We start from the raw sequence: 72,089 nt of genomic DNA, 5'->3' as shown, positions 1-72,089 counted from the left end.
CATCACTTAACTAGGTGAGCATTTTGAGCTATTTCTTGCCACATTTGTTTTTGAAATAGAGCATCAACAAGATTAGGGCTACAACAAACTTCAATATAGGACTTCTCTCTCTCTCTCTCTCTCTCTCTCTCTCTCTCTCTCTCTCTCTCTCTCTCTTTGTAATAAAGTGGTATTTTGGGTATCTAAACAATGGAATAAGTACAACACCCCTTGTCTAATTACAAGCCAACCCCATAGGTCTACCTACAAAGCCAAGTCTTATACATTTAGCATCAATGTAGGTGAATCCATTAGGTAGTCGATTGTTATGGCCCCTAGAAGTTCATCCAAAGATGGCTAGCAATATGGAGGATTGAAAATTCTGTAAAGAAGCTAATTCCCACAGGAAGCCATTAAACTGAAAATACAAGAAATAGACATAAAATGCCAAGGAACAATAGCCAAGGTGGCTAGACATGAAATGATATTACCAATGTTGGTTGAGAATCAAATGATGAGCGCTGCAGCAAGGTATGCACCCCAAGCTATGGTGGCCAAGAGTATTCACCCTCATAGATGGTGGGAGATAAAGACCTTAAACATGTAATGTTTGTAAAATGGCAAAAAGATGCTTCACATGTTACACCTCCACCTTTTATACTTACCCTAGAATAAGTCATTTTATGCTTTATTACAAGCCATCCCAGCCTAAAAGAGCTTTGTCCTCAAAGCTGGAATTGGGACAATTTACAAGGAAAGATTACAAGGATAGATTTGTAAGTGATGAATCCATGCTGTAACGAAACTCCAAGCTGAAGAAGATCTCATATGTCAATGAAGTACAAGTATGAAATTTGAATATACTGCTGAAAATTGTCCAAAACAGGCTGCTGCACAAGATTGACCATAACTTGAAGAAGAAATGTCCAATCACCATGTATGAGCTATAGAAACATAGAGGACAATCCCTAGTATCCAACCATGCCATAAAAATCCAATTTTGATGACCATAGAGCAATTATTTTTATGATAGAAATTTAACACATCAAGCTGTCATGTTCAGATCCAATAGCAAATGGTTCCTTAAAACCTTTTCTCTTTTACCAATAACTTTTCAGGTTCATCCATGGGAGGCAACTCTTCTAAAATTTTTATGGCTGGACCCACATATTTCTTAAGTTGGGAAACATGGAAGGTAGAATGAATCCTTGTTGAAGAAGGCAAATCAAGCTTGTATGCAAGCTCACCAACTCGTTTGAGGATTTGATAAGGCCCATAGTAATGATGAGCCAACTTATTATGACCGCCTTTGAGAGAAGCATACCTAGATTTAGGCACTTTGAGAAATACCCAATCTCCTTCTTCAAACTCCAAAGGTCTCCTCTTTTCATCAACATAAGCCTTCATAACATCTTGTGCCTTCCTAATGTTTTCCTTGCATTGATGCAAAAGAGCTTCCATTTTCTCAACTTCAGCCTTGGCTCGTGGATTCACGTCTTCATGAAAAAAGACTGAAGGTATTTGCACTTTGTATCCATAAAGCGCTTCAAATGGCGACATGCCAATGCTCATATGATGAGTGTTATTATAACAGAATTCATCAAGATGTAACCAATGATCCCACAAAGCTTGAGTGTCATGGCAAAAATGACAAAGATAGACTTCCAACCATTTATTGACACGCTCCGTTTGGCCATCGGTTTGGGGATGATATGCCGTTCTAGGAGTCAAAATTGTTCCCATAGAAGTGAATAAACTCCTCCAAAAACTTCCCATGAACTTAGTATCATGATCGGATACTATCTTCAATGGCATACCATGAAGCTTAAAAATACATTCAATGAACTACTTGCTTTGCTGTAAATTGAGCCTTAGTAGGGATGAAATGAGTTGATTTAGTCAACCATTCCACTACCACATAAATGCCATTCCACCCATGCTTTGTTATAGGTAACCCAACAATAAAATCCATTGTAATATCAATCTACTTGCCTTGAGGAATAGGAAGTGGCCGAAGTAAACCACCGTGTAGAAGAGAGGAATCTTTATTTTGTTGACGTGGAAGACATTGCATGACATGATCCTTAACATCCCTCCAAATTCCCTTCCAATAGAAACTCTTATGGATATTGTCAAATGTTTTGAACAACCCATGGTGTCCCGCTAAAGGTGAAGAGTGCATCTCATGCAAGATGATACGGTCTTTGAAAGAAGATTGTAGTGTCAAGAATACTCTACCACGATACCATAAAAGTCTGTTGTCCCATTTAAAACTTGGATACTCTTCTCCTTTTCCTTGCTGAAATTCCTTCATCATCTTTGATGCTTGCTCATCAAGTAAATACTCCTCTTGAATGTCATGGATCCAATGCTTATGCATGGTTGAAATGGAACATGCCCACATTCTTGATAAGGCATCCGCCACCACATTGTCTTTTCCAGCCATCTAAGATATTTCAAAGTCATATCCTTGAAGAGTAGCTAACCATCTTCATTTATTGGGAGATAAATTTGGTTGTGAAAGAAAGTATTTTAGCACACGATGATCGCTTTTGACATTGAAATGGCTGCCATAGATGTAATGATGCCACTTTTTGATAGCATGTAATATTGCTAACATCTCTTGCTCATAAACATGTAATTGATGCTCCTTGTCATCAAGCTTTCGGCTCTCATAAGCTATGACTCCATGATATTGACATAAAACAGCCCCAATTCCTCTTCCACTAGTATCCGCACATATGATAAACTCCTTAGAGAAATCCGGGCATACAAGGATGGGTATTGAAATTAGAAGAGATTTCAGCTCATTGAAACTTTGATCAACAATGGAGTCCCAAAAGAAGGCCTCTTTTTTAAGTCTATCCGTTAATGGAGCTGCCACATGAGCATAATTCTTGATGAACCTTCTATAGAAGGATGATAACCCAAGGAATCCTGTCAAAGAGGTTGCATTCATAGGACTAGGCCATTCTTTAACACATTTTACCTTATTGGGGTCCACTCTAATCCCTTGTTCTCCCACAACATGACCTAAGTATTTAACTTCATCTTCCATGAAAGAATACTTCGTCATCTTGGAAAAGAGTGTGTGCCTTCATAATGTGTCAAAGACCTCCCTCATATGCTTGAAATGCTCATCCTTGGATTTGCTATAGATTAGGATATCATCAAAGAAAACAAGGACTGTTTTGAACAAGAAGGGCTAGAATATTTTATTCATGAGGGCTTGAAAAGTAGCGGGTGCATTGGAAAGCCCAAATGGCATAACCAAGAAGTGGTATAACCCTTTTTCAGTTCTAAAGGCTATTTTGAACTTATCTCCTTCCTTCATTCGAATTTGATGATAACCCGAACGAATATCTATTTTGGTGAAGACCTTGGCATCTTTAAGTTCATCCAAAAGATCATCAATTCAGGGAATGGGATACCTATTCTTGACCGTTGACTTGTTCAAATCCCAATAATCAATACACATGCGAAATTATCCATCCTTCTTTTTTACTAAGAGCATGGGAGAGGCAAACAGTGATTGACTTTGTTGAATTTAACCCATTTGCAGCAATTCTTTGACTTGTCGCTCCACTTCTTCCCTTTCAAACTTGGACAAGCGATAGGGAGGTTTGTTGATGGGCTTTGTATTAGGCAAAAAATCAATAGGATGGTCAACCCCTCGCTTTGGAGGTAAAGATGATGGTGGATGAAATAAATCCTTGTATTCCTCCAATAACTCTTCCAATCTTGGATCCCTTTTCTTTGAAGAAGAAGATGGATGATTTGTTGATTGTCTTTCATCTACTTTCACAAGCAAAAGAGTGAAGGTGCATGACTTTGCATTGATTTATTTTTGCAATTTCTTCATGGAGATAAGTTCTATTTGTTTGTGGTCTATGCCATTCAACTCTATGTGATGTCCTTGCCAAGTAAATCCCATTTGCATTTACTCCAAGTTCAAGGTGAATTTGCCAAGTGTTTTCAACCAATTACATCCAATGACAATGTTAATAGGCCCCATATCCAAAGTGATCAAGTCTACTTATATTGTGCAAGAGGGCAATAACTCAATTGAAGTGCATGGACACACTTCTTTGCTGGACTCATATGCACCATTGGCAACTTGTATCCGCAAGGAAGAGTCCATATTAATGGGTAGCAACTTCAGCCCATTCAAAGATTTGGTGTTGATGAAGCTATGAGTGATGCCCGTATCCACTAAAATATGTGCAACCTTGCCATTAATGAAACCTTTGAGTTTAAGTGTATTTTTCCTTTGCAATCGGTCCATGCATCATGTGAGATGGTACACAAGGAAGCATGAGAATCATGAATACCACCTGGATCAAAAGGAAATCTGTCCATGGGATTATAGAATTCTTTGTTGGTGGCATGCTCTTCTTCATGAATCTCTTCAACCATTGGTATGCATCAACATGTAGTAAATTTCGCTCTTGATCTTCTTCTTCTTCAACTTCCACTTCTTAAGTGATCACCATATTGGTTTTTGAGTTTTTCGTTTTACACTTCACCTTATGATCTTGCGACCACTTCTCCCCACATTTGAAGCATAATCCTTTTGCATGCATTTCTCTAAGCTTGTCGCGAGGAAAGAAGTTGATGTTAGAACTGTTTTAGGGTAGTTTAGGAGCGTTTTCAGCTCTTGAAAAAGTACCTCTTGGTTCAGTCACATTTCTGAAAGTTTTTCCCTATTTCTATTCAAAATTTCCACCCTATTTAGAGGCATAAATAGTGGGAAATGTTGGCACTTTGATGTTATAACTATTTTGACTATTGTAACCTCTGTTTTCTTGCCTAAAAGAGTCTCTTGATTGGCTAAAAATTTACCCATATTTGGTAGGTTGATTGGAAATATTATTTCCCATACTTCTTTGCTGGAAATTTCTTGCATCTCTTTTGTACTTCAAGGAGTATCTTTCAGCCAATTGTATGGTCTCATGTAATGTTTTGGTTGTTGAGCTCCTACCTCCGATGATAGGGCAGGATCAATACCAAAAATGTATTTATCCGGCTTAGCAAAATCTGAAATGCCTTCAATATACATGGAAAGATTCAAGTAAGTGTTGGAATAGTCTCTAACGGACATTCCTCTTTGAGCACATGCATACCATCTTCTTTGAAGCCTTTCTTTTTCCAAAGGAGACACAAAGACATCAATCATTGCTTGCTTGAACTCCTCCCAAGAGTCAAAGTTTTGCCCAATCTTTTGCATGTAACGCCACACCAAGTATGGGCGTAACCTTCAAGATGAAGGGCCGCGAAATAAATCTTGGCTCCTTCACTTCTAGGATAAAGGGTGAAGTACAATTCAAGCTTATTGATCCACTCCTCCCATTCCCAAGGTGAAACATTATCTCCTTTGAAATTAGTGATATTTATATTTTCCTTATATTCTTTGTCATTCTAAGATGGCTGCCCATGAGAATGTTGTCTCCATGAATCTTTGTTCCATGAATTTTGTCTAAAAGTAGATGGCCCAAAACCATGAGATGAAGGTTGTCCATTTGAAACATGCTCTTGGTTTGGGATGTCATGAGCTAATCTTCTCTCATCATGCCTTCCACCTTCATGAACTTGATTGTTGATTGCATTTCTTTTTTGTGCATTTGAGGGCTGATGATAAAAATTCTTGTAGAAGGGGTCACATCCATGATAATCATTATCCCATCGAGTGTTGTCTTGTTCCCCTTTATGTCTATGATTATCTTTCAGGTTGCTAAACTAAGGCCTTGGCGTATGAATGCTATGAATTTGTGAAGAATGATGGTTACCCCTCACTCTAAATGGTTCTCCCCTTTCAAAAGTATGCATAAGTGGCTGATACTTTTCTTTTCTTGGATGGGAAGGATTACCAACAAAGAGAATTGCATGGGAATCTTCAATAATTTGAGGTTCTCTTTGTGGCTTGCTTCCAATTTCCTTTATGGCAGAGATGAGGTCTTGGAATAAAGATCTATTGCTTTGCTGCAAATCAGAGATTCCTTGGTTTACTTGTGCCATCCCTTGCAGCAAACCTTGATTCATATGTATTAAACCTTCATTCAAAGCCTTCAAATCCTTAGAAAGGCCTTCATTGACATGTCCCAACTCTTTTGATAGTAAGAGATAATCATTCCCTGCATGCTCTTCATGTATGTCATGTTGTCCTTGATGTGTGCTGTAAGCAACCCAATGCTTAATTCTTCATCTATTTGATCAACATTATGGGCTTAATTTGTGTAATTTTGATCCTCTTGGAAGTCTCTGACACCATCATTCAATGCCTCAGTAATGGGATCTTTCTTCTTATTCCTGGCCATTAGGAAATAGTGATGTAGTAGTAGACAGTTCGTCACTTAATCCCCTATTTCTCTCAGAATATTGCACCAACACCAATGATTAATAGATCTATGGAAAGCTTATTATATGGGGATATACCAAATTTCAAAAGATATGGACGGGTTGGTTACTTTGGGTGAAACAATGTCAAACAGTGTCCCCCTATATGCTGTCTGGGTACTGTCTCAACATACCTAGTGTCAGAAAACCAGTAATAACTTGAGCTTCTGATGTTGGATCACCAAAATTTTTATTCAAATCGAAGCTTTAGGATCCCCTCTTTGAATGGAGCTATCAAGTTCCTAATTTGGATTAGGAAAAATTTTTGTGTAATTGAATCTTCAGGTCTGAACAGGAAATTCATGCACCCTATCCACCACCTGTAAGTACCCTGTTTGACCCTGTAGGAAGACCCTAGGTAGAAGAAACCCTTATAAACCACTATAGCAACCATGAGAGGGTTATGGGGCACTTGTAGGGCTCAAGAATAACCTGTAGATTGGTATATACTTGTTGTTTTATCTATAAAAACTCTGTCCAACACTTGTAGGAACCCTGAAAATAGGAGATGCCATGCACCTCTTCTAATGGTTCTTCAACCACTTATGGAACCCTGAATATGGTTGATCAATGCTGTACTAGTGCCAAAATCTAATAATGGGGAATGTACTTGCACCTAAATTTGAGAATTGCATGGGCTCCGAGACAAGAGGGGTGTGCAAAGTTCCACCTCAAGCCGGGTTGTACACCCCTTCAGGGTCCTAGTCGGAAAGTCGCCTGGCATCCACTTTTTCTCGCGGGAACCAACATGGCAAGTACATTCTAATGGCTAATCAAACAAGGATGCTATGCATTGAATGAAAAAGCCTTTAAATTCTTTAATGAAATGCAAGTGGGTATTGGGAAATGATTGAATTGAAAGGGCTACAGATAGGGCATTACCCTTTTGCAGTGACTCACTACTTTTACAATGTTCCCACTTACCATTTTCATCATTATTTCAGTCCTATAGCATCAATGTTCAATCATCCAACAAAAATCCAAGTCAAGTAGGCAGTGAGTAGCATTTATGCAATCAATTGGACTTCAATATTTGAATGGGTAGGAAAGAACTCATCAAGCAATCATAATCAGTCCTGGGCTGAATTCTACATGCCTTCAATAGAAATTAAGAGGTTCTATTACACTCAATCTCTCTTATGAACAATGGGACTAGTTCAACAATTGGATAAAAAGAGAGATTAAGCTGAAAGCAATAGAATTATCTCTTTAATGTTGATGGAAAGAAGTAGATGAATCCAACCAATCAACCTTCAACATAAACCACCATTAATAGACCAAGATTTTAGATCATAAGACCAACTTCAAGAAAGCTTTGTCCAATATGATTGCTCCCATGTAATCTTCAGTTCGCGATCAATAAGATTTCTCCAATACAATCAAAAGAAGTCAATGATTTGATAAAAGTCTACAATAGCTTGTTGAAGAAGATCCTTTGAGCTTTGATGTGTGTAAATTCTCATTAAAATCATGGATTCCATGAATTTTTTGACATTGTCATGTTCAAGAGGCTGAAAATGCTTTCAAATTTGAAGAATTTCTTCAATGTAAGCCAAATCTTTGAAGAATATCTTCAATTGAACCTTCCCAGGGTTGTAGACAACAAAAGTCCCATGTTGGGGGTAAAGGCGCCTCTGCCTAGCCGCTCGTGTATTACTACACTAACAGTCACTGCCACTGCACACTGCAGGTGGCGGGCGCCCGTCTCACCGTCACTTTATTCTTTATTCTTTTAGTGACAGTTTGAATAAAGGAAGGCCCGATCACACATTGTGACGGTTGGAGTTCCCATTTCTTGTCTCTGTTTTTCTTGCTCTTGCTCTCCTGCCATAGCTCTCGATTGCAAGCTTCGATCCTTTTCTCCTTTCAACTGGTATCAAAGCATGGCTTCCCGACTCTTGAGCTTGGCTCATGGCTTTCTCAGCTTCCCATCGACTCTCCACTCGCATTGGGTCTCCTTCCCAGCAGCCATAGCTCATTCTCTTGAGCTCCCATCACTCCCCGACTTCCCGAGCTTCTCTCCGGCCTATTGAGGCACCATCAGGGCATTGACATTGAGGTATTGCTTCATTATTTTAGATATTTATCTCAGTCCATAGGTCTAGGTAAGCAAGGTTTTTACAGGTTGTGGGCAGCCATAGCTCACACCTCTTGGAGCTTCCTTCACCTGGATCTTGCTTCCAGCCTATCAAGGCTTGTTGAGGCTTGGTGTAGGTCTTGTTTGGCCCCCATTTGTGCCCCCTTTGGGACCCATTGTTGACACGTGAGACAGCAGACCCCTCCAGCTAGCTCACGTTTTTTTTGAGCTTGTTTTAAAATCTAGCCCAAAAATCACTCTTTTTGTCATATCTCGGGCATTCAGAACCTGATTCAGGCAAGGTAAGAGTCTAAGTTGGAGTTTCGGCATGTTTCGAACGTGATGGTGATGTCGGATTTTCCAAGTTCTAATGACAAAATATTTTGCAATAGAATCCAGGTCTGAGACATCATGTATTTGTATATCTATGGCTTATGTGATGCTTCTACTGATGTCTATTGATACTGGATCACTTGTGGATGTTATGCCTCTTATGTGAGATGCATTTGGAGCTGATTTAGCTTAGCCATTGACCGTTTTGAACAATCCCAGATCTGTTCAAAACAGGATAGTCACTTGTTACTTCAATTTTATGCTTACAGATCTTGGTATTTGATGCTCGATTGGTGCCTATACATACGGGAATGTATGTCTATGGTTTGCCTATGGATTTGAGCTTGGATTGAGCATTGATTTGCTCAGTTTACAGAGGTTATATGCAGGGTTGAAGCTATTTATGCTACAGTTGCGTTATGCCTATTGGTCACGGGGTGCTTTCGGCTACTCTGTATGATGTCATGATGTATTTGGACTATGCCACATGTCTTGTTTATGCTCTGGAATGCTTTTGAGCTGAGATTAGAGCTCGATTTGGGTTTGAGTGTCACTTCTTTGCAGTTGGTATTTCATCTATGACATGGTTTATGCTTAGGCTACCCAGTACGGGTTGTGATGTCTTGGTGAATGCTTTATGCTTTGGCTGTGGATGGGAGTTGTTTGAGCTCGTCTCAACATTCATTTGAGTATTCCCTTGAGCAGTTGGACACTGACTTGGATTTTTCAGTTACGACTTGGATTTTTCCATTACGACCTTGGATACTATTGAGGCATTGTCTTGGTTACCTATCTTTGGTACTTTGACTTGGTTTGCTTGAGCTGTTGAGCTCGTTTATCCGTCTTTTGAGCCAGTGGGAGCATCTTGTATGCTTAACCGATATTGAGCAGGAGGTTTATGCTATTTTGAGTATTTTGCAGATACTTGAGACTTTGGGATCTCTTACACTTAAATATTGCATGGTTCATGCACTGATATCTTGGAGTTGCTTTTGACATGAGCTTGGGCTTTGCACTCTTGTGAGCATACACCTACTGGTGTCAGGTCTTGCCAGTGTTATGTATACTTTGCCCTATTGTCCAAGGGGTATGCCTACTCATTGACGGATGCTTTGGTGACATGTTTGGGTGTTTTCTCAGAGTCTTGATGACTATTTGGTGCTGATTTATGGCCGTTTATGGCTGGTCATGTCTTGGCTGTCATTTCTTAACTTGGTGCAGTGATTTGGTCAACAATTGCCTCTCACAATACCTTGCTATCATTATCTAGAACACAAATTTTGACACATCTAAACCCCGAGATTGACCCAAAGGCTACTAGAGCTAAAGGCACATCACAGATCCATCACCGGGCTAAAATTTAGAGCACGTAGTTCAAAATTTGGCTATAAACGGTCCTCCAAATTATGCATGGCTTTTACCATAATGGCCCTACGGGAGGAAAAACGTGCATCGCGACAGGTCCTCCAAATTGGACCCTAGTGAAGTAATGGCTCTACACGAGCATGGATTCTCACTTGTAAAAGAGTAGCCGAAAGCCCATACCCGAACAAAGAGAAACAGGGACCCTAGGACATCAATGGGCCAATCTAGCCATCAACAGCAAAAAGGCCACACCATGAGAACACAAAGACATTGTGTTCATACCATGTCTAGTCAAAGCGAAATGCAACATCAGCAAGCTACAAACTCCAAGATGACTAGACATGACACTCTTGATGAGAGATGTACCTTGAGTAACACTGCACAGACAACCCAAGACATTGGTGGAGAATCCATGTCTGGTCATGCAAGTGGGGATTCAAGGGCATCTGTCAGAAGGCTTAAATTTACAAGCCAGGACCCAGAAGATGAAGACATAGTACCACTTGCTTATCTTAGGGTCAAACTCACTGCAAAAAGAGAGCATACTATTGATGCTCTAATTGATGAAGGAGCAGATTTTAACATCTTGACCTATGAATCATGGACCCTACTAGGACAACTAGAGCTCACACCGACTAGTGCAACTCTTAGCCCTTACGGGGGACACCCACAAGCACTCACAGGAAAGTACAAAATCCTTGCAACAATTGAAACTAAAAGCTTGCCTGTCCTATTTCATGTTTCTCCAAATAGTGCTAGTTACGGGAAGGAAACCCTCCTAGGAAGACCCTTCAAAAGGGTGACCAAGTATGAGGCCAACTATGTAGCACAAAGGATACACCTGACACTATTGGGTGTGAGGATAGTCACAACCTTTAGCAAGGGTGACCTCATCAAACCTCGAGGGAAAGGCAAGGAAGGTGCTGACGTAATAGTCAAGCCTACTAACAAGAGCAAGGACTTGTTGGAAAAACTGATACAAGCACAGGTCGAACACCGAGAACCAATGAGTGAGGCCATGCCTGAAATAAGAAGGTCAAGAGACAATGCCAAGGACAAGCTTTGGACTTACAAATATCGTAGAAGACCCCAAAAGAAGCCCAAGCCTTATAGACGAAGGCATCGACGGAGAGTCAATACAACGCCACGATGGATATCCAAAGCGTTGCTACTGGCTCAAGGGTATTATGCAGGTAACCGATGGATTTGGATACCAAAATCCCATGTTAAACCACCTTTTTCGACTGAAGGCCAGATTGTATCAAGAGCAAAGAAGCGTAGAAGGAGATCTAAACGAAGAACCAAGTCTCAAGTCAAAAACAGTGGAGTGACTGAGCCCCTCATGGTCGAAATCAAGAAACCCAACGGGACCAATTGGAGGGTAGATCCTTAGCCTAACGTGCTTGACAAGCAGACATCAGATGTAATCGTTGAGGATATCCAAAAGCCACTAGTGCCCAAGGAGCCTTTGATTCCCCAAGAGGATAGTAGGCATCATAGGCACAACATTGCTCATGGCAAGGTTAAATGCTCAACAAAGCAAATAACAAAATCATCTAGCAGCCATGAGAAAATCTCCAAGCCAGTGTCAAAGCCACTTAGGAGTCCCAAGTCTCCTACACCCTCTTCCCCTAAACGGACACAGGAAGCACAACACTCGTCAAGTGCAGTTACTCAATCCCAATCTCGACCTACATCAAAGCTTCCAAATGTCCAAGAGGCAGGACACAACACCACCCTTAGCTCTCAACTTAAGGATGTGCCTGTGCAATCCACCGTGGCTAGATCAACGAATACTCGATCTATGCAAGTGAATGCTCTAAGGGCAACAAAAGACACGACCACTTCCAATTGCTCTAAGGACTTGACACCGCAATCCACCAATAGTAGCAAGTCCATTGAACTAGCTGCTACTACTTCAAATCAAGGATGACAGCAGTCATAGCCCTTGGCCATAACAAGACCCCTTGCGGAACGTGTCCTTAGTAGTTTACCTGTGGAGGAGGTGCCACAACCAACTTCATTAACAACTCCAGCCCTTCATAAGAACCTAAAGCCTAGGCTTGAGGAGAAACCTCTCAAAGATGTGGTCAAGGAGGTGGCGTTTCGAACCACTCAACCTGACAAGGCTATTCCGCAGGCCACGACTAGGTCCCATGAGGACACACTAGAGAAGGGAAATGTTGAGGCCCAACCAAGCACATCAGCGGGGTCGACCTAGCCCAAGGTCCTGAGCCGTTAGATGCACCTGCGCTAACCAAGAAAAAGAGGAGAAAACAACGAAAACAGCAACAGTTGCAAGTGGTTGTAGACCCCAAGAACATTGAGACCAAGAGCGCTGGAGAGCTGGGGAATAAAGCATCAAGTCCATCCACCAATGAGTCCATTGATGTCTCTCCTAATAGCGGTGAAACATCAGACACATCCGTGTGCTCTGAAAAATCAAAGCAGTTGTTGCCATCAACAATTGCTTTCAACACTCAATCCACCGACAATAGAACTCATATCGACCAATCAAGAGTGGATACAACACTGTCACGACGGGATGACGAATTCACACCAGTCACACCCAAGGAGAACCATGACGCAATAACAAAGCCTCAAGAGAAACATGGAAACCCCAAGAGCGTGAGCAATCCTAGCATTGACCAATCTTGCTCAATTAGGCCTGAACCCCCAGCTATGCTAAAGCCTAGACAAACTCCTAGAACCTTGCATGAGATGGCAATCGAGCAAGCCCTCGTTGAACATAGAAGTATCGCAGAATGCTTAGCTGAGTTGGATGCTAAGCTCAAGATGTTTGCACGAGTCTACGTCCTTGCAGACGTGGGCACAATCCCCAAGGAGCAGCTTGGAGATTACTTGCCCTTTCCTCTATCCTGGGAAGAGCAAGAACATCTTAACGAGCACTACGACAGGCTCCTGCATGAACGCATGCGACTCATCTCTGACGAGGAAGTCGACGAATTGCGCTTAATTGTCACGTTCAATGATGTGCTCTACCAACCAAATCTCTTAGAGATAGAGCAACTAAAGCGACTAACAGAGGGCCGAAGTCAATTTGAACAGCGTTGGTGTGAGAACCGCGTTGCAATGGCCGAACTAGGGGCTCATATCATGATAGTATCTGAGGAGCGATTGGCCAAATGGCAGTCTCAAAGAGACCCAACCTATGTGGCACCAACTTCCTTTCGAGTGCTGACTGCCATTCAGGGCACGGACTTAGCTGAACCTAGCCAAGAGAACTCTCTGTTTGATAAGGTTCTCACTGAGGAGGAGCTACATGTTGCTAGTAGACTTGGATAAGGGTCCGTGCTGCTCGATGTGGCAAAATATCTATCGGTATTAAGTAAGCTGCCACGAGTGCTGGATGCATGTGCCACGCTCCAGTACAATCCCGAGTTCTACAATTGGTTCTTATCCTCGTGAAGTGACATGGATTCATAAATATGTATATAAATAAACACTAAATTTTGTGTGACCGTGTATAGACAATATCAACACACACAAGCCATGATAGTTAAGTGCAGGGAGAAGAGTTGGGTCTGACAGGCTAAGCTCCTCAAATCCTCCTCTCATCACGCATTTAAAAGCCGTGTGACCATCCCCACCTCCAAGCGGAGGGCATGTGACCCATATTACCGCCATAGGAAGCCTTGATCAACAACTATGATGGTGTAGACAGGGTGCAGCCCCTTTTGTATACACCTTCTTTCCTTCACGATCTATCCTTCCAAGGCTCAGCCCTGCCTAAATTCATGACCACCAACAGACGTAACTCAATATGAGCCAAGATCTACTAGTGGCAGGAGGCTAAGTATGCATCACGGGGGCCATCCCTCTACAACAAGCACTGCATGCCCTACCCCTCCCCTTCTCGTCCTATGCGCTTGATAACCCACACTATAATCCCTTACATATGAATGGTCTTATCATGTAACAAATCCTAATCCTTGATTCGCATCTTACAGGTCCTCCTGCGATGAAAGCATGGAGAACCAAGGGCAGCTAGCTTGCAAGGACGCTCTTCGCAGCCGAGGGAACATGCAGCACATGCCCCTCCGCCAATGTGCTATGTGCCCACTCTTAAAAGGTACTCCAAGAAACGCGGCCCCAAACGACACCGCCCCGGACAAAGGCCAAAGAATCCGCGGGCCAGGGGATCGGACGCTCAGGGAGACACACAAAATGTGGCAACACTAGTTGCACAGACCCCCAACGCATGCTTGGGCACCACGTGCTCACGAAGTGACAAGGCGGCCAAGGATAGGGCAGAATTTAATGAATTGTTTAAAGATATTCTGGAAACGGTAGCGGCCCGGGACTACACCATTCATGTCCCGGCCGACATGTTCCCTGCCCAGCCTCAAGGGAGCCCTACACTAGCACCGCCCCAGTCGCCTAGCCAACCGAACTCACCCCGCCTCATACCTATCGACTAAATCCCTATGATGTACAAGTAGCTCGACAAGTCAGCATGCCAGAACATTTTGTTTTTTGATGAGTAAAGGGGCAAGATCCCCACTTGTACACATTCCTGTTACTTCTCGTTAATGTATGCGACCTTAACAAGCAATGAAATAGGCATCCCAATAGACATCATAGAATTCTGAAAAATTATGTCTTATCATGATTGCATTTGTTCGATGCACTTAACACAAGCGAGCATATACTCTCATGAAGTGACAAGTGGATGCAGGATAATCCAGGTCCTTGTGCGAAAGTGTTCAATGCCCGATCACCGCAAGACCATAGACCCCACAAAGATCCGTGACAAAGCCACGCTGTCGAAAGCAAAAATCACCCTTGTCGACTGCCCACATCGCATGGCCCAACGCACATTCATGGGCCATGCTCCCTTTCTGGGTCAAGCTCTATAGTTGGCTCACGGCAGTCGTTACCTCAATTGTACCAACATCGCGTGTGTCGCAAGGAGGTTTGCAATATCTCAAGTGTATCTTCCCATCTCAACAACTGCTTCTCTAACAATGAGGCTAGGGCACAATCATCATTGTAATATCCATTTCTTGAGCCTTCGAAGCTTGACATTTTCCAACCCATTGAAAGACTGATAGCCTCAACATATTGTAATGGTTGTACTTAGGCAAGTCCAAAAAAAAAAAAAGGAGAAAAGAGACGAGAAAGAAAGAAAAAAGCACAAGAAAAAGAAAAGAAAAAAAAAAGAAACAAACGAAAAGATAAGAAGCACCCACGATCACAGCACAGCACCTAGGGGTCCTCAAATTAGGTACGTCTAGTGACCTTGGTCAACTGGCTCCGTCCCTAGTCCCCTAGCCCTTTAGCATTACCCACAATTGTTCAGGGCACATCAAGGGCAGGACATACCTAGGGAGCCTATCTTGCCTATGGTTAGACCTATCACCCTGACCCACTTGCACAATTCTCTCTTGCACTCTACCTTATTATCATTGCAATCAGTGGTGGTAAGCACCGCATGATTGGCCATGAAAAGTACACCGTCCTCATCAAGCAAGTCCAATAGCTTCCACTACCGAAAGTGCGGTGTCCGTGTATTCACTTATGCTACGTCGTGGAGTCACAATGCAAAGGATGTCTCATATACCTTCACGTGTACTTCTTCTCAACATGGACAACCTTGCTTCATCCACACATTGTTACAAGAAACTAGCCCACGGTCTTCTAACTACGTAATATCTAAGTATGCACGAGCACTTACATAATATCTGCACCGAAGTATATCCACAGTTTGGGTCCTCAAGCGCAGGACAATACTCTCAGCTTGCTTAGAGTTAGACCTGTCTCCCAAAGTAATCAAATATGTCTTGTGCATGATAAGAAAACTAGCACTATCCCTTAGGGAGAGACACACGAGAGGTTTTCAAATTGCAGGTATTGAAGCCTCCAACAAAATTTCAATCGCTCTTTAGCGAAACCCAACTCTGAATGCTTATCCCTTACCATCCAACAAGCCCGCAAAGAATCGTCATGTGCAGAATCCCCAACAAACCTACACTTGTGCTGGCCATCAATGCAATCCCCAACACAGAACAGCCCTACCACCAACTCCAACAACCCTTCCACCAGCCACCTTGGCCACCAACAGGCCCCCAAGACCTTCTTTCACACCACCACCAACACTCCTCCACGGAAACCACAGGCGTCCTTGTCACCCACGTCTTTGGTGCATGCTATAGCCTGCTATCTACGACTATGAGTGCCATGGGACTGGCACTCGTCTAGGAGGGGGGTAATGTTAACCCTCAAACGAACGAAGGTGGAAAATCCGAAAAAGCTAAAGCAGAAGACAAAGACAAAGGCCAAGGCAAAGAGAAATGGAAGACAAAGACGCACAAGGAGAAGAGTCCTAAATAAGGGAGAAAGACGCACAAGGAAAAGCGCAAGTCAAAACTTTTGTAAAAGAGCGCAAGCGCATCATGGTTTAATTCAAGGAGCGCCGGGCTCTCACCCGTGCAATTTGTAAATGTAGACGGGCGGTGGAAAGGAAGCTAGAAATATAGAAGGACAATGGGAAAAAGGGGCCTAGGCCATGTAAAGAAAAGGGAAAAGGGGATGACCGCCCAAAAGGGATTTAGGGTTTTGTATATAAAGTTGAAAAGTGAATGAAAAGCTCATTCTTGTGTGTGGCCAAAAGTAGCTCTCCTCTTCTTCTTCTTCTTCTTGTTCTTGCTTGCTTGAGCTTGTGCTTGAGAGAGGGAGTGTGAGAGTGTGAGGGAGTGAGTGTGTGAGGGTGAGGGACCGAGGAGGAGAAGCTCTCCATCTTCTCCTCTCTTCTTCTCTTCTCTTCTCTTCTCTTCTCTTGCTCGCGGCAATGGAGCTTGGAGCGTGGAGCTTGCTTGAATCTTGCACTTGGATCGTGGAGCTAACGGAGTGCGCGGGAGAGGAGGTAACTTGAACGACATGGAGGTAAGCTCACTACACCCATAGATATGGATGGCGCGTCGGCTATGTGAGAGGTAGCCATTAGTGCTTGGCTTGGAACGCTTGAAACAATAAGCAGTCCATGGGTCTTGACGGTTGAGCGAAAGCTCCCAGAGCTCTTAATATCTTTGTCTCTTTACCTCTCTTCTCTCTTGTTTGTTTTCATATATGTTCTAAAGTTTATAAGTAATTATACTAATCCAACAAGGATCATACCATGGCCAAAACAACCCAGACCTTATGATGAATGTGGGGGCATTTCAATAATCTTAGATTAAAATCCCCTAATAGTATAAAGTCTTTGAGACTAAAGAATCTTACATTATCCTCCTACAGTGGTATCTCTAGTGAATGTATGAGCATATGTTATGTATATATTCTAAATTTTATGAGTAATTATACTAATTTGACAAGGAGCATACCATGGCCAAAACAACCCAAACCTTATGATGCATGTGGAAGCATTTCAACAATCTCAAATTTTGTCTCTATGCATTGTGGGATCTAAGTGGAGAGAGAGAGAGAGAGAGAGAGAGAGATAACTTCATCAATATCCAAGCTTGGATGATATAGTAGACTCAAATTGGATAATATAGAAGACTAGAACTTCATCACAATAAACGAATACAACTAGACTCGGAGAAAATATAGTTTCATTAGTCAAAATTTGAGATGGAAGACAAACTAGTAGAAGTAAGATAGTTATTGATAGAGAATTTTTTTGTGTGGGTATTTTGATCATTTTAAGGCCATATGTGAGCTCAAAAGGCTAGTTTTGACCATTTTGAGTACAAACATGATCCATACTGATCTATGGAGTGAAAGTTACACCCCTTTTTGTAGTGCAATTTGGGTCATGCCCAATGGAGATTGGAATTGGCCTTCTGAGCTCATCTTCATCTATGGAGTGAAAGTTCCCCCTTTTTGTAGTGCAATTTGGGTTAGACCCAACATTGATCGAAAATGGCCTTTTGAGCTCATCTATGGCCTTAAAATGGTCAAAATCCCCACAAAAAAGGTATCATATTTCTATTAATGTTTGGTTCCATCTCAAATTTGACTCATGAAACCATCTTTTTCTTTAAATACTACTATTATTTAAAAATTATTATGCTAGCTCAAACTGATACCTTTTTTGCCAAGTGATTGATTTCATAGGTACCTACAAATAAAACACTACTATATTTGAAATTTTCATAAAGAGCTAACCATGGTAAATGCCTAATTTAAAGTATTTCAGAGCATCCCTATCTTTCCTCCCTTTCAATCATTACTTCTTGTTGGAGATAATTTAGAGCTTTCTCAAGCTAGTTGGTTTATTATACTCTTGGTCTATTTAAACATTGGAAAGACTTGACATATTTATACCTATTGCTTAATGAAATACTTCAAGTACTATTAAGTAACATTCACTTTTACTTGTAATAAATATATGTGAAATTTTCTTATATCACGTACCTTATGGTGAGAGGTAATTTATTTGAATATATACATGCTAAATCATTTTGGGTGTTAAATTATTTGAATTATTTTGATAGCCTAATCTTGGTTTTTTATCCATGGAGCTCATAATAGGGATCACAATACTTGATCTCAAATTTAGACAAATCTAGTAGATGAATTTTCTCCATGAACCTCATGGAGATTGCAAGTGCATATTCTTTTTAGAAGAGTGTAATATCTCCAATATTCTATGGATCCTAATAAATTTCTAAAATTTGGTTTTCAATAGAAGTTTATACTACATTAAAATCATCCTATTTAAAAGGGATAAATAAACACTCACCTATTGCAAATTCCCATCAAACTCGATCATATACCTTTTCAAGATAAATATTGACCGTGATAAAGTTAGCATCGAGGTTGCTAACATGAGATTCAAAATTTCTTCAAGGATCCTCTTCTTATGAGGGAATCTAAACTAACTACTATGGATGCACTCTGATAATTATATTTATTCTAGCTTCCAAAGCCATCATTAGTATTTTGTAAGAGGTTTCGAGCCTTGTAAGTGGGCTCTAGACCTTGTAATTATATATATAAGGAAACTTGGGGGTTAATGGTATATCCCATCGTTTCTCTTCTCAAATGTCTCTTTAGATATTCTTACACTAGTTAGTGTGTTCCATAAATCTATCTTGCATAGATTCCAAAAATTCTATGAACTATGACAGGTTTCCGTCAACCTTGAGAGTAGTATTCTTCTCCATTAGCAAAATAACTTTCCCAATTTCATTTCCCAAAATTTTTTTGTCAACATTTAGCAATTGACCATGGTCAATGACCATGTAAAGCAATCAATATTTCCATGGGCTTCGAGAACTCTTCAATCCTATGCAAAAATTTCTCATCCACTATTGGCTCTTCGCGCATTATGTTGCCGAATATCCTTCAAAAACTTGTATGTTTCTACTTCATAGGTGTGCTTCACCCCTTCATCATCAATAAACTCTAGTATGTGCTCTTGAAGCATCTTTTTCCTAACTAGTTTGAAGAAGAAAGAGTTGGAACAATCACCCTTCCTTAGTTAGTCTATTCTAGCTCTAAGTCAAGCTCCTTGATTAGCATATCTCACATACTTCTCCAAATAATCCCCAACCCCTTGTATGAGTGGAGGAATAATCAAGTCATCATGTAAATTGAAAGAAGCATCAATGAGAACCTGTTGAAATTGGATTGCATTTGAAGTGCGCTTTCTTCTACTACTTGAGCTTTTCCATGTTTCTTGGTGATTTTAATCACTACTTCTATTCATTGTCTTGCTTTCAAAAGCACATAGCTCCATGCATCCATAACTTTTGGATTACACTATTCTTGAGCCAAAAACAAAGTGCTTAACTTAAAAGGAGGGGCCTCGCGGTCTTAAGGACATGATGCCAAGAATGAGAAGAATGTGGTATGATAGAGAGTGTGCGAAGCCTTTAAGAAGAAACCATGTCTCTTCTTCGTCCCTTTCCCCAAAGGTTCCAAATGCTCAGCTCCCACTTTGGTGGGAAACAAGGAAAGATAGTGTTGGCTCATGGAGAATAAAAAAGGGCTTAGTGACACTTTACCTAGAGCACAATGCATAAGACATGCTAACTTTCATTGAGGAAATGATTTTATTTGTTTGACAGTCCTAATCACATAGTGATGTGTTTCTACATGTATCACCTATGAGAATATATGAACTTGAACTTGTGGTTGATGCATGTATGTATGTACATATGTGTGAGTTTTTATATGCTTAGAGATATGCATACGTGTTTATGTACATCTATCAATGTACATGCACTTTGTGTATATGTGGATGTACCTATCCAAAACTAATCATTCTATATTCTCTATAGGGGATAACTTGTAGAGGGTAAATTGCTCAACTAAAACCAAGGAGATTAGCTTATTAGGATCCTCTTTGAGAAAAGTTGAAAGGAAGATTTGAGCCTAGTAAAACTTGCTCAAGTATCTACTATATCAAGAATGGGAATGAGGCTATAACATATGCAATCCCACACACGATATAAGTTTTATGACAAGAATGGTTAGACATTAGTGTGGCTATCACTTGCTAAGCATCTATTGTGAGAAATTTTCAAGTTGTGAATGAACTAGCTTAAAAGAAAGTGAATTATCGTGCATATGTGTTGACGCTATAATTTTGAGGAAAAAATGAGGTAACAATGTGTAGGGAGCCTATGCAAGCTATCATAGAGCAAATAAATGTATTGGGGTCTATTATAAGGTCTTGTGGTGAAAAAAATTGGATGGCTTTATGGCAATGACTTTTTGGTCCCATCTTAAAGGCTCATTGCTACCCTAATGGATAAGCATCTTGTATTTAAAAGGTTTTAGCTCCTCTTTTTGATTAGTTTGACCCAACTAGGTGACCAATAATCAAATATAAGAGTTCCACAATATACAAAGGAGTACAAATGGTGATAAAGGTTGAAATATCCCAAATCAATAGTTTTAGAAGATAGGGTTTGATAAGATTTGATACATTCTAGAAAAGCATATCACTCATGTACTAAAAAAAGTGATGTGACTTTGCAAAGCTACATTCAAGATGTAGCTTGAGGTTTGTAAGCATTTGAAAAATGAAATTTTGATTAAGACCAAATATGTAGAGATAAGGAGGAAAAATCCATAAGGCACACTAAAAGTTGCATGTAAATGAGAAGATCTATTGATGATAAGGTACATCCAATTATCAAGAACATGAAAGCACTATACACTTCATAACATTTTTCAATGTCGATGGAATAAGCATTCAAGATTAGCAGTCTTTTAAGCTAGTTGCCAAGTGCACAATTTTATTAAAGGGTCCAAGATTTCCTGCAAGTACTTAAAAGAGAAGCACATGTATAATTTGAGTGTGTTATCCATCCAAATTTTCCTTTAAATCCTTTGTAGCATGCCATAAAGAAATGGGAGTGATAAAGAGGAGGAAATTTCAAGTTCAAGCTATTTGAAAGAGACTCTGGGTATCCAAACATTAGAGAAGTGTGTGAGGCCCGTGCTAAAAGACAAACCGCAATGGAAGATAATTACTTACACAATGCAATCACTTTTTGAGATAGCCAAAAGGCTAGGCCATTGAATTCATTCTTGGGATTTATTATTTTCCTTTAAATGTATGTTATTTTTGAATTTGAAAATAGTTTCAAAATCTTATTAGTTCAATGTCTAAACCATGTTTATTATAAGGTAATGATGACCTTCTTCACTTATCATCTTTAAGAGTCTTAATTTTTGTACCTTACACACACACACACACACACGCACGCACGCACGCACGCACACGCGCACACACACACACACACACACACACACTCTCTCTCTCTCTCTCTCTCTCTCTCTCTCTCTCTCTCTCTCTCTCTCTCTCTCTCTCTCTCTCTCTCTCTCTCTCTCTCTCTCTCTCTCTCTCTCTCTCTCTACTTGTATCATGATACATGCCTCATCCAGTGCTTTAGAAAGTCCATTTATGTAAGGCGTATTCACAAATTTTAGTGTTTGGCTACACAAACCTTTGTGATTCCTTTTATAACTCATTTATTTTCTATCAAGACAAAAATGACATACTTCTTCTTGTTTGTATGCATTCATGAGTACATATGTCTACATCCATAAATATATCCAAGTGTATGCTTGTAATATAGAAATCCACCTTTAAACTCATATATAACTTTCACATGTACCCACTACTTGCGTATGTGTATGCACACAGGTATCTAAATTGTTAAATAAATTTATGAACTAAATACAAATCATATTGATGTATAAGAGAGAAATTTTTTAAAGGCCTTAATAAATATCTTACTTTGAAAGTATATCCCAAATTTACTCTAGCCTTAATGCATTGTTACATAAGGTCCCATTTAGTTACCATCTTTAACATATAGTTTTTTATCGTTCCTTAAGTGAGCCTTTGAACTTTGAACTTATAATCTACTCCTACCTTGATAGGCGCTTATGATTGCATCACCTTATTAAAAGATATGAAGTCAAGCTATTATATCCCATGAAAATGGTAGGACACGCTATAATTGAGAAAGCAAGCTCAATTTGGAAAACCTTCTTGGCTTCAATGTTGCTAGTCATTTTGAGTGGCCTTAAAATAATCCTAACACATGTAACAAAACAACCTAGTGGCATACCCGCGATGACAAGATACAAAGATTTACTATAATATCTCCAAGTATGCTTTATCACTTAAGTTGACATTTTTATCATTCATTGTGGGCACATCCTACCACTTTTGTGGGGAAATGTTTAGTCATATCATATAAATACATGGAAAGCCATGAAACAAACAAGTAAAGATGCGGCGGGAGCTGGGCCTCATGCCAATGGGGCCATGATGTAGTGGTTTGGATGTGGGTTGAGTTACCAGAGTGCATGAGTTCAAACCTTGGCTTCACTTCTCCTTCATTATAACTATTCATGTTTAAAAGAAAACATGGTTCATATATATAAGTGATCATTTTTGTGAGTCTATGGACAATATATATATTTATCTATGAATCAAAACCATGTATGAAATACGGGAGCTCCATGTTATGCATAGTGAGTCTATGGACAATGTATATATTTATCTATGAATTCAAAACCATGTATAGTGAGTGGCTTATAGTAAAACACTTAATTAGTTTATTATTGTAATGAAACATCATATACTCAAAAAGAAAATCATTTCGATGTCTTGAACTTTAGTGTTAATCACAAATCTCTCTCTCTCTCTCTCTCTCTCTCTCTCTCTCTCTCTCTCTCTCTCTCTCTCTCTCTCTCTCTCTCATTGAAATTGACACTTAAAAATATCCTAGATAGCCATGTGACAACTTAATTCTTATAATAAAGCAATAAGATTTTTTATTACTCTCTTATCTTTTGAAAGCCCATGCAATAAAATGTGTTCAGTTTGTGGTCATTGTCATCATCATCATTATCATATTTATTAATATTCCTCCTCTTCTTCTACCGAGGCTAAGCTTTTGATATTTTCTTCATAATGTAGGAAAGGAAAATTGATATGGTCATAATAAGGTTATATCTCTTATCATTCATGGTAACCAAATTTCATGAGATATATTAATGGATAATCAAAGAACCCTATAGTTGATGTTTTAGAACTACTTGCACTTGCTAATTTCTTCAAAAGTAAGACATAAATATTTCCTTAAATTTTTTGGTTCACTTCGTGCTATGAAATCGCCTCAATGTATAGAATTCACCTTCAAAGCTCAAAAAAGTGAGGTATAAATGTTGTATACCATGGTCTACACTTTGCAAAAGACTTAGGATTGTTCTATGTAAAGCTAAAGGTGCAAAGTGACCCCACAATAGAATCAAATACTCTCCAAACTAGGATGATAAACATGTCGTGCATGTAATGAATATCTTTTTGTAATCTGTGTAGTTGGTTAAATAACACTCAAATTACAAAATCTTTATTCACCATTTGATCATGTAGTTATCGAGTAGTTATTAGAAGAGAAACATTATCTTTTAGATAGTGATGTACCACATGAAGAATTGCACATGGAAGAACATGTTTGATTCCTTGCAACATGATCCAAACATATATTGATATTCACAAAAACCAAAGAGGATTATCATTAGATGTTAGAAACTTTTTCATTTGTCTGATGTGAGTCTTATTCTAACATATCCAAGGCCTTCATTTCTCTAAGAATGAGGTAGAATGCTCTTATCTCCTTTTCAAGTTATCCATATCTTAATGGAATCCTTGTAGGACTCCTTTGGCAACTCAAACACTCATATGCAAGAACATGTTGATGCACATGAGTATGTCAAATGTGCAAAGAGAATACATATGCATTCATGTATAAACTATATGCACACATGGCCACCTCATATGCATGTACCCTTCAAAGTAATGTGGAAAAATTAATATTATGTTTATAATAGAATGCCAACATTTGGGTGTAAGCACTTGTGCACATGATTCACAACACTACACACACACACACACACACACACACACACTCTCTCTCTCTCTCTCTCTCTCTCTCTCTCTCTCTCTCTCTCTCTCTCTCTCTCTCTCTCTCTCTCTCTCTCTCTCTCTCTCTCTCTCTCTCTCTCTCTCTCTCTCTCTCTCTCTCTCTCTCTCTCTCTCTCTCTACACATATATACATACACACATTTATATAATCATGAAGACAATATAAATACGAAAACAATACACATGAGTATGTCAACTATGTAAAGAGAATTCAAATGGATTCATGTACATCTTGCTTGCACATATGGTCAATCATAAGTGTATATGCTCCAAACTTACATGAAAAAATTTTGTATCATGTAATAATAGAGTATCAACATGTTGGTGTGTGCACTTGTGCATCTCATTCTCTACCTAAAAATTTACATCATGAAAACAATACACTTGTGCTAGATTGCACTACTCATTTGCATTCTAGTGATGAATACACAAAAGTAAATAAGCAATCATGTTAAGAAACCAATAGCAAAAGTATCTTTTATAAATGTATTACATCATGTCTAATCACTTGGTTGAGATTGAACTTTGTAGAGCAATTTTTTTTGCAAAGAATGATGTTACAAAAGTGCATAATGGAGTTTATGATTGATCTTATCTCTCACATTCTGATATGCATATAAAATTGCCTAAACTTGTGATTAGATGAGTCTTAAAAGTTTATGATCCATAGGTGATCAGTGCTTTGTGAAGGCATATCAAATTGTGTAATATATTCCTTCAATTTAGTCATGTGCATTTAAAGGAGCAATAACATCAATGATTTTCCATAGGGATAATGTGAGTTGTTAATGGGTGGCCATTTTAAGCTAAATAGGTTCGAAGCCTCTTATTTAGCTATTATACATACTATGAAACTAAAATAGGATAAGATGCTCACACCTAGATCCCTTCCTTCCTCCCCCTCCCTCTCTCTCCCCCTCCTCTCCCTCCCTCTCCCACTCCAACTCCTCCTCCCTCTCAGTCCCCCCCCACACACACACACCCTCTCTCTCTCTCCCCCTCTCTCGCTATTGCTCCTATTCTCGTTCCCTATCCCTCTCCCTCTCCCTTTTCCTCTCCCTATCCATCTCTATATATACATACATGTGTGCGTGGAGAGAGAGAGAGAGTCATAGCACTCAATACCATCCTCAACTCCCCTTTCCTAGAGCCAAGTCAAGAGTAGCTCAACAAAATCATGAAGGTCAACATCATTCAACTACACATGACTAGAACCAATGTGCTAGGGACAAGGATGGATTTCTACTAAGAGCACCTTCTCCATCTATTCCTTGATGGTTTTGTGATTCATTAAGAAATATGAACACATACCTATCTCATGTAATACACTGTGCTATCAATTAGCTTCTCACACAATCATACCAATTGATGATGGCAAGGAGCAAGTTCTCTCCCCAAAGATTCCAAATAATGCCTTCTTGAGATGGAGATCAAGGAGCACTACATATATAGGTGCTAAGTATATTATAATATCAGAGGCTACTTCCAGTACCTATTCCAAAAGGGGTTTGAACCACTGCTTAGGTATGCCATATGGTTGGAATTTCGTTTAAAATTTTTCATTTTGCTATGCTATTGCCAATGACTTTTCATTGGATGCATTGACACAAAAAAGCACTTTGTGTACGTGTACATATAAAATGTGAAATTGGTTGCATATATTTAGCTATTGAGATTGAGGAATGTGTTATACACGCTTTACTATGTAGCACTTGAAGATGTGTGCCATCATAGAGAGATTCCAAAGCTTTATGGAAAATAAAATAAAATATTATTATTTTTAATTGAAATTCTTATTTTATTATACACTATCAAAAACAGTAAGGTTATGGTTGAAGGATTTTATCATTAGGATAAATTTGCATGTGACAAGCATATGGCAAGGATCTCAAAAAGGGCAAGAATACCATTGTACGTGCGGCACAAAGGTAGTTAATGGCATTGATTGCATCTTTAAAGGCCACCACCACATGGCCTATGGAGGATTGCATGCATGTAAGGCTTCTTTGTAGGAAAATGACCCTTAGAGGCCACCGCCACATGGCCTATGGAGGATGGCATGCATGTAAGGCTTCTTTGTAGGAAAATGACCCTTAGAGGCCATGTAGGTTGAAGATGGCTCCATAAAGAAGGAACTTGTGAAGACTATTTCAATACCCTTAAGAATTTAGTAGTTATGGCATTTGTGGAATCACAATTGCACAACCACCAACAATGCTTAAATGATAGAAAGAAGCCTCTTCTAGTGGTTCAACCAAGAAGGTGCTCCACATGCTTATGTGTTTTCTCTCAGGTTATATCTGTATTTAACGGGAAGATTGTGACAAAGGAGAAATCCAATCAACGGTTCTAAAGCACTTATGAGTCCAAAACCACCCCCGTGAAGTACTAATCTATTTGAAAAGACTTTAGCTTGTGCTTCGGAAACCTTGTATGTGCATGACCATTGTTTTCCAACTACTTGCCTGAAGGATTCTCTATGTGCCCTCTATGCCGATGGCAAATGAAGTCCTCAAGTAGAGACTAATGCATTTGTTTAGTGGATCAACAAAAATATATCCTTATTGTGTTGGAAATTTACAATGCCAATGACATTAAGTTGGTGGTGGAAGTCAAATTTTCATCCTTCCTAGGCTCATATTTCTACTACAAAGAGGAAGGCCATTACAGTTATGAGTGTTTAGAAAGAAATGGAGACAAGAAGGTTTTGAACTCCTACTCAACCTGCAAAACAAAATAATGATGGTTGCAAGGATTGGTATAATATCCCCATTACACAGTTGATATCAATAAAACAACACGAGTTTCAAAACAATAAAAATAATGTCCAAACAATATTAAATAATAGTTCTTGACAATGAATTGTGATTAATTGACACATTTGCATGTTAATACATTGTTAAACACAAACATGATTTAAAAATTTTAGTCAGTGCAACACTTATTGGGAATACCAAAGTCATAGCTATAGCAATGAGTGCTACAAATGGTTTAATGAGGGTCATGGGCATCAAAAATATGAGGGATCCCCTCATTTGTTGGTTGGTGAGATCAAGCTTGGTCAAATATTTAATGTTCTTAGTGAACCCATGGATAACTTGTAGAAGGTGATACAACATTTCCAATTCATAGGTCCATCCCTGTGTTTACACAGTCGGATACTAAACTAAATATAATTGAAACATAAATCAAGGTTATGGATCTTTTGGCTCCATATTATTGAGGGGGAAAGATCGGTTCATTTGGAGGGGCCAGAGTATGATTAAAGTATGAAAAGAAAACTACACATCTTAAAATAGGATGTTTAATGTTGGAATTGGAAAAAACTAATTATGTTTGTTGGTAGACATAGGGGCTATAGTAAGTGGTTAGAAAGGGAGAGGTGGTGTAAGACTTTCAGGAGGTATAACAATAGATGTTTGCTGAATATGAAACAAACATCCACAAAATGAGGTGCCATCAAGTTGAGATGCTTAAGGAGATTGCAAACAACATAAATCACCTTATTACAAATAGTTTGCATGTTTGGAATCCTCTCTTTCTCAGGCTTAGGTAGCCAAGGGTTTGTTCTCTTTAATAAAGTTGAGAATCCATGGTTTCTTACCTAAACTTGATGGTTTATATAGATGTTTGGGAGAGGGAAAAAAGAGGGATATTTGCATGCTTTTACCCTTTTCTCTCTTTTTTCATCACTCTAATTTGAGTTTAGCTTTTGTGACCATGCCTTCTCTCAAAAATCCAATTTGTTTTTAGCCCTTCTACTTTTATTAAAAAATCAAATTTGAATTTATTCTTCCACTCCTGATTTCATTTCCCTTCTCCCATTATTTTATTTCACCAAAAGTGCTTTTCTTCCATGTTTCTTATGTGTTAGGCCTAATGTACTCTTAATGTTGGGATACCATGCCCTAAAATTGTGAAACGGCTCTAGAATAACACGAGAAAATTCATGAGTGCTACTACACTCCCGATCTTCCTCGAGTAACACTAGGTTTGAGTTTGGAGGTTGTTCACATGTGCGTTCGTGAAGTTTGTATCCCAAAGACTATTTTCAATGGCCTTGAAGACATCTAGGGAGAATACTCATGCTCCCACCATCAATGAGCTCATCGCGCTGAGGTTGAGGCTTATCTCAAAGTTAAAGAATATCCTAAGGAGGCCATGGAACATGTGGAACCCAAAATAGTGGTGGTTGTAATGCCAACTAGAAGTTGTGGTGGTTCTACATAATGATGAATGGCCAAACGAAGATAATAAAGTTTAGGGAAAATAAGGTTCATTAAAAAATATTCTTTAAAATTTTCACTTTTTATTTACTAAAATATGCATATGATCGTTTGCATGATAAGGGGATTTAATAAAATAAACTCAAGATTATCAAAAAGAGCATGCAAAGTTAGTATTTTGGTTTTAAAAATTATACCAAGTGAGAGTTGACTAGATTAACACCTAAGAAACCTCAAAATCAACTTTAGGACAATATTTACTTTTTAAAAACGTGACACGAGAGAGAGAAAGGGTAGTTTCATGCGCAACATGGTTAAAAAGTTGTTTAAAAACATTGTTTTATGGCAGTGGTATGACTGCCTTTATATTCTAAATGTGATGCTTATCTTATCCTAGAAACTATGCTTATGTTAGCAAGATAGAAAAGACATTATAATGGTTTTGGACATTGGGATCCCCACACCAATGCACCTTGGCAGCTTATAGGATGCTTGAAAAACTCACATTGTAGGGTGAGGATCCTATGCTCTTGTGGGAGCTAGGTGCTTTACTTTTAATCATTTGAGTGCTTGATAGGGCAAAGGGCTGAGTGGTAAGTGTCCTTATTATGTATGATGGATCTTGAGACTCAAGGAAGCTTAACAAGGCTCCAAGCACATAAATTCCCTATGAGCCATAGAAGAAGTGTGATCATATATGGGCAAACTTTATGGGGTGGTTGAAAGGTCCTGTCCTAGGTAGGACAATTGTCTTCTCTTGTGGGAGAGAGAAATTTTGTTCCACTCTTGTGGATGTGATCATTATGTAAAAACTTTATGAGTTAATATGAAGTATTATTTTTCAAAGTGTTTGTTATATATAAAGGCTATGTTAACAAACCCTATATAACAAACTAATAAACAGAAGCTACTTTTATATGTCAAAACAGTGTGGTAGCATGCCTTGCCTAATCCATAAAGGAAAATGGGAGGCCTCAATCCTAATTATTGATGTCATATAATTAGGTGGACATTATAAGTCATATAACTTTTCTAAATACTAGATATAGCTGCTAGAAATTCGGACCCCCAAATGTGATAGAATAGAGCTGACTTAACACCATTTTAGGGAACTAAAGTGTAGATGAGTACAAGTCCTAATGGCCATGGAAGTTTAAAAGAAAACTCCACTCTCTTTGAGCCGAGTATTGTGTCAAACTGCTCTCACCTTTAATTGGTTGCCAAATGACCCTTCTTAGGGGTGACAGTCCCACGCTTCCTTGTGAAGTAGAACCGAAGTTCCCATGTCGAGATAATTCCATAGTTTCCCAAGGGAAGATTGCACAATGATGCACATTTACTTGAGGTTTTAGTCAACTACTAGAGGACTCCTCTAGTTTATAGAGAAGGCACCTCATACTCCACAAGTACCTTTAATTATTCAAAAGGATGGTAGGGGTAACAAGGAGGAAAAGCAAGTGGCTTATAAAGAAAAACCTGGGAGGAGCACAAGGGTTGCATGGAGAAAAGGCTAAGGCCTTAAGGTACATGCAAAAAGGAGAATCTACAATTGAAGATAACAAATGCTAAAGGCAAGGGAAAGTAGAGAATAAAAAGCTTGCAATTCTCATGTTGCAAGAAGCAAACTTGCAGGAGCAAGACTTGCCTTAGATGGAAGTCAATCAAAGCAACCTTTTTGTTCATTTGGGGGGAAAGAGGTTAAAGGGTTGTTCTATTGTTCATTAACAAGAATTCAAACTACAATAGTTGATTAACCCTAAAGGCGAAACTATGTGGTTGCAACATTAACGGTGGCAAAAGAAGAAGTTGGAATCATCTTGATGTATGTACCCAACATCTCAATTGAGCATACAAAGCTTTCGAGTTGGTTAGAAAGATAGCTAGATTACAAGGATGTCCTCCTTGCTGGAGTTTAGAACATGATAGTGAGTGAAGGGGGTGGATCCACAAAATAGGATGCATGATCAAGGAAAATAGCTATATAGATGGGCTATGCTTGTCTTAAATCAACAACTAAGAAATTTGGCATTGACACTTGATGATGACAAAATTTGTGCCTTCACACACAACAACAAGCATCATTATAACACATGGCATGAAGCTAGATGATGTGTGATGGTTACCAACAACATACAAGCTTAGGATTATCTTCAATGCTAGTAGATCTAATCATATCCCAATTGCATGTACTTTTAGAATTACCTTGTTAGAAAGGTCCTCTAATGGACCATCTCCTCCCCCCCCCCCCCCCCCCCTTCCCCACAAAAAAAAAAACTTAGTTGCTTATATTTTAAATAAGAGAAACTTTAAGAGACAAATAATAGAGGTCTAGACTAATATTAGCAAGCTTGAAATTCATGTTGACATTAATTGGGTTGATTGCATTGAGATAGTAACTTAGGACTCTAAACAGTGTCGTAATCTTCAAGTTAGACATATGAGACTAACTGTATATTGATGTGGCAATTTTAGAGATGCTACTCTTCTTTCTCTTAAGTTATCTCCTACTAAGCTAATGCTACTTAGACTTCTACAAGAGGTCGAGGATTTCATTAAGATATAGGAGACTGATCGCATTAAAGCTACAAAGGTGCAACTAAAGGTTAATTAGAAAATTTATCAAGATTCCCCAACTCCATTCCTTTTTGATGAATTTAAGTTCAAGAGAAAAAAGAAGTAGATACAAAAATCATGGACAACACTAGCAAAATCTAGATACTTGCTACCATTTTCAACTATTCTCAAGGTATTTTTGAAATTTTGTGCATGTTGGCTTGTTGACCAAGTCTCTTCACTTTGATTTGAGTGCCCTAATTACCCTATTTTGAGTATGTATGCAAAAGTTATGGTCAAAACAAATTGTAGCTAGGCATAGAAAAAATGAATATAGGAAAAGCAAATAATAAGAGTTTGGAAGGTAAAAATCATGAAAATCAACAATGAAAAGCATGCTTGAACTATTATAAATGGTTATAAATCGATATCTAAGCCATTATTACAAGATTGGGAAAATAAACAAGTGAGTTACTGCTATGATTAATAGGGAAGAAGTAAAATACAAGTGATTCAATCTCTTTACAAGTGCCTTTAGCCCAAAAAGGCCTACTTGCAAGAGGTTATTTTTGGGATAGATATGAAGATATCTTTAAGACATACCTTGTTGCAATCGTCGACCCAAAAGCCTTGGGAGGTGAGTGGGTATGACTAGAGATTGAAGAACTACTTCAACAATCCTTCTAAGGGAATCACTCCAAGGAGGGCACTGATGTTGAACATACCCTTCATACAAAGTAAAGGAAGAGTTTCCATTATGAAGCATGAAAATTGGTAAGTCACCAAGGATTGATGGGCTATCAATTGAACATTTCTAATAGATATGGGATATATGTGTCTCAAATGATGTGAGCTTTCTTAATTATTGTAGGAACAACAACTCCATGCCTAGAGACGTGAATCTAGGCCTCATTAAGCCTATTCTTAAATCATTGCACAAGAGAAGCTTGGCACAATCAAGTCCATTGACTATGCTCAACACATTTGATAGTTTGTGGAAAAGGTCATGGCTTTGAGAATCAAACTCTTTATTTGAAAGATTTTTTGCCCATGATAGTATGGGTTTGTGAATGACAATATTCTTGCTAGATTTAGTTTTGAGTGATCAATTAAAATTTCATGCTTATCAACACTTGGACAAAGCTTACAACAATGTAAGTTGTGTCTTTGTGTTTGCTTCTCTTTTAGAATCTATGGGATTCTATGTTGGCTTCATCAAAATGATGGGAGCCTTATTCTAAAAAGTATTTTCATGTATTCATGTTATGATCTTACCTTGGAGCCCTTCCCACTTGAGACATGTATTACATAAAGTTGCCCACCATTAGCCCCCTTACTCTTTTTCATAATTACAAACCCTTTAAAAAAAACACACAAGAGGGTCTAGGTGGGCATGACTTCCTATCTTGAGGAGACAAACCTTTTTGGAAATTCTTTTCAAATGATAACACAAGCATTGTATTGGTTGAGAAAGAGAATATAGACAACTTAATGGGATTTACAACCAGTTTGCTAGATAATTAGTTTTTATGATTAGTGCTCCCAACCTTACCTCCTCCTTTAGGAGTTAGAGCCCCACCTAAATAGCTTATGGGAATAAATTTAAGCTCACTAAGCGTCAATTAATCTTAATGTACATATAGTCTTCCCATTGGAATTGGAATTACTAAAGCAAAGGATGGAAAGGTTGAAGTTTAAGGTAACAATCACCCTTGCTTGATGGTTAGTTCCACATCTGACATTTCAGGGTAGAACTTTAGTATTAAGGGTGGTATTGACAACTTCAAAACTCTTTGTAGCATATTGTTCAACTTTAGCAAAATGGTTGGGCTTGCTATTAAAATTCTCTTTTGAGGCTTCTTATGGAAGTGGGGACACAAAATTTTGATTCATATCATCACTTGGGATCTAATAGTTGTGGCTAAATTTAACAGTGACCTAGGGGTGGAGAAGTTTAAGGGAAATTCTCTCCTTCTAAGCGTGCCACTCAATAGGATGGAATGTTAGAAACTATGAACAAACATTATGAGGTTATGGCATACCAATGTTTAGATACAAGAAGGTGTTTGGCCACAAATCAAGAGGGAAGATGCCTTGTTAGCCCCTAATACATAGATTGACATTCGAGGCTTTGAAATATCAAGAGATCTTTCAATCTAGAAAGTTCTAATTAAGTTTGCGCATGGGTTGGTGCACAAGATCACAGAGGTGATGCTTTGTTATAGCTAAATATTTGGTTGAATCCTACAACCTTCACACTCACCATTACCTCAATGCACATGCAGTCCAAGATGGTTAAGGCAATCTATCTCAAAATGGGATCCAAAGGTTGGAAAAAATTTGGGATAAGGACTCAAATGTTGGCAGCATTCGGACAAGATAATTTAAAGGCACTATGGAGTGACAGATAAGGAGGTAGATTGGATTATTGAGGTCCTCAATGTCTCTTGGGTTAAATCTAGTTCTATGGAAAGTAGTAAGGGCCAAATTCAACATTAAACATAGACTTTGAAGTAGGAAGGGTGTTTCTCCCATGTTTTTGCTCTTTCAAAGGGCCGAGAAATCAACATAGCATTTGTTTTGGGACTGCACAAAGGCAAAAGCTAATAAAGAAGGAGGCCCATGAGATGATGAAGAAATGTATGCTAGATTACTCAATATCCATGTTGAGGATGTTCTTTGGGCATTTTATCTATAAGATCTTATGATTATGGTGTTCCAATATCTAGCATATGCTTGTTTAACACCTAGGTTTTGGCCAAATCTCTTAATCCCAATTACTAATTGCATAAAAACATTGAAAATAATTGCCATTGGATTGAACCATGGAGCATCAAACCTTCTTTAGAAGCTTTGAGCAGTTCAATCTCCATAGTTGTGGACCAAATCTTGGGCTTTTGTGACACTTGAGGTGTAGATGTGTATATGTGGAGGTAGTGCATACTTTCACTATGCTTGTTTAGTTGGATCCATCTTGCTCTTATTTTCAAAAGGGGCTTATCATGGAGGAGTGGCCTGATCAATGCATCCATTAGAGGATTCATTTTTTTGTGAGCAGCCTTATAGCAGACCATTTCAATCTCTTTCACAAAGAGACTTTTCTTATCATTGTGGCAACAACTACTTAGTCTACACAATCAAAGGTGGGAATATGCGAAATAGTGTATGAGAGGGGGCAATTAGTGCCCTCCCTAGAAATATTAGACATTCACCTCTACTTTCTGCCTCTTACTACTACAAATTAGGCTTATTTTGACGATTTTTCCAATGCTTTGACTATGACTGTTGGGACAATGCTACCATCACCTTATGACTCTCTTGATTAGCTTGTAGTTGTAGAAGAGCCATCAAGTTGATCTTTGCACCTTTGACATAAGTCACATATAGTCCAAGCTCCATCAAAGAGACTTTGATATATTTTAGAGCTCTACATAGACACCTCTGAGGGTGCATCTTGACACCCATGCTTCCCTTGAATCCAAGGCTTGCTAAAGACATGCCATGATAAGTTGCACACAAGTTTGAAATCCCAATCCCAAATGCACTTTCCTTTTCCTACCTTCACCTCTACCTTTTCTTGTCACTTTGGTATCCTTGGTTTCTCCATAAACAAATGTCACAAGAAGGTCAATGAGAATAGAGAGATGGGCAATTTCAATGGAATGAAACATGTGAATAGAGATGATGTTTCTAAAGAGAGATGTCTAATCCAAAGCTCCAAAAATGGTGCTATTTGAATGTCTCTGTACACCATGAAGTGACTACTATTCTTATGTCAATAGAATTGCTGTGTATGCAACTCAAACCAATTCAAGAGACTATAAAGTTTTGTAAGTCTAGCTAATGGGACCCAATGATTGGATTGGAGCATTAACCAATCCATGCCTCAACAAGGATGGTCCAAACTAAAAGAAATGTTTTTGTCTGTCGATAAATGAATAACCCCTACATACACCTATATCTTTTTCTCAATCTGTAGTTGACAACCTTTGAACCTTGTTTTAATCTAAGGGAGTTCAACTCTTTGTAAGTATACTTGGTGGGGGCCAACCCTTTGCACTAAACTGTCAACTAATCCATATCTTCATTGATGAGGGGCCACACAAAAAGTTCATCTTTCACATGCACACCTACATGTGTGTGTGTGTGTGGCACATGACCATCTCCAAACCTTGTTCATTTCTTTGACACTATTGATTTAACATTCACAATCCACCCAATGGTTTGTACATTTGTTTAAAAGGACTTGATTTTGTTTTCATTGAAAAGCCACTTCTTTTAAGCTTTGCACATGGTAGATTTTTAATAAGGGCATGGATTAAGATGACAACCTTTAAAACTTGTTCTAATCTAATCAAGTCCGATTTTGTGTAAGTCTAGTTGATGAGACTTTGTCATGTAGTAATGGCAGTACCACACTTGAAAAAGAGGAAGCTAGACCTTGATCATTTCTTTGAAACTCTTTATTTACATTCACAACCGATTCATTATTTTGTGAGTTGGTCGAGAGGAATCAAATTTACTTTCATTGAAGCATTAACTAAGACTGAAAAGCCACTTATTTTAAGCTTTGCACATGGTTGACTTTTAATGAGGGCATGGTGTAAGGTGATGACCTCTAAACTTTTCTCTAATCCAAGCTAGTCCAATGTTTTGTAACTCTAGTTGATGGGACTCGTAATGTAGTAATGGCCAGTGCCACACTTGAAAAAGAGTCGTGTTCTAGCTTCCATTTGGAAGGCCAAAGATCATCGATGCCTTATTTAAGCTTTAAATATTATCATTTTTATGTTTACATATAGAATCGTTAAACTTTGGCCTTTTGTGCCTTTTATCCAACCCAACTTTTCCAAAAGGTCTTTAGTGGAAGGCTTTTGAGGCTATAATGCCCTTTCAAGGCTTCAATTTTCAAAGTTATGGCTAAGTCACCACCTCCATGCCCTTGTACATTCCAACTAGGGGCCACATCCAAAGCTCAAAAAAGTGGCATTTGTGGTGAGAGTGAATAGTGCTCATGGACATCGCTTTCCCTCTTGCAAAATTCACACACACACACACACATTTAGGCTTGCTTGTGAGTCTTGATTTCTCCCTCCCTCTCTCTCCACCACTCTTTTGGGGGGAACATCTCCTATATATGTCACACATACACATCTAAACACATTTAGGCTTGCTCTCTTTTTCTCCCTCGTGCACGTGCACACACACACACACACACACACACACACACACTCTCTCTCTCTCTCTCTCTCTCTCTCTCTCTCTCTCTCTCTCTCTCGCGTCCACCTAGTTACACACCAAATGGTGTAGATGCCCACTTTGCAAGTGTTAACAATCAAAGTACCACTTCAGAGGTTAGGCACGTGCCCAGGAAGGGGAGTCTCCCCTGCCCAAATTCTAAAGTGATTGATAAGGGTGCACTTTTTGCATTTGCAACCAATAAATAATATAAGAAATTTATTATTTATTATTTTTTTTGCAAAACGTGTCCTTTTAGTGTGTAAAGGCTTTTTGCCCATTTCTGTGCCTAATTTCAAAAATTGCATGCCAACACTCTGGTTGGGTGTTCGGTATTTGGTATATGTAACCAACCTCAAATCATGACGCTTGTGTGATCTCTCTAGTGTGAGCAACATCTCTCTCTAGCATGAACAATTTGTCGATGTGAACGGCTCTTAGACACCCCCTCTCTCTCTCTCTCTCTCACTCTCGTGTGAACAAATCCTTGTCCTACCTGTCTCTTTCTTCTCTCACTCTCGTGTGAACAAATCCTGTACACCTCCCCTTCCTCCTCCCCCCCCGCCCCTCGGGGTGACCACCTCCAAACCTCGTTGTTATCTCCATCGGGGGAAGAGGGACCTCCCCATCTCCCACCGGCCCACCCGATCTTATCCAAAAACCTTAGTCACGCACCTCGCCAGAGCCCAAAACACTCGTTTAATCTAATCAAGGCACTGCCTCGTTGCACGTCTTTAGATGATTGCTCTCTCTCTCTCTCTCTCTCTCTCACACACACACACACACACACACACACACTGTAGACTTTCCCGTTTTAGGAATCAAGGTAGCTCCCCAAATGCCCTCTCCTCTCGATGAGGAATATATGCCCAGTGCTGCCTTTTCATCTGTGTTATTGCTTGCGGTAAGGGGGGAGAAAAGACAGAGATATATTCATCTATAATTTGCTTGTTTCTTCTTTTCATCAGTGTCATTGCTTGGAACAGGGGAAAGAGAGATAGAGGGAAAGATAGACATTGATGCTTGGGACGAGAGAGAGAGAGAGAGAGAGAGAGAGAGAGAGAGAGTCCTATATGCTTATTTCTGTTTTGTCATCAGTGTCATTGGCTGTGACAGGATAGACAGAGATATGAGGTAGATATAGAGATATAGAAAGAGAGAAATAAGAAGACAAAAGGTTATTTTCTACTGTAAAATCAGGTGGTTTCCAGGAAAGGAGAAGCTCAGAAGGCTAAAAGACAAAAAGGTAAGTCATTAATTAGCACACTCTATCTTCTGCTTTTCCTGGGGCTCTTGTGATTCCTTCTAAGTACTACAGAAAGCAAATCACAAGTCTTTCTGTATTTCCATGGATTAAATTTGGTAATAGCTGTTTCAATTTTGTCTAGTAACACAGAATGGACCATGGCTTTCTATGTTTTCACTTTTGACAGGAGCTTTGGGTTTGTGAGCTGTCATCTTGCCAGAGATGTATCTGCTATTGGGGATTTGCGGAGTTGGCTTGGAAGCTTTACCTTTCATTGGTTCTGCACAGTCGTGGAATTTTTGGGAGGCGGTTTGGGAAGCTTTGTAATCCATCGGTCCTCTGCAATCGCAGAATTTGATTCTGTTTGGAAGAATTTGTATCCCATTGGTTCTCCATACTTGATCAATACAGGTTTCTCATCACAACAGGTTGCAGAGCAAGCGTGGAGAGCCTCATACTCGTTATCTACAGACAAAGGCAGCTTGATCTGGAATGGGGCTTCTTGTGAAGCAGATCCAGCTTGCCACAAGTCCCTTTGTACAACATCTCAGCTTGCATCATAAAGATCACAAGATCCTCCTTCCAGAAATCATTTACTTGTAATATGGTTGAATTGTGATCATGCTTCAAGCAGGTGCCAGCATGTGTATATAGGTCTTAACTTGGTTAACGTACAAGCCAGCTAAATGCCAAAGCCAATCACTTTCTGGGTTGCCGATTCATGCTATTGGAGTTGCTTTGCTCACTTTATAGCTGACTTAGACACTCTCTGGCCCTTGTAGCTATGTGTGACAGGCAAGGTTTTGTGATGCTCTTCTTTGTGTGAGAGAAGGCACTTTCTTGAAGGCAGTGCAAAGTTCATGGATGCTTGTGGAAACCCAAGGTCCAAACCCAACTGATTTACTTTTTTTTTTTTGGAAGAATTTTACAAGTGGAAGTGAATAGAGTGAATTTTTGGTTTACACCATCTTATCGGATTCACCAGATGACCGTCAGAATGCAAAAGCAGGCTACTCTTGTGGCAGGTTGGAAGTTCCAAATTTGCAAAGTCCTGTTTTAGGATCTTGGCAGATTATCCTGTGAGATCTTGTTATACTTCTGTATATGAGTCCACAAATCATTGAGATAGACAGCTGATGTTGTAGCCAGGTGCAACTGAGAACCGAATTTCCAACAATATTTGGAGAAAGCTTCGCATCTGTTCTTCTGTTGATTTTGCTAGTGATTAGTTGGTCTGATCTGGGTGGCAACTTGAGGGATGTGCTCCCCGTACCAAAGCTGAATGAACTGAGCTTAAGCTCAAACATGGCATAGTGTTCAGCAGGTGAAGTTCAGGATGTTATCTGGTTATTAAAATTTATAATTTGGTTAGAAAACTCCCAACTACATACCTTGAGGTTGTTTGAATACCTTTGAGCCTATATTGCAAAATTTCAGAGGCTTTTAAGCTCATAAGCTCCAGAAAGTACAAACATTACAATTGTCTATATCAGTCTTTTCTACTTAAAATTATCCAGCTTTCTGTAAGATTCACTGGAAGTTTCTAAAGCTTGTGTGGATTGCTGAAGTATGTCAGTTTTCCAAGCACACAGTCAATGATCTTTGAACTGCATTTGGTACACAGTTCAGGAATCCACCAGTATGGAAGTTAGATGTTTCATATTGAATAGGGTATTATAGGAGGTTTCTATGATGACGGCAGGAGAATTTGGCTTCTTGAGCATATACTTTTGAAGGCCAGTTTGGAGTGTATTAGTCCCTGAAGGTTACTCCTCATAATTCCCTAGCTTAAGGAACTTTATTAAAGATGTCTTCCAGATCCTATTCCAATCTCTTGGACCTCACCTCGGATTTCCCGCCGGCTTTACCTAGATCAACACGCAGGCTTCCAAGGGTAATGACAGTGCCTGGCATACTGTCGGAGGTTCGTGATGATGATAACAGCAATAGTGTAACCTCGGAACCTACATCATCCATAGCACAGGACCGATGCATTATTGCAGCCAATATACTACCTTTGATTGCTCAGAAGAACCCTGATAGCAAGAAGGGATGGACTTTCTCTTGGGATAATGACTCTCTTCTAATTCAGCTTAAAGATGGGCTCCCGGAAGATATGGAAGTTATTTACGTTGGCTGCTTGAAAGTGGAAGTAGACATTACTGAACAAGATGAAGTGGCTTGTCACTTGCTGGAGAATTTCAATTGTGTTCCAGCCTTCATCTCGCCTGATATCAGGAACCGCTTTTACCATGGTTTCTGCAAGCAGCAGCTTTGGCCTCTCTTTCATTATATGCTTCCACTTACCCCAGAACATGGTGGCGGGCGGTTTGATCGGTTTCTGTGGCAAGCCTATGTCTCTGTCAACAAGACCTTTGCAGAAAAGGTTATGGAGGTCATCACCCCAGATGATGATTTTGTGTGGATTCATGATTACCACCTCTTACTCCTCCCAACATTTCTGAGGAAAAAATGTAGTAGGGTCAAAGTGGGCTTCTTTCTTCACAGCCCTTTTCCTTCATCAGAAATATACCGCACTCTTCCTGTTCGTGATGAGATGTTGAGGGCACTTTTGAATGCGGATGTTATCGGGTTCCATACTTTTGACTATGCTAGGCATTTTCTTTCTTGCTGCAGAAGGATCCTTGGCCTGGAGTATGAATCAAAAAGAGGTCACATTGGCTTGGAGTATTATGGCCGCACTGTGAGTATCAAGATAATGCCTGTTGGTATACATATGGGTCAGTTGCAGAAGCGCCTGTACCTTCCAGAAACTCAGAGGATGATTGCTGAATTGAAGCAGCAGTATGAAAAAAAGATTGTACTGTTGGGTGTTGATGATATGGATATTTTTAAAGGAATTGGCCTGAAGCTTCTGGCCATGGAGCAGCTACTGAAAGAACACCCTGAATGGAGAGGGAAAGTTGTAATGGTGCAGATTGCAAACCCTGCAAGAAGCTACGGCAAAGATGTTGTTGAAGTCCAGGCAGAAGCTTATGCTACAGTAGATAGAATAAACCAGCAGTACAGTTGGGATGGTTATAAGCCTGTGGTGCTTATTGACAGGCATGTTTCCCTTTCTGAGAGGATTGCGTATTACACAGTCGCTGAGTGCTGTGTTGTAACGGCTGTCAGGGATGGAATGAACTTAATTCCATATGAATACATCGTATGCAGGCAAGGGTGTGGAAATCAAGACTCTTGTTCAGAGAAGACACATCAGAAAAGCATGCTCATAGTGTCAGAATTTATTGGGTGCTCACCTTCTCTCAGTGGTGCCATAAGAGTCAATCCTTGGAACGTTGACAGTCTTGCTGATGCACTGAATATGGCTATCACAATACCTGAGTCTGAGAAACAGATGCGCCATGAGAAACATTACCGGTATGTAAGCACACACGATGTTGCATATTGGGCACAAAGTTTCATGGGAGATTTAGAAAGGACATGCCGGGACCATGCACGACGGCGCTCTTGGGGCATAGGATTTGGTTTAAGTTTTCGAGTAATGGCACTTGATCCCAATTTTAGGAAACTTTCACCAGAACACATAACATCAGCTTACAGGAGGACAACCCGTAGAGCAATAATCCTTGATTACGATGGCACAGTAATGTCTCAGACATCGATCAATAAAACTCCCAGTCCTGAAGTGCTGCGTACATTGAACATTCTTTGTAGTGATCCCAATAATTTTGTTTTCATTGTCAGTGGGAGACAGAGGAAAATTCTGAGCGAGTGGTTTTCATCATGCGAGCGGCTGGGCTTAGCAGCGGAACATGGTTATTTTTACAGGTGGGCTGCGGCTTTCAAAGGTTATTTTGTCCCTTTTTGGGTCAGTTTTAGCTTTGTGTTTGTCTATGTACCCAAAACTTGTCTCCTGTGTAAAAATGATTGCAGCTGTCTGCAGTTGACTTGTCAAACGAGCTAAAATCATGAGGCTTTGTAGGTGGCATCAAAACTCTGAATGGGAGACGAGTGTGCCGGTCACAGATTTTGAGTGGAAAGACGTTACTGAACCGGTCATGAAACTCTACACAGAAACAACTGATGGTTCATACATTGAGTGGAAGGAGAGTGCTCTGGTCTGGCATCACCAGGATGCAGACCCTGATTTTGGATCCTGGCAAGCCAAAGAGCTACTGGATCATTTGGAAAGTGTCCTAGCCAATGAACCTGTATCAGTGAAGAGTGGCCAGCACATTGTTGAAGTAAAGCCTCAGGTAGCATTGATGTATATAGCTCTTTTAAGTTGCAAATATCACCATGTGTATCCTAATCATGCTGATGTTTCTGATATGCAGGGTGTGAGCAAAGGTGTGATTGTTGAAAAGCTTCTATCATTTATGGTCAGTGAAGGCCCACCCCCTGACTTTGTTTTATGCTGTGGGGATGACAGGTCCGATGAGGACATGTTTGAAATTATTGCCAGTGCGATGGCAGAGCCCCCCCAGTCCCCAATGGCAGAAGTCTTTGCTTGTACAGTTGGTAAGAAACCTAGCAAGGCCAAATACTATTTAGATGACACTGTGGAGGTCATAAAAGTCCTTGAAAATCTTGCTTCTGCCTCTCGGGTAGGAGCACGGGCCTCTGGCCATGTGTCATTTGAAAGTTCTCTCAAGTGAGAGCTATTATACAGACTGTTAGTGTACATACTAGAGGTCCTTCAGTAGGTTGTAAGGACTAAGGAGAGTTGGTTAGCAAGGACTAAGGAGAGTTTGGTAGTTTGTTGATAAATTGATAAAGGGTCTTTACTTGGTCATACTGTATAGTTGCTTGTCATTGATATGAGCCATCATGGTGTGGCTTATCTCGTGTTTGCAGATGTTTTGCCTGGGGTTGGAGTTTTCGTAATATGCTTGTAGACACCTTATCTCCTGTTTAGCTGATGCTTTATCCTGGGGAATCGGATGTCTTCATAATGTGCTTCATTATGAGCCTTCCATAGGCCTCCGTAAATCACAAGGGTCTATTCTCTTGTTTGAATTTTCTTCTCTTGGTTAGGTGACTTTGTCCATCTGCGTTTTTGTCCGTGGTCCTCAGAGATGCGTCGTCTTTAGCAAGGGTGTTGTCCATGGAAGTCTTGCTGCACTTATTGCCAACATGACCATGGATGGCCTTTTCAGATATGTTGGATGGTAGATATGGGGTATGAAATGTAATCAGGTTACAGCTGTTCAAACCCCTAGCTGAAAAGGGGTTCACTTAGGGTTTTCAATAATGGAAAGGGCTCTTCTCAAACAGAGCAGTCAAATTGCATAGATCACAAACCAAATGCTATTGTCAGAATGAGTGAATGAAGCCCAAAACCTATTAGTGACACAGGACCAGAGTCAGAGCATGAATTGTGTTGTGGCCGACCAGTGGGATGCTGGCTTTTTTGATTTCCCCTGAACTAATGGGATTTCAGAGATTGGCATCCCTTTGGGGTTTCCACCTCATGGAGACCATAGCAAATCATTTGGTCTGTACCATTTGTAGAGAAGCTAGGTAATTTGGAGCCTTTGTCAGAAAGGCAGCAATTTTAGCTAAAAGTCATTAGCTACAGCCAGAATTAGCTGAAAGTCCTTTGTTATAATCACAGTTTTGGTTATAATTAGTATTACTACCTTAGAAAAAGAGTTTCACATCTCTTGAGCCATGCGTGCAAGTATGGATTTCTCACAGTTTAAACTTGAACTAGCCTATTTCTTGAATTTGTGAGTTGCTCAAAATGTCTAAATTGCATAGCAATTCATGAAAACCACGTTCCTCTAAGGGCTTATACTCAAATCACAATTGTCTTTGTTTCTCCAAGCATTTCCAACTTGCCACTAAGCAGTAGCCTAGTTTATAGAAAGAGGATATGTGTGTGGATTGGAGGCTACAAAGGTAAATAAATGTGTCTTTTCTTTGTCTTTCAAGAGACGCACATCCGAATATGCACAAAGGTGGTGGGGGGGGGGGGGGATGACTTATATCTTGCAAGGACATATATTTAATTATTTTGATTAAATTACAAATAATGAGTAACTACTAGGGAGAATTCTTTTTACATGACTAAGTATGCATTGATGTCTAGGTTTGGGAGATAATCGTGGATCATACACACCATATCTAATACTGCAATAAGTGTGTATGACGTGATTGATGAAGGGGTGAAAAGAAGGGAAGGGGGTGGGGGTTGTTTTGTTGGTAGGTTGAATACAAAGTGACCAAAAGGTCTTGAGCTTAATTCCTACATCCCTACTAACAAGAATTACAAACAAGATGTGAAAAATAGGATCCATGTGTTAATAAAGCGAGGTGTTTTACATTAGGGTGGAGAGAAAAGAAAGAAAGTTGTATTGGTGGCCCTTAAGACACCTCAAAGGCTATATAGGAAAAAGATGGCACCATTTAGATTCTAGTTATAATCCACTCAAGGTGCCATTTATGAGAATGACCATTAAAGAGGATGCATGTGAGCAAGAAAAAAAAAAGGATACATATATGTATGCTTAGCCCTTGGACGTGCTATAGAGTGTAGTTGTAGTGAGGGTCTTAGGGTACTATCGAATGGATTGAAGAAGTTAATGATTTGGGGCGATTGTTGATGAACTAATGTGATCTTGTAAGTAGGCAAAGATTGATCTAGTACTTTTGGTTTCTGAACCAAACCAATCCTCTAGGTCAGTGTTCCAAGCTAAAAGGGTGGGTAAGGCCCGAGAATAGCAACAAAATACAAAAGTCACCAAAATGATTGGACTCGGGCAAAGTTTCTAATGTTTCTCATTGACTTAGTGTAGGGCTCATAGCTAGGAAACACTTATGATTATGAACATCTCACATCTTGGGTGTGCTTAAATCCCTTAGGGGTGCATATGATAGAGTAAAGGCAATGGAAGAGCCTTTGTGAAGAAGTGTGCCACATTGCCCATTATTTGCATTTTGGATGTGCTCTTGAACTTAATGACAATACATGATCTCAACGTGCTTTGTGCAAGCCTACTTTTTAGAGCTTTTCAACTTGGATGTCCATTGTAAAAGGAGGTTTGAAGTAGATTTATTGTGTGAGTTACATCCCCAATGAATTCTCAAGGCAAAGTCACAAGATGCATCATTGAGCCTAAGTTCAGTTGCATTCTAAACCAAAAGTATCAACAAAGACTAGTGCAAAATTTGCGGAAGAATTGGGCATGAAGACCAAGCTTTTAGGAACAAAGGGGAGTCAATATGTAAGAATTGTGAGAAGTTTTGCCATCTTTTCTAGGGTTTATTTGCTTGCATCCTACGACACCTGCTTGAGATAGAAGCATTGTAGACAATAAGAGGGGGAAGTCTGAATTCTCATATCACAAAATTAAGAGCTAGAGGCTTGGTTATCTAGGAAGGGTACCAAAAAAATGAAACCTACATCCTTAGGTGATGTTTGTTGAGAGGGTAAGATTCCACTAGAGAGGGGTTGTTAAAAGAGTGGTGCTTAATGCACATGTTAGAGGCACATGTGCTATCCTTTAAGCAAATTGAGGAAGAGAATCACTCAAGAAATCTATATGGTGATATATTTGGCTCTTTATTCAATGCAAGGAATGAAGTGAAGTAATTAAGCTTCTTTATTCTTGAACTCTTGTACTAGAGAAGGGGTGTCAAAAGAGTGGTGCTAAAGGCACATGCGCTATCCCTGAAGCAAGCTTTTTCATTTAGTTCACTTGCATCGCTAGGTAAGGCTATCTTTTGGTTGATCTTATTGTGAAATCTTGCAAGATCCATCCTCTTCCTCAACATACTCCAAATACTTTCAATCTCTTGATATTTGCCAAAAAGATGGGATCTTAATTCATCAACCTTCTTACAAAGGACACACAAGGGTGATATCTTCCATCCCTTGTTGATCCCATCTTTTTTAAAGATATTTAATATACTTTTATAGAACCATATTGAGTTTCTTAGAGATGGTGCCCATCCAAGCAAAAATCAACTCTTTCCAAGTCCTAACCTTTAAGTCCCAACTTACTTTTTCCTCTAGTAGTGCACAGGTTCTTGGTGGAATGCACAAGCTACTTCATTCCTTATTCTCCATTATCCAATCCAATAGAGAATGACATATCCATACCTATACCCATTGATGGGTAGGTACTAGTTTACATGGGTAGATAGACACTTGGATTTTGACCTAGAAATCTTCCACTTAAGGTCAATGTACCTTTATAGGAGAATGAGATATGATAACTTCATCCAATGCCCATCAGTGAAGCAATTTGTGAACCACTTGAAGGTTGGGTTCTTTGTAAGAAGATATGTAGGATTTTCATTTGTGCATATTTTGACAAGATGTATGTGCTTGTCCTCAAGTACTTTCTTGATGAAATGATACCTCACATTCATATGCTTTATCTTTGCATTAAAGCCTAGATTCTATGTAGCTAGATAGCACTTTGACTATCCCATTATGCAAACAAGCCATACGGCTGTTGAGATATCGAGCTCCAGTCATGATATGCCAGGGTGACCGTTGTGTATTTATGTCACCGACTTGTTAGTTGCAGATGCGGTTGGTACACCGCCCATGAATAATAGCTAGATGACTGCTGTCCTTATCTACTCTAGTTCGTGGTTCAGTTAGTATGCCACCTTAGTTAGTTGAGTTTGGTTTGAGACCCATATATAGGGTTCTTCTATTTCTTTGTATGTGTGTTCTTTTTGGCTTACATAACTAAGAAGAGAAAAATTATTTTCAGTCTCCACCCTTGTGTGCATTCCCCCATTGTGCAAGCAATAAAGCTACAAGTGAGACTCATTTCTTCTCTCCCACAATCTTGACATGGTATCAGAGCCTTATTCGTGGTACGGAGCTCAAGAAAGCAAACCAAGTTCACGGTGTTTTGGTAAGAGAACTAGTGTTGTTTTCATTTTTTTGTTTTGGGAGCAAGTCTTTGCAGGTAGCACAGCCGGAAAGTGCAAGAGTGCATTGTCTCAAATTGAGACGCCCTTCGCAGTGTAGCAAGAGGGCAGTATATACTGCGAGAAAAGGCTTTAGCCCTAGGTTGCTCTGTTTTTTTTTATTTGAGGCCATTTCGGGGCCTGTTTTGAAGGTGGAAGTTTTCTGCACGCACTTAAGAAAAGGCCTTGTTTTATGCTGTGCGACCACTGTTCTACAGGTCGGTCAAAAGTTACCGTAGAAATTGCATCGTATGCCTGTGCGCAGAGACATTGGGAGTTACAGAATCATCCTTGTTGCCTGTTGATGCAAAATCGTCACTAGAAAGTGACCGTGTGGTCAAATACCACTTTCGTCAGTTTTGTAGATTTGCCCTTGTGAGGCTGAAGCTGTGTTTTTTGCAGTGACAGAATTCTTTGCAGTGTTCTGTAATGATGTCTGATTCTCTTTCACAGATTGTCATTGAAAAGCTTGACAAGAACAACTTCCAAGCATGGAAGTTTAGAATGATGAATTTCCTTATGGGAAAAAGATATTGGGAATTTGTTGCAGGAAATGAAGAACCAGTTCTTCCTGATGTTCCCAATCAACAGCAAATGCAGGCATTTAAAGGATGGCATGAGAGAGCCATAAAAGTTATATATTGGTTGTCTATTAGTATTTCAGACTCTATGATTGTGCATATTCAAGATGCAAGTACGCTAAAGGAGGCATGGGATACTTTGTTAAAAATGTATAGCACAAATACGCAAGCCAGGAAAATGCAGCTCAAGCAAGAGTTGTACAATGTGCAAAGAGAAAGTATAAGCATCAATGACTATCACATGAAGGTGAAGAAGATTACAGATGCACTTGCTTCCATTGGGTCGCCAGTGGAAGATGATGATTTAGTTTCCGTGACCTTGAATGGTCTAGAAAATGATTATGTACAGTTCCGAACATCCATTTCTGTTCGTGAAAGATTTCCTGATTTTGAGGAGTTGATTGCTCTTCTAATTTTTGAGGAGCAGAGAAATGGTGGTGCATCTTTTTCAGGAGGAACTTCAAAAGAAACTGTATTCTACTCAAATACTGGAAGAGGTAGAGGCAAAGGTAGAGGAGGTCGATCTGGAGACCGTGGTAGAAATCAAAATATGCAGCAAACTCAAGAAAACCAGTCATATGGAGGAGGATGTGGTAACTCTAGAGACAGGGGGAGCCAATGAGGTCGTGGTGGATGGCAAAGAGACCAAAATGCAAATAGCAATGTTGAATGCTACTACTGTGGTAAAATGGGTCATATGGCTAAAGACTGCTATAAAAAGTAGAATGACATCATGAATGGAAAATTGCAACAAGGGAATTATGCATATTCTAGTAGACATGGTGATGATAGAAATGAGCATTTGTTTATGGTGCAGCACATGAACAATTCTATGACAAGTGCAGAAGAAAGCAACGAAGTGTGGTATGTTGACTCAGGTGCATCAAACCACATGACAGGTCATGCAAAATGGATGCAGGATGCAAGGAAAATGAAAAAACCAGGATTTGTGGAGATTGGTGATGATACTGCACATTCTATTGTGCAGATTGGAAAAATTCATTTGTCTATGTAGGATGGGAAAAAAAATACATGTCAGACGTATTTCATGTCTCGAATATCACCAAGAATCTAGTTTCTGTTGGTCAAATGGTTGAGCAGGGCTTGCAGGTCAGATTTAATCCTCATGGATGCTTTGTTGAGGATATGAAAAATAAAGATCACTTGATAACAAAAGGAAAGAAGAAAGACAGAATGTTTACGTTGGATGCAGATATGTCTGAATTGAGTACATCAATGTTTGCACATGAGATCAGTGTAGTTGCAGATATTGATATCTGGCATAAACGCATTGGTCATGTTAATGTACAGCGACTTAAATCAATGCAGGCCCAAAATATTGTTGCAGGATTGTCTAAATTCAAGGTTGTAGAAATGCATAAGGTATGTGAAGCATGTCAATTTGGAGAATAGGCAAGGAAACCATTTCCTAGATATGTTCAAGAGAGTAAGAAGCCATTGGAATTAATTTACTCTGATGTGTGGACTGCTAAAGTTGCATCTATTGGAGGTTGTCATTGTTTTGTCACTTTTATTGATGACTATAACATAAAAGTTTGGGCGTATTTTATGAAAAAAAAAAGTGAAGTTTTTGGGTATTTCAAAACTCTTAAAGCTATGGTTGAAAAAGAAACAAGCCTGTAAATAAAATGCCTAAGGTCAGATGGAGGGGGAAAGTACATCTCAAATGAGTTTGTAAGGTTCTTGCAAGAGCATGGCATAAAGTAGTAATATTCATGTAGTCATACCCCACAGCAAAATGGAATTGCAGAAAGAAATAATAAGCATATTGGAGAGGTATCTCGTGCCATGCTCAATGAAAAAGACATATCAGATTTTTATTGGGCTGAAGCAGTTGCTACAATAGTCTACATAATGAATAGGACTCCCACTGTAGCAATACATGGCATGACTCTAGAGGAGAGGTATACTGGTAGGAAACAAGATATTTCTCATTTGAAAATTTTTTGTTGCATTGCCTATGTTCATGTACTAGATGAGTTGAGATCCAAGTTGGATCCAAAAGCTGAGAAGTGCATCTTTATTGGCTACTCTCTGCAGAGCAGAAATGGTATAGATGTTATAACCCTTTTACTCGTAAGTTTACAGTGAGCAGAGATGTTGTTTTTGATGAGATGAGTAGCTGGTATAAACCAGCAAATGTGATTGATAATGTAGATGCACAAAATGGTAATGCTGCACAGAATTCACAGTAGCAGTCACAAGATATTAGTGGACCTGGAGTGTCCTTTAGCAGTGGCTCACATCCTTCGCCATGGACAGACAGATTGAGATCAGGAGAATCTTCTCAAAGCAATGCAGATAGTGGTATGCAGGTATCACGAAAAGGAAAAGAAAAGGTAGATCAGCCCATGTTTGATGTGAATGTAGGTCACTCTTATGTGGATGGTGAATCCAGTGACTCAGAACAGAGCATTGATGATGAGTTGGGTATTCCTTCTGTTATTACACCTGGAGTAAGGAAGACCAGGGATGTTTTGAGAGCATCTCGAAGTGAGCCTACTTTGCGCAGGTCTACCAAAGCTAGGTATTCTGTGGATAGACTGAAATATGATGGATTTACAGCCATTCACTATGCCTATATAGTCAAAGTGATACATGAACCAGAACCCACTTCTTTTGAGCAAGCCATGGGAAAAGAAACATGGGAGAAAGCCATGGATGAAGAAATGGGTGCTTTGGAAGCAAATGCTACATGGGAATTGGTACCTTTGCCTAAAGATAAGAATGCAATTGGTTGTAAGTGGGTTTATAAGGTGAAGCACAATGCAGATGGTTCTGTGAACAGATACAAGGCGAGATTAGTAGTCAAGGGGTATGCACAAACATATGGCATTGATTATGAAGAAACATTCAGTCCGGTTGCAAGGATGACAACTGTAAGAGCAGTCATTGCTATGGCTGCATCAAAGGGATGGTCTTTACATCAGATGGATGTAAAGAATGCCTTCTTGCATGGTGATTTGCAAGAAGAGGTCTATATGGAGCAGCCACCAGGTTATGTGCATGCTGTTCATTATGAGTTTGTTTGCAGGTTGAAGAAAGCCTTGTATGGCTTAAAGCAAGCACCTAGAGCATGGTCTGACAAGATAGGGTAGTATCTTGTCACTATTGGCTTTTAGATTTCCGAGGTAAATTTCTTACTTTATGTGAGAAAAACAGAGAAAGGTATTATGTTGCTTGTCATTTATGTTGATGATTTGATTATCACAGGTGATAGTGATGAAGATATCCTTCATGTGAAAATGCTATTGAAGCAGAAGTTTGAGATGAAGGATTTGGAAGAGCTACGTTATTTCTTGAGCATTGAGGTGATTAGATTACCAAGTGGGATATGGCTCTTGCAGAGGCAGTATGGATTGGACATGTTGTCCAAATATGAAATGACAGGTCGTAAGCCTATTTCAGTTCCTTTGGAGCAGAATGTGAAGTTGAGCACAGATGCAGGTGAGCTTCTCGAAGACCCTACTATGTACATACGCATAGTAGGAAGTTTAATTTATATGACTATTACCAGGTTAGATTTGAGCTATGCTATTGGATTGGTAAGTCAGTTTATGCAGGCTCCAAGGAAACCACATTTGGTTACGGCTAGACGCATACTCAGGTATGTGAAGTCCACATTGCAGTATGGACTATTTTATGAGACTGGGGTTCAGATACAGTTGCATGGATACACTGATGTTGATTGGGCTGGTAGTATTTCTGATAGACGATCTACCAGTGGATATGTGTTCTCTTTTGGGAGTGCTGCAGTCACTTGGAGTAGCAAGAAACAACCTACAGTTGCCTTGTCGAGCACAGAGGCTGAGTACAGGGGTGCAGCAATGGCTGCATGTGAGGTAGCTTGGTTGCATAAGCTACTTTATGATATGCATCAGTCTATAGATGGGCCAATTGTCATTTATTGTGACAACATGAGTAGTATACACTTGGTAAATAACCCAGTCTATCATGCTAGAACAAAGCACATTGAGGTGCATTATCACTATGTGTGAGAGAGTTTTACTAGGTCTTATTGATCTAGTTTATGTCAGCACAGAGGATCAGGTAGCTGACATATTTACGAAGGCATTGGGCGCAGAGAAGCTACGCAAGTTCAGAGACCTGCTTGGTGTGCAGGAATTGGGATTGAGCTCGAGGGGGAGTGTTGAGATATCGAGCTCCACTCGTGATATGCCAGGGTGACCGTTGTGCATTTATGTCACGGACGTGTTAGTTGCAGATGCGGTTAGTACACCGCCCATGAATAATAGCTAGATGATAGCTATCCTTATCTACTCTAGTTCGTGTTTCAGTTAGTATGCCACCTTAGTTAGTTGAGTTTGGTTTGAGACCCATATATAGGGTTCTTCTATTTCTTTGTATGTGTGTTCTTTTTGGCTTACACAACTAAGAAGAGGAAAACTGTTTTCAGCCTCCACCCTTGTGTGTATTCCCCCATTGTGCAAGCAAGAAAGCTACAAGTGAGACTCCTTTCTTCTCTCCCACAATCTTGACAACGGCTTCATTGTTGCAAGCTTTTCTAGTTACGACATACTACCTTCCATGGTAGATAAAGTCATAGACTAATATAGATGAGATACCCAATAAATTGCACCTCTAGCAATAATGAACAAGTATCTTGTAGTAGACATGCTAGTGTTTAACCATGTCTCCAACAATAATGAAAAAGTATATTGTAGTAGACATGCTACCGTTTACTTTCCTTGCAAATTTTGAATTTGAATAATCAATGATTAATGTATATTTTCTCTCAAATTAAACCTAAAAATCCTATTTACCATTCAAGTACTACAATATCTCCTTAATTATACCCTAATGCTTCTTGCTTGTAAGAACCATATACTTAGTAAACTCCCATTGCAAAAGAAATGCTGAATGAGTAGCAATTGTAGCATACATTAAACCGACAACTTTGGATGCATATGGAACCTTGCATATTTCAACCCTTTCCTCATCAGATCCAGGACAATCATCTTAGTTAAGTTTAAAATATATAGGTCTTACAATAAACATGTTGCCATTTAGATTCTGTGCAAATTCTACATGTGAATAACCAATGATTAATGTTTATTTTCTTCCAATTTAAACCTAAAACTCCTATTTACCATTCAATTACTACAATATCACCTTAACTACCTCCTAAAGCTTCTTGCTAGGAAGCACCATATACGTAATAAACCCCCATTGCAAAAGCAATGCTAGATGAGTAGCCATTGTAGCATACATCAAACTAACAACTATGGATGCATATGGAACCTTGAATATTTCAGCCATTTCCTCATCGGATCTAGGACAATAATCTTGGTTGAGTTTCATATATGTAGGTATTGGAGTAGTCAATAAGTACTCAATCTCTTCCCTCTTCCTCATCAGATCTAGGGAAATCATCTTGGTTGAGTTTCATATATGTAGGTATTGGAGTAGTCAACGACTACTCAATCTCTTCCCTCTCCATGTTGAAATGCTTAAGCACCTTGTTTACATAGTCCTTCTAAGACAAGAAGATACATTTTTGCACTCTATCTCAAACTACCTTCATGCCAATAATGTGATTAGTGCGACCCAAAATTTTCATGTCAAAGTTCATGTAACTCCATGCGTGCTTCCCATCAATCAATATATCATCCACATATAGGATCATGATAAGAAGATTTTCATCAGGAAACTTATTTGCATATAATTTGTGATGCATCCCACTCTATTTGTACCCTTGAGATTTCTTAAATGCGGCAAACTTATGATACAATTCTTTAGGGGCTTTCTTCAAAAATTAGCTACTGTTTTGGAGTTTATATACAAGGTGTTCTTTGCTTGATACAATAAAAACCTCTGGTTATTGCATATATATATCCTCATGAAGATCTTTGTACAAAAATGTTGTTTTGACATCCATTTGCATACACTCTAGGTCCACTTGGGTAACCAAAGTAAGAATTGTATGAAGAGTGGCCATCTTCATCATTGGTGAGAAGCTATGTAACCTCTATGAGAAATAGTATTGTGATCTAGGTCCATTGGCTCAAGAAGCTCATTGATCTGTTGATGCAGGAAGATGCTCCTATTGTCTAGTCATTTGAATAAGTTCAATGATCAAGAAGTTAACTTCCAAGATTTGGTAAAGGCTATGTTGTTATTTGTTAGATCATCCAAGAGGTCGGATACATTTCATAATGTTGTGAACAATTCAATAGCAATAGATTGGTTATCAAATGTAGACGGTGCGAGAAGCTTGCTCATGGAAGAGATCAATTGAAAGATTATTAATGCTACTAAGAGCTCTAATGATTTGACAATGAGAGGGAGGCCTTGATCAAGGGGATGCTAGAGGGAAATCTTGTGACAAAGGAAAGTCTTACTCTTGTAAGTCACGCTCTCACAAGGACATTGAATGCTATCATTGTGGCAAGAAATACCATGTAAACTAGGATCACTACAAGTGACAAGAAGGAAAACAATTATGAGAAGAAAGATATAATAGGGAAGGAAGACAAAGGGAAGGCTAAGATTAAAGAAGTGAATGTAGTCACTCACGCTAGTAATGATGAGAATGTTATTTATGAATCTACCTTCATTTATGATTTTCTTGTTATTTCTCATCAATCCAGTACTCAAGAGTGGACCATTGATTTAGGTGCATCCTTTCATGTGATCCTCGTAGGGACCGATTTGCACCATATGATGCTAGTAGGCGAGGACCTACTCATCTTGACAATGATCATGCATATTAAATAGTAGAAGCATGCATTATTAAGTAGGTTTTTCTCAATGGTTATTTTCCTTGGAGAATTTATGCCATGTGCCAAAAGTCACTAAGAGCTTGGTTTCTATTGGATAGTTGGATTATTATAGTTATCATACCATGTCTAGAGATCAAACTTGGAAAACTTGTATAGGCACTTTGGCAATAGCAAGAGGTTCCAAGTGTGGGACTCTTTAAGAGTTGGGTGGAAAACTTGCAAAGGATCTTTGGCAATAGCAAGAAGTACCAAGTGCAGGACTCTTTATTCTTTGCATGTTTCTCATGTAACAAATCATGTTTTCACTATCACTAAAGCAACCATCTATTACTTTGTGGCATCATTAGTTTGGGGATATGAGTAAAAAGGGAATGAAAGTTCTTTCTTGTTTTGATGTGATTTCCTCTCTTCCAATCTTTATATTTTTCTACTTGTGAGCATTGTTTTTGGTAAGAAAAATTTGACATCCCATAAACTTCATGGTGATTAGCAAAGGTAACCCGTTAGAATTGGTTCAAAGTGATGTATGCGGACCAATGCCTACATTGTCATTGGGAGGAGCATCATACATTGTTATGTTCATTAATGATGCAACATAAAAAGTTTGATCCTATCTATATGTAGGAAAAGCAACGAACTTAGATGTCCTTTTAGAAATTTCTAGCACATGCTTATGTACAAACAATAGCAATGAGTATGTATCCAATGCTTTCAAAGAGTTTTGTGCTAAGCATGGCATAAAGAGGGAGTTGACAACCCCTTAAACTCTTGCACAAAGTGGTCTCACTAGGTCTATGAATCATATTATATGGAAAAAGTTTGTTAATATGCTATCCAATGCTAGTTTACCTCAATGATATTGGGTTGAAGCTATACAAATAGCTATCAATCTCATTAACTAGTTGCCAAATTAAGGTAGTGGATGAGAGAGCCTAAAGAAGCATAGTTTAGCAAACCTCCATTGTGTAAGCATCTTAGAGTTTTTGGTTGTTACACATACATGCATGCACCCAAAGAGAAGCATAAAGAACTAAATGCCAATCCTAAGTTAATGAAATGATTATTTGTTGGGACTAATGATGTGGGTGGAATGGGATACATATTGTGGGATCTTGAAGCTAGGAAGCTTGTACGTAACAATAGTGATGTTATCTTTATTGAAGATAAGATCCACAAGAAACCTCTGAAAATGGTTGAAGTATGGGTGGTTATCTTTGAAGTTGATGGACATGTATATCCACCACCTAGAGAAGCTAGAAATGGCTAAGATGTTGATAATCATGATGGAAATGGTGAACATGCCCACCCACAAACAATTATGGCTGAAATTCTAGAGCTCTCTACAAGATTTGAATGATTGAAATCTAAGGTTGTTTACCAAAGTGAACAAATTGGAATCACACATGGCTTAAGATTATTTAGAGAAAGCCTTTCAAGACCTTTGTGAAATCATGCTAGTATGGCACTTTTTCTCATGGGATGTACTCTAACATGAAAGAGGCTGGCTTGGTTATAAAGGGAAAGACAAGGCAAAGCACTTGATTTTTATTTTGGGTTAAAGTTCAAGTGCCTACCTACCCATGTACACTAGCACCCGCATATGACTAGGTATGTATATACACAAATATATTCTTCTTTGTTGGATTAGATAGTTGAGAATAAGGAATGCAATAGCTTGTGCATTCCACTAAGACTGTATGTGTATGTGCTCTTTCTCACTCACTTCATTTAGTTCTACTTATTCAACTAGTATCAAAACCCCATAACCCAAGCCTATGTTGTGCATGGCTTGAGAGGAGCTTTGGATCAAAGCATTACTTAAAGAACATGAAACATTCACAATATGAGGTGAGCCACCATTATGTCTTGAAGGTGGAGATCCGAACTTTGAAAAAGGAGTAAGCTTGGAGCAAGAGGAGCTCATGTTTGTTAGGGGAAAAAAGGCTAAATATAGAGTAAAGAGCTCATGCTATCCATTCCATGAGTGGAGACATCCTATAGAAGTCATGCAAGAAAATGGCAACTTGATAGCCCTCCACTATTTCAGCCATAACTTTTCCATATGACATTGAAATAAGGAGTCCTAATGCTCAAATTTAAGACTAAAAAAAGGGCTATGTGCTCATGTGATTAGAAATTTCATTCCATAGGTATAACATGTCTATTTTGTGTACACAATAAGGATTCCTAGTGCTCAAATTTAAGAACAAAAAAGGGCTCTCTACTCATGTGATTAGAAATTTCATTCTATAGGTATAACATGTCTATTTTGTGTGCACAATAAAACTATTTGGTTTAGAGAATAGCCACTCCAAGTTTGCTTATATCAAATGTATTCCTTACCCCTATCTAGTGATCAATAGATCATCTTTAATACTTTTCAAAAAGAAAAAAGCTAAGAGTGTTGGTTCACTTTAAATATTAGTTTAAAAGATTTTGAAAAGGATATGGGAACCACATAATTTGTAGGAAATGTAGCATATGTGTGACACAAAATTGGCTCTTTATAGAGCAAAAAAAAGTTATTAATGAGGTTTGCATATGGTGTTGTGATGCATTTGCAAATGTTGGAAACTCAATTTTGAGGTGTTCATTGAATGTTTTTTTCCAAATTGGATTGCATCCCAAATCACCACCAATGATTTGCAAGGAGTTTTGCATTTGTTATCAGATTTTTGTCAAGCTTAATGGGCACATTGGTGTGCGAGGAGATATGCATTTACTAATGTGAGCGCTATGATGTTGCTTGCTCGTATAGTATTAAATCACATATTGCTATTGGACAACTAATGCATTGCATTATTGGCATACTTTGTCTACTATATCTTACTAATTGCTATATCACTTGCATATCTCTGATTTACTAAATGGGAATTCATGTATTGAGCTAAAAACATGCCTTGTTTATGCAATTTCCTGCAAGCACCTCATGTGTCTAGTCATGGGTTCTCATATAGGCTATAGAATATAGTGGCTCTTTGATCTATTGATAGTGTGGTCAGTCTTTGATAGTGTCATTTTTTCTCATCTCTATAGGTTTTTAATTAATGTTTTAACGATTATTTATGTTGAAATTTTGCAAAGATTATGTGGGCATGGTGTCAAGCATTGACTAGATATTTGTCTTGCACAAGTTGACAAGTGCTAAATTTATGTAGTTTTTTCTAGTGTCACTATGGATTCATATTTAGGCAATGCACTTTGAATATCCACAAGCTTGATGGGATAGCTTTTGAATATTGGAAAGAGAAAATTTATATTTTTTCAGTGCAAAAGAAGTTGATAAAGCTCATACATCTTAAGAACATGAAACATAAAATTGTGAACATAGAGGATTGGTTGAAGCTACATTAGCTGCCAAGCCTATGATTATGCTTATCTTCTCAAAGACAATTTATTTCAATGTCATATAAACAAGAAATGGTGCTTATGAGAAAGGATTCAACCCCAATACCTCTTAAAACATGGGATAAGAAGGGAGCTTGCTTGCAACTATATACCTCAATAGAATGATGTTGTAGAGGAAAAATAGGACCCTGTTTGAGGTAGCTAGATGCATGCTAAAAGACAAGAAACTTGCAAATTGCTATTGGGTCGAAGTAATCATTATTGCTTGCTACTTAATGAATAGGTTGCCTATTGAAATATTAAAAGGTATTAGAAGGCATTAGATATATGAAGCCTTCTATGGATCCAAGCCTTAGGTATCCCATCTCAAAGTATTTGGATGCTTAGCTTTTGCTCACATCCCTAATGAGAAAATGAAGAAACTTGATGATAATTCTAGAAAGTGTGTGTTTGTTGGATATAGTGAAGTGACTAAAGCTTGCAAGCCTTATGACCTAATAAAAAAAGGAATCTTTTATATCGAGGGATGTAATATTTGATGACAATGAAAGCTAAATATTAGCATTTTACTAAGATATTGCATCTCTTGGACTGATCTTCATCTTGTAAAAACATTTACATGGAAGAACTTTCTTCCCATTTGGCAATGGACCATTTGGCAGCAGGTCCATTTGGCAATGGACCTAGCTGCCAAGTGTGGAATTTTCGATAAATGATTCATTATCTAACTTTATAGCCTTCACCAACTTAATATTTTAATCCTGCATCATAGATTTCTAGTAGCATGAAGGTTGATCATAATGAATGAGACCTAGAGGATGAGAGACTCTTGTAGAGAGCTCTAGACTTTTAGCCATAACTGTTTATGATTATTTATGAATCTACCTTCATTTATGATTTTCTTATTATTTCTCATCAATCCAATACTCAAGAGGGGACCATTGAATTAGGTTCATCCTTTCATGTGATCCTCGTAGGGACCGGTTTGCACCATATGCTGCTAGTAGGAGAGGACCTATTCATCTTGACAATGATCACGCATGTTAAATAGTAGAAGCATGCATTATTAAGTAGGTTTTTCTCAATGGTTATTTTCCTTGGAGAATTTATGCCGTGTGCCAAAAGTCACTAAGAGCTTGGTTTCTATTGGATAGTTGGATTATTATAGTTATCATACCATGTCTAGATATCAAACTTGGAAAACTTGTATATGCGCTTTGGCAATAGCAAGAGGTTCCAAGTGTGGGACTCTTTAAGAGTTGGAAAACTTGCAAAGGATCTTTGGCAATAGCAAGAAGTACCAAGTGTAGGACTCTTTATTCTTTGCATGTTTCTCATGTAACGAATCATGTTTTCACTATCACTAAGGCAACCATCTATTACTTTGTGGCATCATTAGTTTGGGGATATGAGTAAAAAGGGAATGAAAGTTCTTTCTTGTTTTGATGTGATTTCCTCTCTTCCAATCTTTATATTTTTCTACTTGTGAGCATTGTTTTTGGTAAGAAAAATTTGACATCCCATAAACTTCATGGTGATTAGCAAAGGTAACCCGTTAGAATTGGTTCAAAGTGATGTATGCGGACCAATGCCTACATTGTCATTGGGAGGAGCATCATACATTGTTATGTTCATTAATGATGCAACATAAAAAGTTTGATCCTATCTATATGTAGGAAAAGCAACGAACTTAGATGTCCTTTTAGAAATTTCTAGCACATGCTTATGTACAAACAATAGCAATGAGTATGTATCCAATGCTTTCAAAGAGTTTTGTGCTAAGCATGGCATAAAGAGGGAGTTGACAACCCCTTAAACTCTTGCACAAAGTGGTCTCACTAGGTCTATGAATCATATTATATGGAAAAAGTTTGTTAATATGCTATCCAATGCTAGTTTACCTCAATGATATTGGGTTGAAGCTATACAAATAGCTATCAATCTCATTAACTAGTTGCCAAATTAAGGTAGTGGATGAGAGAGCCTAAAGAAGCGTAGTTTAGCAAATCTCCATTGTGTAAGCATCTTAGAGTCTTTGGTTGTTACACATACATGCATGCACCCAAAGAGAAGCATAAAAAACTAAACTAAATCCTAAGTTAATGAAATGATTATTTGTTGGGACTAATGATGTGGGTGAGATGGGATACATATTGTGGGATCTTGAAGCTAGGAAGCTTGTACATAACAATAGTGATGTTATCTTTATTGAATATAAGATCCACAAGAAACCTCTGAAAATGGTCGAAGTATGGGTGGTTATCTTTGAAGTTGATGGACATGCATATCCTGCACCTAGAGAAGGTAGAAATGGCTAAGATGTTGATAATCATGATGGAAATGGTGAACATGCTCACCCACAAACAATTATGGGTGAAAGTCTAGAGTTCTTTACAAGATTCCCTTTCTTCACTTTGGTAAACAACCTTTGATTTCAATCATTCAAATCTTGGCCATTTGTGATTCCAATTCCTAGAGAAAAACACAAATAACTTAATATCTCTGCCTTCTTAATAATATTAAATTTTTATTGCTTAGGTAGTGCCATAACCTAAGAACAAAATTTAGGTCTTGCTTTGATATGTATGCAAAGAGGTGAAAAGTTTCCAACAAAGCATCCATAGATTCCTTCTCTACTTCTACCATGTTATAGCTATCTACCATAATAATGGGCAACAAATTGCTTCTTTGAAGGCACATTGATACATTTCAAAGTGTCATGTTGAAACAACCAATAATTTCTCTTTTAAAGGGGTTCAATCACATTGAAAGTCTAAAGGTGCAAGAGGTCAACTTCTCAATTGATGTCTTTAGAAGAAAGGGATCTTACAAGGCTCCATTCTCTTAAACCTAAGACATGGTGTTTCTAGTTAATATCTTCACCATTCTTACAAACCTTGGACTAAAACAAAGAGTTGGCATGATATCTATGATAAACTCCCAACTCATCCAATCATAAGCCTTGTTTAAATTCCATAGCAAGAACTAGATTATGGAAAATTATATTCTACTTCCATAGATAAATCCATATTATTATGGGCATAAAAATCTTGGGAGGATCTTCTTGATTCTTAAAAGCCAATGCTTTGGCCATGAGTTTGCATGATAGATTCAACACAGTTAAAAGATGCACTTTGGCCATCTATTTATGTTTAGGGATTTAAGAACAAGTTCAATCATACACATATCAATTCCATGAGGTATTGGTCTTGCAGGTCCCAATGCTTTAAGTTTCTATAGCAATTACCCTAACAAACATCCCAAATTGCTTTGAAAATCACTATAGGTAGCCTAAAAGGCATGGAGACTTACTATGCTTCATTTGCATAAGAGGAAAATGTATCCTTCACTTCTTGTAAATAGCCTTTCAAGTATTACCATGACCTTAAACAGAACAAAAGCTCTTCAATATGAGAGAGAGAGAGAGAGAGAGAGAGAGAGAGAGAGAGAGAGAGAGAGAGAGAGAGAGAGAGAGAGAGAGAGAGAGAGAGAGAGAGAGAGAGAGAGAGAGAGAGAGAGAGAGAGAGAGAGAGAGAGAGAGAGAGAGAGAGAGAGAGAAGAAGAGCTTGAGAGGGAAGGACTCATTCCATGTAGAGGAGGTGGAGAGAGAAAGAAGAAGAGATACACCTTTGAAGCACAAAGCCACACTTCTCCAATCTTGATGGTCCCTTTGATCCATCCCATTACCCAACAATAGTAGTAGCCAATGAGAGAAGGAAGGGGATTGCTTCACTTGGAACAATTTGATGCACAAGCATGTGCGAGGATTTCTAGAAACCATGCTTTATATCCTTGAAAAGTAACCCTTATAAAAGTTCATGTTTTGACCAAAATTAAGGCAAGATCTCACATTGTGACCTCACCCCTAGACCTCACACCAAGACATCCCCCCCTAACCTCACACTTGGACCTCACCCCTTCACCCCTGGACCTCACACCCTAACCTCAACCCCTGATCTCACCCTAATTGTGAGTACCCATCCTTGACCACAAGTGTTTGAGTGCTTGACTACCATTGCTACTTCCAAAACATTACATGTGATTGCCCACCCCACATCATCTCATGACTACCTATTGCCACATCATCACACAACTGCCTACTATCACATTATCACACATGACTACCCATGCCACATGACCACCACCACTACTATGACTACTACCACATCATCACTTGATTGCTTAATGCCACATCACTACATGAGTGCCAATTAACAATTGCCTAACCATGATTGAGTGACTCTCTAAGTATATATCCACATTTCTACTTGAAATGGTATAAATATTGGCCATCTTTCCATGCTTCCACCCTAAACAATTGGTAATTTCAAGAAGGGTGATCTAGTGTTGCTCTACTCTATTAAAGGACATAGACAAAAGATGAAATTTAGAGGTCTTGGTCCTTTTTACATATATCTAATTAGCAAAATGAGTAATGCAGAGCTGGAATCTCTCGAGGGTTAGAGGATCATCATTTTTTATGAAAGACACATTGATAAATACTATCCACCTTCACATGTTTAGCATGAGCCTCGTGTGATGTTGCCACCAATTATTGTATTATGTGTTATAAGTAGCATGAAAACTGACCTCAAAGATGAGTAAATCATACAAATAGCTTATCTTAGGTTTAAGATAGTTGCAAAAAGTGAGCATAGTATGGATGCTCTAATTTGTGAGGGTGTCGATCACAACATCTTGACATATGAAGATTTGGAACGAGATTGAGCAACCTCAATTGATCCCAACCACTATCAAAATAAGCCCATATGGAGGCACACCTAACACTCTACTAGGGAAATGGAAGGTGATGGTAAACATCAAGACTCAAAACCTCCCAACCAATAATTTTCTATCTACTACTAGATGGAGGTTGGAAAGAAACATTGTTGGGTCAAACACTCAAATGAGAAGCCAAGCGTACTATAGACTATGATACACATGACACTATGCCATGTAAAAATCATGATGGCTTTTAGCAACAAAAATTGTAGGCTCACTTCTTTGAAGCAAGTGACACCATTTATGTATTCAACTATACCTAGTAACACCTCTAGTGGGGGGTTAAAATGTTGCTCAAAGGGTTATTCAAAGCACAAAAAGACCACCACCATCCCACTAAGGCACTCATCCAAACCAATTGTAACCCTAAAGAAGAGCATTCTCAAATCAGAACACTAAAAGCATAAAGGTTATCCCTTTGCAAAAACATAAGTAAAGTCTACTTCTCATTGATTGAGATCAATATGTTGAAGATATGGAGAGAAAGTACAACCAAGCTGCAATGGGTCCCCAGACCATTGTTACATGCTCAAGGGTATTATGTAGGAAATAGATGGATTTGGCTACTGAAACTTCTAGAAACCTCTATTTCCTTTAGAGCTAGACCATCGTCCTCAACTATGCCTCTACCATTTGGGACACAACAATCACTAATTGAATAAACTAACCAATACCTGCCACCACAAGTAAAACCCACCAATGAGTATGACTCTACCTATGTTGCTTAAATTTGATTTTGAACTAGTTTTAGCTCAAAATAATTTGCTCAAAGGCCAATTATGTTATATTCATAATTTGACCCAAATTCTAATGAAGAAATTTATAAAATTGGGTTCAAGTGAACTCTTAATTGATGTCCTAACCTACACAACCCACATTCCACATGCCATATAACATGGATCATTGTACAATAGTCAACTAAAATCTTCACTTTTACAAGTGGCTATTGGAAAAATGAATGTACATTAATAAACACACCTCATCTTGTAGATAAATAATCACTGTGGAAAATTCCCCCACAAAAAGTACATAGGAAGAGTTTCCATTCAATGCCCCAACACTTTTGTAATCTTAGAAAGCATTGCAACCATCTTGGTAGGGGAGAAGTAGGCAATAAAGCTTCATGATGCGAACTTCATGGACACTACGTGTCAGGACCTAAAATGGGCCCGACACTGACTACGAGCCTTTCTAATACTCACAAGACAACCCCACATGGCCTTGCGGCCAGGATCATCCAAGGGACACATTGCCCTAATCACTACTGTAGATATTGCATTTGTAGTGGAACATAGTCCAACGATTTCCCTTCCTTACTCCTGAGAGGGAGATCCCAGACATCTTGGTATGGTACATCAATGTAATACAAACATAAAGGAGGCACCCCTTTGGCTGAATGCTGTGGCCCCACTGCAACTCTCCTACACCTCGGGGATTGGATCCAAGATGCACTGCTCTAACATAAAGCACATATGAACACACTCTGCTCTTATATATTTCAAAATTTCTAGGATATAAATTTCCTCACTTGACAATTTTCCAAATATTCAATCGTCTAGCCTAGAGCTTGGGTTTCCTCACAACAACTCAGCGTAGATCATGTGTTTGGTAATCAATTGCTATGCATCTAGGAGTTACCATGTGATATGCATAATGCAATTGTGGATGACACACCTCATGCTCAAGCATTTTATGATAAAAACTAGCAATGTGAGGTGCAAAACCAATCTTTTAATGATTTTCAAACTACTCGTAATTGCGGCGTTGCTAGAGACTACCATCGAGTTTCCTCGTACTACTAATCTCTCTTAAATTTAAACGGTGATCGACCTATATCCTATGCATGCTTAAATAAATCAAAATTTAAAATATTTTCAGTGACCACTCACTTTCACAATCGCTCTTCCCTCCTACCATTTAGCTTTTGCATTCGTTGGGTAGGTGTAACGTTCATTTTATTGTAGTTTTTCATGTAAAAATTGATAAAAACATACTCCAACATAGAAACATTTTAACCCTCATGCTCGAGCCTTGTTATATGTTCACAAACATAAATTGTATTTTTCTCTAATTTTCTAGGTGAAACAACTAAAATTTCCCTAAATTTCCCTAATTTTCATCATTCATTTGTGTTCATAAAAAATGTGGTATTTTTTATTTATGTGTCTTGACTGATCATATTGATTGAGCATTAGTTTTTATTAGTTTTTAATCCCATATGAACTTCATCCCAACCCGAAAAACATAAGAAACCCTCATTTTTCTTTTATTAAGACGTATGCCAGGTTTTAAATTATTAATTACCACTATGTACGACTATGGGTTCTACATTTTAGCATCTACAACCCTCAAACATACTTCAAACATGATTCATATAAATTTTCTTTCTATGCGCACATCACTAAAGCCATCAAACATCAAAAGAATGAGATTTTCTTTGTAAGAATTGAGCATACCGCTTATTTGCATGTTGTGTGTTTAAAAAAAAAAAAGGTTTTGGGCAGCCAACGGACCCATCATCAGTTCCTTAATAGTGCTTGACATTGCCTCTCATCCTCATTTAGATCTTGGAGCAATCCGGTCCACGTTGGACAAGCATCCTTCATCTCCCTTCATCTCCTTTCCTTCTTGATTTTCTGAGTGTGATAAGCCCTTTAGAGGAGAGCAGAGGAGGAGGAGAGAGAAAGACTAAATTCTGTGCTCTTCAACCGGGCAGCCATTGTGCGAGCGAAGGCTGGCGATCAGAGGCAAGAAATTAGAGGAATCCATTGGTGTGATCGATTCGGGGGGTTTTTCTCAGGCATGATATGGCTCCCATCTTTGAATCGTCGCCTTTGGGGAGGGTGTCACATTTTTCTAGCACCAATTTGAAATGGTGCCTCCCTGCCCCCCATAATCACGATTTTTCCTTTTAAATTAGGGGGCCCAAGGCCCCCCCACAATGCCCATGCCCAATTTGTCTTAAAACTTGACCCATTTGACCTTTGATCCGTCTGGCTTCATTTTTCAATTGCCCGACACCCGTTTCGAGTTGCGAAAAATCTTGCATGACTGAGTCAACATCTTGAATGGTTGGGAAGTTTCTCTAGCTTGATTTGATGTCTGGAAAACTTATGAAAAATCTGCAAGTGCTCTTCGAAACTGCTTTGAAATCTCATCTTCAGTGGCTTGTAAAAATTGCCAAATCTGTCTCTACTGCTCTCGACGAGATTCAATTTCCGCCTTAAATTTGCACTTCTCTGCTTCTTTTTTGCACTTTCATGGGCTTTAAATGCTACTCTCATTGGCGACCATGGGATAGGGCGACTCAGCCCATTGAATCCCACGAATAGATTTGCACAAACATAACCATATAGAGCATCAAGCTGATATGACAAATACACAACAAAACACTCCATAGCTCTCACCCTACCCCCTGACACAATCAAAGCAAGAAAATCCACAAGGGGGAGGATCAACATAATCTAGTAGAAATCTAGAGCGAGTTGCTGACCAACTACTCTAATAACATGGATTGGCTTAAAAGCCTATCAAAGAGGTCATCCTAGTGGTAGTCTGAACTACCTACCTAACTTAGGACAATTGGACCAAAACTTCGTACTAGGTGAGGATTCCTATAGTCTGGTCATCATAGTTTCTTCGTATAACACATTTCCTTTCATAGTTTCCATACTTGGGCATGTAAAAAGGAGGGAGCTGAACGTAGAGTGACCCAAGGAGAACAGGGCATCGGTGTGAGGTCCTAACTCAATACCCAAGAACCTACCAAGATCTCATGAGGCGAAATTTAATCCATTTCTTTCGCTCACTTTTATTTCGCTCCAACCTTCCTTTCTTATCTTTTCAGCTAGCTACTACCCCTAGGAAGATAAGGCATCGACCTTGGGTCTTAGACTCCTTCCTAAAAACCTACAAAGCCTCCGCACAACAAGTAGACAACTTCTCAAATCTCCCCAAGATATACCTAACCAACCCTAGGACTTCATGCCTTGATTTCCGGTCCCCAACGAACGAAAAGAAAGTAACCCCTATGTATACATATAACATTATCTGCCACAAGAAGCTCCTTTGTAGCAAAGGCTCCCTCCAATGACTTCGTCAACCTGTGTGATGCAATCACTAAAATAGAAAACCATTAAACGTACATGCACCAAACAAACATATGGCCCTCTTGGCCTAAAGAGATATAGCATTTCACAACCAAAAGAACCATCCCTCTTGGCCTTATGAAGTAAAACATTAGAACTCAATAGAAATGACCCTCTTGGCCTTATGAAATAAAACATTTTTCTACCATTCAACACAAAACAATCCCTTGGTCCTAACGTTACTCAACTAAAGCACAAAACCAACCAAGGATAAGGGCTCGTTGAAAGGGAAGTAGAACCTAGGAGGAAGAAGCTTGGTGGTGAGAGCTATGGTGGATGGAGAGCAAGAGCAAGAGAGAGAGAGAAACTCAAAGTGGGAACTCCAATGACCACAATGTGTGGCCGGACCTTCCTTTATTCAAACTATCATTGAAAGAATAAAGAATAAGTGACTGTGACGGCGGGCGCATGCCACCTGCAGTGTGCAGTGGCATATACTGTTAGTGTGGTAAAGTGTAGTAATACATGGGCGGCTAGGCAGAGGCACCTTTACCCCCAACAACCTCCCACTTAAAGGCAAATCTGCCCCAGTGAGAGAGAAAAGAAAAGAAAAGACAGTACAACATGTACACATGTACAATAGGATGAGAAAAAAGACGTCATCTCATCCAACACCCATCAATATCATGAGGAAGGCAAAGCGCTATGTAGTGAGGCTCTTCGTGAGCAAGTCTATAGGATTTTGCTCAGTCGGAATCTTGACAAGGTCAGTAGACCTGTCCTAAATGACCTCGCGAATGAAGTGATATCTCACCTCAATATGTTTCGTCTTCACATTGAAGACTGGATTCTTGGCCAACTGAATGGCACTCATTGAACGACCTCGCGAATGAAGTGATATCTCACTTCGTCTTCACATTGAAGACCGGATTCTTGGCCAATTGAATGTCACTCATAGAATCCGAATGCAGTGTAGGCATAGCATCTGTCATACCTAGGTCTGCAATCAAATGGCCTAACCAGATAGCCTCCTTGCAAGCCTCTGTGGATGCAATATACTCGGCCTCTGTAGTAGAAAGAGCCATACACTTCTGCGCCTGGATATCCAAGAGATAGCCCCTCCAACATAAGTGAACACATAGCCAGAAGTGGACTTCCTACTATCTACATGTCATGCATAATCAGAGTCAATTGTACCCCATGACTCCTGCATCCTGGCTGCCATAGCAAATACACATATCTGCTATGCCCTTCAGGTACCTCATGATACCCTTCACGGCGTCCCAATGTTTCTTGCAAGGTGTAGCCATATAACGTGCCACAACCTCAACTGCAAAAGCAATATCTGGATGGGTGGCTATCATGGCATACATAAGATTGCCCACTTCTACTGATGCATAGGGAATCTTGGCCATATTTGGCCCTCTATTCATCTTTCTGTGGACAATCAGCCTGTGAAACCTTCACATGAGAATGTGATGGATAGCCAGTAGGCTTAACATCCTGCATATGAAAGTGCTCAAGGACTTTATGAATGTACTCCCTCTCTGATAGATAGAGTAGTCTCTGAGATCTGTCATGCATAATGTGCATACCAAGTAATTGAGAGGCCTGTCCCAGATCTTTCATCTCAAAGCTCTTTTTAAGCTGAGCCTTAAGAGCATCTAGCTCCTCATGAGCTGCCCCTGCTAAAAGCATGTCATCCACATAGAATACCAAAATTAGTAAAGAACCGCCACGAGCTTTCTTCGTGTACAAGGATAGATCCATAGCATTGCGGCTATAGCCCTGTGACTACATGAATGCATCAAACTTATTGTACCATTCCCTAGGTGCCTGCTTCAAGCCATATAGACTCTTCTTTAGCTTGCATACTAGGTGTTCCCTACCAGGGTCTGTAAAGCCCTTAGGCTGCTCCTTGTAAATCTCATCATGTAAGTCCCCATGTAAAAAAGTTGTCTTGACATCCATCTAGTACAAGTCCAGGTCAAACTATGCAACCAAAGCCAAGACTAAGCGTAGGGTGGTCATCTTGACCACAGGAGAAAAGACTTCATCAAAGTCAATACCATGCTCTTGCTTAAAGCCCTTAGCAACCAATCAAGCCTTGTATGTTGGCTTGGGGTGTCCAGGGATACTTTTTAGCTTGTACACCTACTTGTGTAATGTGTCCACCTGTCCACTTGTAGGACACGTCTTAGCAGTCCATCGGGAAGAGAGTGTGCCACCCAGCACTCCCACGGAATGTCACGGGGTTTGCGATCTAGGTCTTCCCGAGTCTGCCGTGAAGCAAAAGCATTTCGGCCATTCCCACTTAGGATTGACCTGAATCGGGGTTTCCATAATGGTCAAGTTTCTCGGAGGTAACTAGTGTCGAGCCCTAGATGAACTACTTTACGCAAAAACATTAGGGTCGAAGCGGATTTATACTGCACTTGGTTCAAGGAGAATGGAAAACGAGAGGGATGCAAAGCTCGACCTCTCTACCCATAAGGAATTGTCCCATTCTGTTCCCCTAAAAAAGTATAAATCGAGACTCTAGCTTTCTAGATTTTAGGTCATCGTTACCTTGTTGTCAATTCTGTTGAGAAAAGTTTCCGGCCAACCGGGACCACCCTTCCGTAGGACGGACCCATGGTCACATCCACTGCACTTTCCTTGGGTTGCTTTAGTTATCTAATTACCTACCACATTTAGGTTTGACACGCAAAAATAGCTTCCTTAATTAGCCAATTAATTACTGGTTCCTTTGCGTAACTTAGGCACTAACATAGAAAAACAATGTCAAACAAGTTTCTTTTCAACATTTGATCTTTATTTATCAGTCTTTGGAAGACATCATATAATCCAGCCCGAAGGCTATTCAATAATCCGCCCGAAGGCTAATCCATAATCTGCCCGAAGGCATTTCCATGATCCATGCGAAGGCAATTCCAACAATCCTCAAGGATTGCTATTCCAAGTTTTTGCCCTTAGACTAGTATGCGGGCCTCGAGATCCAATCTCGAGTCATGTCAGCCTCTTGTGCAGGACCCAGAGGCAAGGGATTTACGGCTAGAGCCCCCCCCCCCCCCCCCCCCCCCTTGCACCCAAGTGTCCTCCTGCTCCAAGTAGCACCCATGGAGAGACCTCTCGCGACAGGTTCAGTCCACGTACCTGGCGTGGCTAACAACCCCCTTGGATAGGGTTAGGCAAACAATTGGGGGTAACTGATGCTGCCTCTCTCTCTTGGCTTTTAACCTGAAGTATTAGTTATTTTTCAGCATTAGTTCATTGAGCAAAGAAGTACAAACAGTGCTTCTAAGTATACAATCACAATCATTCTAGTGGTCCTTTGTACAGCCAACTGCTCAGGTGTGAATCCTTCTCATGAATACATTCAACATTCGATTCGGGATCAATTACGACTTGGCAAGATCCCCAAGGGTTTCGTAAACTAAGTTGCTTGTTTACCCTTTTATCCTTGGGTTAGGGTTTATACCCTGTTAACCCAAATTAACAAATACCTTAGGTTTCCTTATATTAAGGTCAATAAATCTTGGACAACCTCATTGCCGTAACTTGATTGGTCAATTGCTTGCTAGGAAATTCATAATTTTCCTAACTTGGCAAATATGCCTCAAAGAAGGGTGATGTAGCTGGATGACTACTCATCCTCTTGCAAATTAGACTTGTACCTTTAGAACTTGCCAACCTTGTTCTAAGGGAGTGGCAATACCATTTTGTGATCTAGACACAAAACCTTGCGACGTTGCAACTTGTTGCACGAGATAGGTGTCGCATCTAACTTGTGGGATTAATTCTCCCATCATCCGGTATTCCTTGGTCAAGAATACCTTTGGTCAAGATGTAGGGTTTGCGAGTCCTCTTGACCCAATCCAACCCTAACCCCACTAGGCCGATAACGTTTTGGACCTAGGGTTCCTAATTTCCTTGTGAAAATCTAGCATTTGGCCATCTGATCATTAGGGTAAGAACCCTAGATCGTTCTTTCATAGGCATTTAGCTAACCCTAACATTTTGTGAATGTGGGTAGGATCTTTAGGATCGAAATATTAAGTCGATTTCCTGAGTGTGATACTAGGCAAAATTTTATCACAGCTTAGCTCTACCTAGTGCATTGAGGTGATCATCATTTGAGTTACACCATTACAAGCGATTTACCTAATTGATCTAATTGTCTTGTGACAAGAGGTGAACTTTCCATAGAGATGCAAATACTTTTTCTAAAAGATGTAAATAATTGCAAGATATAACATTCCATGCAAATATGCGATTCATATACTTTTCCTTCTATGCAGCTATAAGTTCTATAATGATCGTTACTTTTCCTTGCCTAAACTATAATGATTTGACAACTCAGGGCTAACTCGTATAAACCCTATGTTGATTTACAACAAGAACTAAGCCTATAAACCCTTCATTTAATGCATTGAAGTCAAGCTTTAATATGAAAATGCATCCTTTCCTAAATACAAACTTTGATAAAAGAACTCCATGCATGAGCGAATGCCATGAGTCCATTAATGATTTAACCTGTCCTTTAGCACTTAACCGACCTAAAATGTAACCATCCTCACATGCAATTTGTAAATTCATAATTCCTTTCCATGCATTGCGACGATTTGAACATCATTCAATGGATGCTTAAGATTATCCTCTATATGAACCACGACCATGAATTTAATTCATAAGTGCATCATGCAACTTAAGATCTATCCTTCTTAGCACAATATCATCTTCTAAGTTATTCATTATTCGTTCAAGAAGATTGCAACTACCCTTGACCACGAGAGTGCGTGCAATTTCAAATAATCGACATGCACTAAACTCTGTAAAATGAATGAATAAATGCATTTAAATTTTCCTAAAAACCATCAAGCTTAACGCATCCCTTTCATGCGAGAATACAATTGGAACCTGGGTATTAAGATTCGGAGCATTGTCCACATGTGTACTCAGGTTGGAAGCTCCCGCGTGTGCTCCTCTTGCCATTTTCTTGGGAGTCATTGACGAATTAAATTCAGCAACTTTCTCCTGGCTCTCTTTACACGTTATGAAGCTCTTTCTGCCCGGGATTTTCTTCTTTTGTGCAGGAATGAGCCTTACACTCGTGGTTTTTGAAAAACCCGAGAGCATGGGTGAATAAGGCTTAATGAGGCCTTTAATGGAAGCTTCCAAAAAGAAGCTTCTAAGATTTTGAGATAGAAAACGACGTGGAGAGAGAAGATGAGGATGATTGGGAGAGGACGATGACAAGGATGGTGATGATGATGTTGATGATGGGGGTGGTGAGGCGGCAGCGGGCAGCGTGAAGGCGAATGGCAGTAGCTTGGGTCAGCACGACGTCTTCTTCTCCCTCCTGTAGCAGCATGGCTCCATGACCTCCCTTCCCTCTTGTGGAGGGGGGTCATATATAGATCATAAATCCCGTGACATTCCATGGGAGTGCCGGGCAGCACTTTCTGGACTCTCTTCCCGATGGGCTACTAAGACGTGTCCTACAAGTGGACAGGTGGACACGTTACAACTTGCATGGCAAAGCCTTCTTGCTCTGAGGCAAGGAAACCAAATCCCAAGTCTAATTCTTATGCAATGAGTCAAGCTTAGACTGCATAGCCCTCTCCCAAGAGTGATAATCACCCCTATGCATAGCCTCATCATAAGTGAGAGACTCTCCTGCATTTGTAACCAGTACATAATCCATAGAGGGTGAAAAATGGTTAGGAGGTCGTCTATCTCTAGTAGAATGCCACCAACATCATGTCTAACATCTGGGCCATGAGCATCAGG

At 39.3% G+C, this 72,089-nt stretch overlaps 1 protein-coding gene across 3 annotated transcripts; it reads left to right on the top strand.

The window, feature by feature from the left end:
- Nucleotides 1-37,230: 37,230 nt before the first annotated feature.
- LOC148041465 (alpha,alpha-trehalose-phosphate synthase [UDP-forming] 5-like) lies at nt 37,231-42,642 on the top strand. 3 transcript variants are annotated; one of them, XM_087679817.1, is made up of 5 exons: nt 37,231-37,412; nt 37,685-37,832; nt 38,020-41,627; nt 41,782-42,055; nt 42,137-42,642. In XM_087679817.1, exons 3-5 carry the CDS (start codon nt 39,640-39,642, stop codon nt 42,455-42,457), a joined length of 2,583 nt encoding a protein of 860 aa, XP_087535943.1. In that variant the 5' UTR covers nt 37,231-37,412; nt 37,685-37,832; nt 38,020-39,639; the 3' UTR covers nt 42,458-42,642. The 3 variants fall into 3 exon arrangements, with proteins under 3 accessions (XP_087535943.1, XP_087535950.1, XP_087535934.1); XM_087679824.1 differs by having other exon boundaries at nt 37,231-37,490; nt 37,703-37,832; XM_087679808.1 differs by having other exon boundaries at nt 37,231-37,490.
- The last annotated feature ends 29,447 nt before the right edge of the window (nt 42,643-72,089 follow it).

The sequence above is a fragment of the Lygodium microphyllum genome, chromosome 1, assembly GCF_053477565.2.
Source record: "Lygodium microphyllum isolate KBCC chromosome 1, Lygodium_microphyllum_v1.1.10, whole genome shotgun sequence".
Classification (NCBI taxonomy): domain Eukaryota; kingdom Viridiplantae; phylum Streptophyta; class Polypodiopsida; order Schizaeales; family Lygodiaceae; genus Lygodium; species Lygodium microphyllum.
Note: the sequence above shows the minus strand (reverse complement) of the source record. Positions and strands in the feature narration are given on the sequence as shown.

Coding starts and splice junctions, on each gene's coding strand:
- LOC148041465 (XM_087679817.1), top strand. CDS start 39,640: ATGTCTTCCAGATCCTATTCCAATCTCTTGGACCTCACCTCGGATTTC. Junction 41,628..41,781: donor GAACATGGTTATTTTTACAG/GTGGGCTGCGGC, acceptor GAGGCTTTGTAG/GTGGCATCAAAACTCTGAAT. Junction 42,056..42,136: donor TTGTTGAAGTAAAGCCTCAG/GTAGCATTGATG, acceptor TCTGATATGCAG/GGTGTGAGCAAAGGTGTGAT.